The sequence below is a fragment of the Danio aesculapii genome, chromosome 4 (genome assembly GCF_903798145.1).
Source record: "Danio aesculapii chromosome 4, fDanAes4.1, whole genome shotgun sequence".
Classification (NCBI taxonomy): Eukaryota; Metazoa; Chordata; class Actinopteri; order Cypriniformes; family Danionidae; genus Danio; species Danio aesculapii.
Window position 1 is genome coordinate 50,188,282 of NC_079438.1, and position 72,089 is coordinate 50,260,370.

Below are 72,089 nucleotides of genomic sequence, written 5' to 3' on the forward strand. Positions count from 1 at the left end.
TGTTCCTCCAAAAACAAACAAACAAAAACATCTCTTGCAAATGTATTGGGTTCCTCCAAGAAACTTTGCATCCCACCAAGACAGACTCAAAAGTCATTCAATTATTTTCTTTTCGGCTTAGTCCCTTTAATTATCTGGGGTCGCCACAGCGGAATGAATCGGCAATTTATCCAGCACAAGTTTTGCGCAGTGGATGCCCTTCCAGCTGCACCTTATCACTGGGAAACACTCATACATTCTCATTCACACACATACAATACGGACAATCTAGCTTACCCAATTTACCTGTACCGCATGTCTTTGGACTTGTGGGGGAAACCGGAGCACCCGGAAGAAACCCACGTGAACGCTGGGAGAACAAGCAAACTCCACACAGAAATGCCAACTGATCCAGCTGAGGCTCGAACCAGCAACTTTCTTGCTGCGAGGCGACAGCACTACCTACTGCGCCACCACGTTGCCTCTCTCTCAAAAGTATTGTGTGCTAAAAATAAACCCATATAGAAATCTGATATTTGGTAACAAATATTTCAAAATATTGCAAAAATGTATGCATTTTTTCAATATGTACATACTCTATAAGTTCAAATATTGTGGTTGTGGTGTGAATGTGGTGCTTGTACTCACACAAGCACCACATTCTCCAAACAAAACTGCATTACCCATAAGCATTTTGCAGTTCCTTGGAGAAAGTTTCACATTATCTTTCAAATACAAACACATTCAATATTGCATTCTATCACAAGTATTGCATTCGGCAAGGTGTCTTGCTAAAAAATTGTATTCTCAAAAAAAATCTTGGGTTCCTTCAAGAAACCTATCCCCCAAGAAAGCTTGCACTCTCTCTCAAAAGTGCTGCATTTCTCAAAAAAGAAAAGTTGTGTTTTTCGCCAAAAGTTTGCATTGTCTTTGAAGAAAATGTTGTGCAAAAGTATTACGTTCCAAGAAACTGTGCATTTTCTTTCAAAAGCATTGAAAGACACCATCTGTTGGACCGTAATAAGGACACCAAAAAAGATTTCTTCATGCCATTTTCAGGTTTCCCAGAAGTAACAGCTACTTTGTTTGTGAAATGACCCAAAAATCTCAGTTGTGTTAGCATTTTCAAACTTGCATTTTCAGATCTTGCCACAGATTCTCGATTGGATTTAGGTTTGGGCTTTGACTGGGCCATTCCAACATCATGAATATGTTTCATTTTACACCCTTCCATTGTAGCCTTGCTTTTGGTTGAGGGTCGTTGTCATGTTTTGTTGCCATTTTTTGTTATTATTCCAATAAAATAAATTTATTTAAAGTTCAAGGGGTATAAATACTTTTGGAAGCCACTGTAAATTACATTTTTTTAGGAAAAGGCATTAATTCTAAACTTTCTAAGCAACACAATAGAAGTATGTTTTGTGATACATAATTTTAAGTCATACCTGCCAACACATGAAAGGTTACAAAGCATGCAAATGAGAATCAATGTTCAATACTGCCATAAATAACTTATATTTCTGTTTTGAACGTTACTCTTTGTGTTCAGAATAGTCGGAATATATACAGCACATTAATCACACAGTCCTTTTGTGGTGGTTATAATTTCACCAGTCCTCATTGACTTTGTATGGAAAAGATTAGTGTGAACATTCTTCAAAATAACTCGCAAAACAAACAGAACGATCATGATGAAGGGAATGAGAGTATTTTGGAAGATCCATCCCTTTAAAGCCTATAGTTTCTTGGCTTTCTTCTATTCACCTCTGTTTTAATGAGACCGACATGTCAGTCTTCAAATACCCAGAGTTTTAATGAAACATGTTTTTGAACATCTATATTTATATCTGTCTGTGTCAAAGCAACTGGAGCCCACAGGGAAAAATACCAGACATCTTTCAAAAAGTGTCTCTTTAGACGCGGAGTCAATCATCTTACAAGCTTTCTGGCTTTTTGTTCAATAAATAAATGATGGAAAGGGAGATAAAGAGCGAAGGAATCCCCTGGTATTTGGCCTCATGATAACAGAGAATCTGTAATGTTTCTACATCATTTACATTCACAAGTCTTTAGTTAACAAACCGTGATGTTCAGCAGAACTCACAAAATGAAAAAAGCTAGATCTGAAATCTGCAGATAAGGCTTCGCTGGAAGTTTATCAGATTTCTCATATATTATTGGATATCAGGTGAATCAATGTCGAAACTAATAAAGCTAACTAATGGGGGGAAGATTAATAAACCAATCTAACATGAAAAAAAAAATAAAAATAGACAAATAGAAGCTATATATACAAACAGGTATACAAACCACAACAATAAGATTATACTTAAATAATTATTGATAGCTTTTATATTCAAATAAAACGTCCAGTGGCTTGCAAAAGTATTCATACCCCTTGAACTTTTCCACATTTTATCACATTATGACCACAAACATAAATATATTAATATTAATATAATTAATATATAAAAAGTAAAGCTAAATAGAAATAACAAACATAACAAAAACTAATAAAAAGGACAAAACAACTAAAACTTAAAGTAAAATGAGAAATAAAATAAAAGGCTATTTTAATTATTAATAAATACTATAAACACTGGTACTAAAACGTTATATAAGAGCACAATTTGAGGCATCATACATGTTTGTAGCACAAATGGAGCATCTATAAATTCCAAAAAGTTTATAAAAGGCAGCTTTAAGCATGCAACTACAGTAAAGAAACACACCACCTGTCATTTAAGAAACAAAAAACTACTAAATATCACAAAACATAAAATAAAATAAAAATCAATTAACCTAAAAACAGATGCTAATTCAAATCATTCTACGAAATTCAGTACATAAATGATATAATTATAATACTAAAACTCCAAATAAAACTTCAAAATCATTAGCAATAATTGAAACCAAATATTAATTTTATCTGAGAAACGTAAACTTAAAAAAGAAGAAAAAAAAAGATTTTGCCAAAGTTAAGGCATTACAATTACTAAAAGTAAAGCTGAAATAAAAATAAAGATGAATAGAAATGGTAAAAGTAAGAAAAACTAATAAAAAGGATAAAAGCACAAAAGAAAACAACTAAAAAATGAGAAAGCCAATTTTAAATATTAATAAATACTATAAACATTGGTACTAAAACATTATATAAGAGCACAATCTGAGGTATCATACATGTTTGTAGCACAAATGAAGCATCTATAAATTCCAAAAAGGCAGCTTTAAGCATGCTACTACAGTAAAGAAACACACCACCTGTCATTTTCAAGGAAAAAAGGCTATTTTTCCTCTCTCTCCAGTTGAATGACTGCATTCTATAATAATTAATCCTTGTAGACTCAAGCGCCCAAACAAATGCATCACAGCTGTCATTGTTAAAACACACAAACTAAGTGCATTAACCCCAAATTTCAACCAGCATCGCAAAATCCGGCGTTTCTATAGCCTGCAGTCTTATGCATATAAATTGGACATTAAAACTTTTTGCGCAACTGTGAAAGCGAGCGGAAATTAAAATTGTCTTTTATTTACTTTCTCCTTCCTTCATTCTTTTCAGTGAAACAAACAGCCAATGTTCTGTCCACTTCACAGCTGCTGTTTTGTGGTAACAAGGTTAAAAAAAATATGTGGGCTAGAAGACGTGGTACATATGATCATTAGATTGCCCTCGTGTTCTCATAGGACTCATTTCTTTTTATCCGATTCTGCCCACTTGCTCCCCATCCAACACTTCATCTGCTAATAATTAATCCTCCGATGGCTATAAACTTGCATCCGAATATTCAGCGAGCGCATTGTTAAAATGACTAATTCAATTTCTGCACACAAAGCAAGAGCTGCGTGCATTAGAGATAATGACCTGTTCAGTCCAAACCCAATGGTGGCATTAAAAACATCACACAAACAGCCTGAACCTCGGAAATCTGCCCACCGTTATATCGCTGACCACCTCATGCACAAAAACCCAAACAGCTTGATGAAATCCCAATGCTTTATGCACATTAAAAATAAATTAAAGGCAAAAAAGTTTTAGCTTAGTGGTATTTTTAAAAAAAATCTACATATTTATGAGAAGAATCTTATATTCCACATGATTTTGTGAAATGAGGAGGACTACAGTGGCAGCAAAACATTTTTGGTAACTTAAAGGGAGAGTCGGCCCAAAATAAGTCTATTTATTTACACCGAGGCCATCCAAGATGTTTTTAAGTAGAACATTAAAGAGTATTTTTTAGCTAAAACTGTGGTCTTTGATTCATAAAATATAAGTCATTGGCTGAGTCTGAAATCGCAATCTTCCATACTATATAGTACACAGTATGAGTAGTATGTCCGAATTCATAGTATTCCAAAAACAGTAGGCGAAAAGTACTCAGATGACCTATTACTTCCGACGAGATTTTGAAGTCTGCATCTAATGGACGCTAAACTATCTCATAATGCATGGCGAGAGAATTCATGAATGGGAGTGAAGTGAAACAACTGATGCGGGTCGACACTTGATCATGACAAAATGGTGGATGTAGTATTCCGCGAGTTCCATTCATACTACTCACATTCATATTGTTGAACGTACTTTTCTAATGGTCGATTCGAATTCAAATGCAGGCCCTACTGAGTAGTAGGCGATTTCGGATGCAGCCAATGGCTACTGGTACTTATAGCGTCAAAAAAAGACCACATATGACAACATATAATATTTACCGGGGCACGTTTTTGTTTTGCACTGTCTCCCCGTGCCGCAAAATGCCGCCCTGGGTGATCGCCCATGTTGCCCATGCCTAAATCCGCCACTGGTCCAGAGTAACAAAATTCTTGCTGCCTTCAATTTTCTAGTTGAATTCAGTTAACTTTTCTAGTCATCTCAACTTACATCAATCAAACTGACTAAAAATATTAAGTTTAACATTGTATAACTTAAACTATTTAGTTGAAACCTGATTAACTTACTAAAATAGCTTAAAGTAACATAAAAAGTGTCATTTTGACTAATTGTTTTACAGCAAAGTCAGAGAGTGATTGTGGATATCAGTACCTCCATTTTGAGTCCATTTATACTGAAACACAACACCCGCATTTCCATTAAAGCAGGGTCTTCAGCATTTTCAAAGTACTCAAAGACGTCAAAGTATTGTGGACACCAGGTGAAAGCACAACAAAACTTTAAACAAAAAAGATCATTTAAGCAATTGTTAGTCATAAACATCCATAGTAGACAAAGACAAGGATATCATCGGCTACCAGTTTCTTCAAAATTCTTCAAAATATTTTCTTTTCTGTTCAAAAACTCAAGCAGATTTGAAAAATAAAATGAAGGTTGAGTAAACGATGACAGGATTTTACTACTCCTTTAAGATCTGATCTGTATTCCTCATCTACAGGTTGCTTTGGACCAAACCCATCAGCTAAATGAAGAAACGTAAATGAGCTTCTTCTAAGAACGAACCTCCAGTGCATGTCAATAGATGCAGGAGGCTGAAAATCGATCGGGTCTGTCCATAATGAAGGCTCATCAGCGGAAGGAGACAAAAGGGCATCAGCATTTGACACAAATGAGCAGCTTCTCCCACACAAATGTCGGAAACACCCTCAAATCACCCGCTGAAAATCACCAAACACTTCTTCAAGTGCTTAGAACACTTACCTCCTGGCCATAAAGCAGCAGAAAGCTCGGTCCATCTCTTCGCAAATGTTCACAGTAAAAAACACTCTGAAGATGTTTTAGCAATGCTTTGCCCCATTTGTCCAGCACAGGTGCAGTCTGAAAAGAGAAGTATTTCAGAACATTATTCACATCAATTCAGATATTGATAAAAATAAGTTGTTTGATGGATGTTTGCGTTCCTGTTTAAACAGTAAGATGGCACACATACTGTAATTTGCTGCTTGCTATAATTGGCTGTGGATTTAATTAGTGAGTGAGACTGCCATGCTAGACAGCTTTTGATTGGAAGGCAGTGTGCAGGATGAGTCATCAACAATCTCGGTTTGTTATCTCGGATTATAATACCTGTAAAGGCGACACGGTGGCTTAGTGGTTAGCACTGTCGCCTCACAGTAAGAAGGTTGCTGGTTCGAGTCCTGACAGTTGGTATTTCTGTGTGGAGTTTGCATGTTCTCTCCATGTTGGCGTGGGTTTCCTCCGGGTGCTCCGGTTTCAGCCATAGTCCAAAGACATGCACTATAGGTGAATTAAATAAACTAAATTGGCTGCAGCGTATGTATGAATGAGTGTGTATGGGTGTTTTCCAGTACTTGGTTGCAGATGGAAGGGCTGTGTAAAACATATGCTGGATAAGTTTGCGGTTCTTTCCGCTGTGGTGACCCCTGATGAATAAATGGACTAAGCTGAAGGAAAATGAATGAATGAAAAATACCTGTATTGTTAAATGCATGTATGCTGGAACAAAAGTGTTTTTATTTTAATATATAAATAAAACTAAGATTACTGGGGTATTTTTGTGAATAACAATCTTCAATTAAATGTGTTACTTGGCATTTTGTGTATTTTTTGTGTAATTTGTTGATTTTAATAGCAAAATATACACTGTATTTGATCAATTTCATAAAATATATATATTTTTAAATTGATTTATAATAAATTTCTATTTTATTTTATTTAAATAAATGATTGTGTTATGTGTTATCCCCCAAAAATGCTATTTTAGTCTTTTTTATCAAAAAATATAATGTTTAAATCAGTGTATTACTTGCTTTTTTGTAATTTACTATTTTCAATGCATATAAACACAACATATTTAATTATAAATTACCTGTATGGTTATTCAAGTATGATTTTGTATGCTTAAAATTTCGTTTTTATTTGTTGTCTTACCTTTTACCTTTTTTCTTAAATGAAAATGTTTTCTGAAGTTATATACTGTGGGTATATATATATATATATATATATATATATATATATATATATATATATATATATATATATATATATATATATATATTATCAATTATATGTTCATTATTTAAATGTAAATGCATTGAACTTCATTTGAAAAATTGAGATTAAAAATAATTGAATATGTATTACAAGAACACACTATTTTAGTCTCTATTGCAAAACTATATGTTTAATAGGCATGCGCCGGTATAAGATTCTGACGTTATGGTAACCTTGGAGAAAATATCACAGTTTCACAGTCTTGTGCTCTAAAATATATTCTTTTTGAATGTCTGGGTGAAAAACAGCAACTTTTCCCCCATTTGAACATGATATATTTTATTTCAAGAAACATTGGAAATATTTTGGAGCAGTAAAGTCAGGCTAAATAACTTAAATGTATCATTGACTTCTGCTGTCTTCATTAGTTTCAAAAACACTGATTTCTTCACAATTTAAAACAGCATCATTGGATAACTTTTCTGCTGGAGATACTGTTGTCCTAAAAAACAAACATAAAAAATGCAAACAATAAATTGTACATATACCATAGGAATGGTACAGCAGAAAATTTTGGTGGTTTTAAAAACTTAACTTTTCCAAACCGCGGTATACCTTGAAAACTGTTATCGCCCCATGCCTAATGTTTAATTCTGCAATTTCAGAATGAATAAATCCTACACCAAATTTATTAACTTTTTTTTTTCTCAGTGAAAAATGTCCCAAAAAAAGCTCGCACTAAAAGCCATGCAGAGTTTTAATAAGCCATTAAATGCCTAAGCCGTTTGCAAATGTCGATTTGACATGAGAACCTCTTAAATTCATCTGTGCTTCCGGCAAAATCAGCCTTCATGAGTAAAAGTGTGAGTAGCAGTGAATCATGGGTAATGAAGCACCTGCTCCTCATTTACTGCTCTCAGACTTTAACTAGAGATCTTCAGCTCCATCATCATTTCCAAGACTAGCTTTCTATACATGTTTAAGCATGACAAGAGGAAATTAAATATTGTGCACAAACCTGTGTCAGTATCTCTGCTTCACAGTGACCACATCTGCCTCATCAAAACCAGCAACTGCTTCATCACTGCAGCTGAAATTTGATGGAAAATATCGTTTAAAAAGTGCAATTAGGTGTACATAATATGCATTTAAACCAAAATCAATGTGTGTTTTAGATTTCATATGCTCATTCTACCTTAAACTGTATTTCTTTGTCACCCGCTTCGAATATTATCACTCGACTAAATGAGCATTATCAGTGGTTATCAGCTGATAGATATGGGCCAGTAGGGGCCTTCCGCACCTACTAGTAGGTTCAGAAGGCTGTTATCATCCATCCACATAGTTAATCAGCTATTCTAAGAGAAGACTCAATTTAGGGTTGGGGTAGACGTTAATAAAATACAATTAATGGAAAATTTAATAAATAATAATAATAATTCTCGTGGTTTATCAGCTATACTAATAGAGAAGACTCCAGATCTAGTTTTACATTACCGTGAGGGTTGGGTTTATGGTTGGTGTAGGGGTAGATGTTAATAAAATACAATTACTGGGAAATTTGTTACAAATTATAGATAATTCTCGCTAACTTCCGGCCACAACCGTATGTGATATATAGCTGATTAACCATATGAATGGATGATAACAGCCTTCTGAGCCAACCAGTGGGTGCAGAAGGCCCCTACTGACCCATATCTATCAGCTGATATGATAACCACTGATAACATTCATTCAATCGAGATACACATACATACATACATACATACATACATACAAACATACATGCATACAAACATACATACATACATACATATACAAAAAAGGTACAAAATGATGGGTTTTGATGTGAGCATTGACATACTGAAGGTCCCGAGTGAAGCTATTCTTCATACAATAAAAATTAGTGATGAAAAATACACAGGTTTTTGAAAGGAAACACAGATGAAATATTTCAAGTTGAATATAATAACCATTTTTGCATACTAAATGTATGCTATTTGAATGAATGCAGCTAAAAATCATAACGATAAATGAAATTATAAAGATGTAAATGCCCAAAATAATGCACAGCTATTTTGAATAACTGAAAATAATGTAAAAAAAACTATGTGAACTTAAAAAACTAGATGAATATTTTGGTTTAAAACATTGGTTTAATTTCCCCCTTCATCCAACTTCTGATAAAACCTTCTCCATCATTTTTGCTATGTTACATTTATTAGTAACTCCTTTCACTCGAGTATGTTTTAAGCCAAAATGCAGAGTAAAAATGTTACTAAAGTATCATTTTAGCCTCTTTATAGGCTATTACAAATGATAAAGTACAATATCTATACAGTATTTTACTTTCAAGTGAGCAGTCTGTTTGTATATATACAGTTGAAGAATTTTTCTTTTTCTAATATCTCCCAAATGATGTTTAACAGAGCAAGGAAATTTTGACAGTATGTCTGATAATATTTTTTTATTCTGGAGAAAGTCTTATTTGTTTTATTTCGATCAGAATAAAAGCAGTTTTAAATTTTTTAAAAACATTTTAAGGTCAATATTATTAGCCCCTTTAGGCTATATTTTTTTCGATAGTCTACAGAACAAACCATCATTATACAATAACTTGCCTAATTACCCTAACCTGCTTAGTTACCCTAATTAACCTAGTTAAGCCTTTAAATTTCACTGTAATCTGTATGGAAGTGTCTTGAAAAATATCTAGTCAAATATTATTTACTGTCATCATGACAAAAATAAAATAAATCAGTATTAAATGAGTTACTAAAACTATTATGTTTAGAAATATGCTGAAAAAAATCCTCCATGTTAAACAGAAATTGGGGGAAAAATAAACAGGGGGTAATAATTTAGGGGGGATAATAATTCTGACTTCAACTGTGTATAAACAAGAAGAAACTTTATAAAAGGGACTGCGCAGTGTGGTGTCTGTGTAATGTAATGTTTTCTGGCTAGTTATTCATAAACACAGGGCGCGAGTAATGCCAATAAGACTATATTAGATCCAAATGTCTGCTGTTTTCTGCCTGCGCACATTAACCTTGGTATAAATCAGAGTGTACAAGTACCTGCCTGTAAACCTGCCAGATGACACCACTCCATTAAGACTTAAGTGTGTGGCACAAACTAAATAGATTTTCCTTCAGCTATATGGCATTTGTATTTCCAACATGACTGGATCAAATTAGGGAATTTATGGAGTTTTTTCCTTCTGTCATTACCAACAATCACGTAGCTAATAAACAAGAGGCAAACAAGAGCTGCTGCCAAACACCCTTAAAATATATAGCAGTTTTAGTATTGAAAAATCATTTTGGATGACATTTTAATCCAAAAATAAGATTGTGGATTTTCTAATATTCTTATGTTTTTTGTCTTGTATGTCAATATCCATGTCAGTGTTGTGTAAGGGGTTTTATGTATGATAGTAAAAGTTTAAAATGGTCAACTGAATTGTTATGATTGCATAAATATGCTAATGCGGTATACATGTTACTTTCTCATAATTTTATTGATATTTTTAATTATTATTATTGATTATAATTAATAATAATATGAAATTATTGATTATTTCAGGGGGTTACTAACTACACGTCACTTGGATACTATCATGTCTGGGGAAAATGTGATTATTATTAGTATAAATATTCGTGCATATATTAAAGGTCATTCAATCTTTTTTTAATGGTTAAAACAATTTATTGTTTCATATAAAGCTAATAATAATTACTAAAGGCCATATCTGCATTTTATTTCATGCATTATTGGCGCACAAATAGTTCCAATGAGAGCGCGCGCCGCTCGTACCTACATCCACTTGTAATGTTATATATCTTACTGATTATGGGCGTGCAGTTGGGGAGAGGGAAGGGGCGGCTCTTGAGCTTTCCAGCCTCTTCAGTGGGGGCTGGATTTAAGGAATGCTTGTCAACACTTGTCAGACAATCTTCCTGACCTTTGTGCGTCAGATCACCACAACAGAGACACACTTATGTGGTACAACTCGTGTCTTTGAAACAATAATGCATCAATCCTGTCTATTTTAACTGAGGACTCTTCATCGGCTGTCTTTTACGCACGAGTTTTCCGTGCGCAATGAAGCACGGCGCAGCGCGCGCATCTCCGCATACCTGACCGCGCGCTCGCGTCTTTACGCATGAGAACCACAGCTCGTTTCCAAACCCAACCATGGGCAACACGTCGAACCAAATCACGGCAAACAACATCACCGACCCGTTCGGGAGGAACGAAGACGTGGCCAAAATGGAGATCACGGTCCTGAGCGTCACCTTCCTCGTGGCGGTCGTCGGAAATCTGTGCGTTTTGCTGGCCATGCACAACACCAAGAAGAAGAGCTCGCGCATGCACCTGTTCATCAAGCACCTGAGCCTCGCGGACCTGGTGGTGGCTTTCTTTCAGGTTCTCCCACAGCTCTGCTGGGAGATCACCTACAGGTTTTACGGACCTGACTTCCTTTGCCGGATTGTCAAGCATCTCCAGGTCTTGGGAATGTTCGCGTCTACTTACATGATGGTGATGATGACTTTGGACCGCTACATCGCTATATGCCACCCTCTGAAAACCCTCCAGCAGCCCACGCGGCGCGCGTACATCATGATCTGCTCCACTTGGCTCTGCAGCCTGTTGCTCAGCACTCCTCAGTACTTCATCTTCTCTCTGAGCGAGATCCAGAACGGCTCGGATGTGTATGACTGCTGGGGACACTTCATCGAGCCGTGGGGCATCCGAGCCTACATCACCTGGATCACCGTGGGCATCTTTCTCATCCCGGTGGTCATCCTCATGATCTGCTACGGGTTCATCTGCCACAGTATCTGGAAGAACTTCAAGTGCAAGACGAAGCGAGGCGCCGCGCACAACACCAAGAGCGGGATGATCGGAAAGGCGTCCGTCAGCAGCGTCACCATCATCTCCAGAGCCAAACTGCGCACGGTCAAGATGACATTCGTGATTGTTTTGGCGTACATTGTGTGCTGGGCTCCGTTCTTCACCGTGCAAATGTGGTCAGTCTGGGATGAAAACTTCTCCTGGGATGGTAAGTTCCCCATAGTATCACGCAGATTACATGTGCACACATATTTAAACACAATATTACGCTTATAAATGGCAACTTTTAAAAGTCGATTTTATTATCCAAATTTCAGGACGCGAAAAGTTCTTTCCAAACACATTAACATGTAATTCACGTACTCTGAGTATTCTTATCTGACGTTTGTAGTTACTTTAAATGTTGCTGAAACATATGTATATGCTAAAATCAACAACACTATTTTAATACACCAGATAAAGGGCTTAAAATCCCGTAAATTAAAATTAGCCCATAATACAGGGTTTAAAGCAAATTAGGAAAGTAATTATGATATTAACCAAGCAACCGCAGCACCCCCCCCCCCCCCAACACACACACACAGACACACACACAGAGAGAGATAAAACAAAAACGAAGTTAAATTAAGTTACCATATAACTTAACCCTGACTATAGTGTTAGTATATGTCTTAAAACACGATCAATACTACTAAATTAAAACCATGGTTAATTTTTGTGCAATGGGGAAAATCTAATGAAACTGCTTTAAAGAAAAAAACTGGGACCCTCTCCTAATGAAACCAAATCAAAATCCTATAAGAATCAAATAAGATATTTTTTTCTCTAGAATTTCACTTGATCCAAGAAGATCTTATCAGCCTCTCAGAGTCTTTTTTAAAATTCCATTAGCATTCCTTCGAGATTACAGGATATAAGGGTATTGTATTACTGTTTTCATTATTATCAGTGTTTATACTGTACCATTACATAATGTGCGTTACATAAAGCTAATATTTCTTTCCTTGAAGCGTCTTCTTATCTCAAAACATACTGTGCATCAAGAAAAACGAATGATTACCTAATGTTTTGAAGAAATTCACATCTTAAAAGACAGATCTAGCAATAGCAATTTCATCAAATATTTAAAATAACATGTTCAAATAATCAATATCCTATTATTTGATAACGATCTAATGGGATAGTTCACCCAAAACTAATAAATAAAAATACTGTCATCATTTACTTATACCCTTAAAAACTTTCTTTCTTCTGTTGAATGCAAACAAAGATCTTCTGAAGCATGATGAAAACCTCTAACCATTGACTTCCATGGTATTTGTTTTTGCTACTATGGATGTCAATGTTTACAGCTTTCAACATTCTTCAAAATATCTTCTTTTGTGTTCAACAAAAGAAAGAATCTCGTGGGGCTGTGTAAACACCATACATTTTCTAATTTTGGATGAACTATCCATTTAAATCAGATTTCAATTCAAGTAGGCGTTATTGCTTGATCATAACAAGTGCATTAGTAACACTAAAGTTCATCCTGCAATATCTTTGAACAACTTCTGAACTCCTTTATCCATGATTGTCGTTTTCAGATTCAGAAAATGCAGCGGTGACCCTTTCAGCCCTGCTGGCGAGCCTCAACAGCTGCTGCAACCCGTGGATCTACATGCTGTTCAGTGGCCACCTTCTCCATGACTTCTTAGGGTGTTTCCCATGCTGGAACAAACCCCAAAACACACTGCACAAAGAGGACTCGGACAGCAGCATCAGGAGGAACACACTCCTGTCCAAGCTGACTGCTGTCCGCGCCAAAGATGGCTTCGACTCCTGGAAAGACCCGTGCAACTCCCGGAAGTCCAGTCAGTCGATAGGCCTAGACTATTCCCGCAAATCCAGTCAGTGTTTGCATTTTGACTGTTCGCGCAAATCAAGTCAGAGCGTGCCTATGGAGTCCTAGGAGCCATGTGGGATGAGTTATAAAAAAAGACATTAAAATAAATGTACAGAGTTGAAGTCAAAAGTATTCACCCTCCTGTGAATTTTTGAAATCGTTTTTTTAATATTTCCCAAATGCTGTTTAACAGAGCAAGGAATTTTTTACAGTATTTCCGATAATCTTTTTTCTTCTGGAGAAAGTCTTATTTGATTTATTTCAGCTAGAATAAAAACAGTTTGAATTTTTTTAGAACCATTTTGCGGTCAATATTATTAGCCCCCTTAAGCAATATTTAGTTTTTGATTGCCTACAGAACAAATCGTCGTTATGCAATGACTTGCCTAATTAACCTAACTTAGTTAAGCCTGTAAATGCAGGCCTGTAGTCAGACTGGTGAAAGGGGTGGTTCTTTTTTCTCAAAAACTGGACTAGTTTCAGTTATTTGCCTCATTTTCTATTTTATTTTTAGATTTAAATGCATTTTAGTGACATTTTAAGCACTATTTTTAGCTTAAGTGGTTATCATAACTACACTTTTTGATGAGCCAAAAATATTTCCAAAAGATTTAGATTTAAGAAATATGAAAAAATACTAATTTTTAAAATACTAATTTATTACATGATAAATCATTAGGAAAAAATAGGAATCTGTTAAAGTTTTAAATTAAAAACTGCAGTCTATTGTCATTTATTAGGCAAATAACAAACTGGCCAGCACATTCAACTATCCTTAGTCAGAAATTGGACATTTGAATAATAAAATTACAACATAATAATGTAGAGCTTCATGTTTTTTATAGCCTCTCTTGTAAAAAAAAAGTCAATTTGAAAATTCATGGATAACAACAAATGGCAAAATAGTATTTGATTGAATCTTTATATGGGTCATTATTTGCTTCAAGAGTAAGGTCCCTGATTTATAATAAAAGTTACATGTAAAATGTTTTCTCTATTTAAAACAATACAGTAGCGAAGGAAGACTTTACTTACATCAGATTGCATGTTTTCTTGCACAGCTGGATGTTGGACTAATGAAAAATAATTGTTTGCACTGGATAAAACTGATTAGCTCAAGTCACACTGAAGTGACAGCCAACAGAGGATTCTGCTAGGTCTTAAAGCCTTGGTTGCTTTTTTGATGGGTTATTTTCACTATTCATGATGGCATGGCAGTCAAAATTGGACAAATGAGCGCATGTATGGGACAAATTCTGGACCTTTGTCTATTACGGGTGGGTCTTTGAAACCACCCGAACCCCCTCTGGCTACGGGCCTGAAATGCACACTTTAAGCAGAATACTAGTATCTTGAAAAATCATCATGACAAAGATAAACGGAATCAGTTATTAGAAATAAGTAATTAAAACTATTATATTTAGAAATGTGCTGAAAAAACTTCTTTCCGTTAAGCAGAAATTGGGAAAAAAAATAAACAGGAGGGCTAATAATTCAGACTTCTACTGTATATTGGGGCCTGACTTACTAAACATGGCAAATTAATGCAAGACAGCAGAGGAAAGTGATTCTACTGCAAAGACAGATGGAAAATGGCTTTTTGTTACTGAAATAAATGTGTTGATTCTTTAATGTTACAGTTTACATGTTGTGTTGAACCTTCCTTTATGACTATAGTCTGTGACTTATTCGTTTACAACGATAATGTGATGCTCTTGAAACAAATACTATAGTAATTTATAGTTATTACTAAAGTGTTTTTGAACCATACTGTACACTCTCAGAAATAAAGGTACAGGAGCTGTCACTGAGGCAGTACCTTTTCAAAAGGTACATATTGGTACCTGAAGGTACTTTTTAGTTACATTTGGGTACGAATATGCACCTTTTAGGTACCACTGTGGACTATTTGGGTTCAAATATGTTACTTTTTAAAAGGTGCCCCAGTGACAGCTCCTGTAGCTTTATTTCTGAGAGTGTAGTACAGTGTAGTACACAGTATTATACTGGAGCATTTACCCTTTGTTATTGAATGCTATACTGTAGTGAACTGATAATCTGTAATAAATACAGTAGTACTTTAGTTTTTAGTACAGTACACTGTACAAAATGCTGGGTTCTACACAAACTGATTTGTGTTGCGACAACATGAAGCAATTAAGTTGACTTATTCATTCATTCATTTTTCTTCGGCTTAGTCGCTGATTTATCAGAGGTAGATACAGCGGAATGAACCGCCAACTATTCTAGCATATGTTTTACACAGCGGATGCCCTTCAAGCCGCAACCCAGTACTGGGAAACACCTATACACTTGCCTTCACACACACACACACACACCCACGCACATACACTACAGCCAATTCAGTTCATCCAATTCACCTATAGTGCTTGTCTTTGGACTGTGGGGGAAACCAGAGCACCCAAACTCCACACACAAATGCCAACTGGCCCACTTGGGACTCGAACCAGCGACTTTCTTGCTGCGAGGCAACAGTGCTAACCACTGAGCCACCGTGCTGCCCCAATTAACTAACAGAAACAGAATTAAGTTAATTATTGAGTAAATATATAGAGTAATATAATATACTCTATATTTGTAGAAAACTAAAGTATTGGGTCAATTGTTTATGTTACTATATTTGTTGAGTTACCATAGCAACTATAGAATAACCAAAACAAATTAATTCAATTATTTACCATAGTATGGTTCAAAAACACTGTAGTGTTTACTGTATATTAGTAAAGTATTTAGTCATGTGTTTTTTTTTATATTGTTTGGGAGTAAAAGTGTAACGTGTGTGTGTGTACATTTCAGTGTTATAAAGTTGCTCACAACAAACATATCAAAATATCCAAATCTGCTTGTCTGGTGTTCGTAATTTGTAAGAAAAATTGTAATGTTTGTTGTGTCAAAGACTTGTACATACATACAAATATCGCAAATAAACATCACAAACCATCCATGAGTCTGTGTGCATGAGTTACAACATATAAGCAAACTGGCTTGGTTATCAAATCAGCAGTTATCATTATAATACACAGGCCCAAAAATACGTTTGATTGGCACGTCTCCTCCAGATTACGTTAGTAATAATGGCACCGAGATCAAAGAAGGATGGAATATAAACTTAATTAAGTTATTTCGACGGCCCTGGTGAGCTGTGGGAGTAATTTTCCACTGTGGTGACGAGTGTCTGCAATCCCGGTTGCATAACGAAAAACTAGAATGACCTCTTATTACATATAGTCACAGATATATTATACGGAGTGACTCATTTGCGCTTAATTACACAGCATAACTTAATAACGGCTAATGTATCAGTTTCATTACGTTACATAACACAATAGCACAGCAAGCGGCATCTGCAGGCAAACATTGCTGTTTTTTCAGGACTGACTTTACTTGTGGTTTTCATCATAAGATAAAAACAAAAGAGGTGCAGCAACTATGACATTGCAACTTTTTCTTGTAGCTGAAAGTTTATTGGCTTTATAGAAGTTCATCTGATATTCTTCTCACTCAAAATTGCAATTTGCAAACTCAGTTTACACTAAAAAAAACCTGTTCTGCACTCAAACTAATATCTTTACTGTTTGTTCAAACTACTTATTTAAAATGAGCTCAAACAACACAATTCTTGTGTTTTTTAGTGGGGAGGATACTGTTCATGGTCACTGAAAATATATTGTTTGGAAAAAGTCAAACTTGCTTCAGTTTTCTGTTATTATGGAACAATCTTTCTGTTTAGTTCATTCCCAGAAATTTTGATCATCTACACTGTCCGTAAATAAAATGCACCAGTTTTACCCACTGAAAAATGCCTTAGAATAACATTGACATAAATTGTTTTTAACTTGCTTAGGGAATGTTGGATGTAGACAAAATGTATGTTGGAAATATAAAACATCCTAGCATGACTTTCTAAAGAAACAAAAACAAACTTCAAGAGATTTTGTTAGTGGTAGCTGTGGAAAATGCTACATATTTTAGTCGTTTTTCTTAAAATTCTGTAAAATGTCACTTTTTTTAGTCATAAAAATGTTAAATTGGAATTTTTAAGGATAAAGACTGAAACTTCAGCTTCTCCTGCTTAAAATGTTATATAACACTCTATGCTGACTGCCAATATAAGTTAGAGAAAACTAAAAATGCAAGCATCTTGGGCATCTACATTGTCAGTAAATAAAATGTACCAGTTTTTCACTGAAAAACCCCAAGAATAACATTGAAATAAAATGCTAAAAATTGCTCAGGAAATGTTGGATGTAGATAAAATTTATATTAGAAGTATAAAACATCATAGCATTTATTTCTACAGAAAAAACAAACAAAGTTAATGAGGTTTTGTTTGCATAAACCATTTGTTACAGTGTGAGATGTCAGTTATATTTGTCTTTTCTTTTATTCTTCTTATATCTTGCAATTTTGACTTGTTTCCTCAGAGTTCTGAGTTTACATCGCACAATTATGATAATTTATTTCCCTCAGAACTGTGACTATTTTCCTCATTTGCAATATTATAATTCTGGAAACTGCAAGATACAAAATTGCATTTCTGTGGGAAAAAAAATCTGAACCGCAAGATACAATCCTCAAAATTCTGAAATGACCATTTGAATATTTCAGGTCTCAAAATTCTGACTGAAAATGTAGAGATATTTTTTGTGTTTTAAACTGTTTTTTTTTTTAACAATTTTATTTTTCCTAACTGCATGTTTAAAGGCTATCCAACAGTTTTGGCTCAATAATGAAATATACAAACTCACAATTATGAGCGTAAAGTCACAATTCTAAAAACAAAAAACAACAACAACAACAAAATTGCAATTCCAAGTTTACATCTTGCAAATTTGACCTATTATTCTGAGTTTATACTTCACAATTCAGACTTTTTTTTTTGCACAGAATTGCATTTCTCCAGGTGCATCTTTTGTATCTAGATGTTTATAGATGCAAAATCTGAATTGCAAGACTTTAACTCAAGATTGGGAAAACAGAAGTCACAATAACAGAAGTCTTTTGTTTAATAAATTGCATATGATGCTTATTACACATTAAAAACACTTTCTAAATGTAAATGAAATCTATGCTAATACTGCATCTACTTAAAATAAACACTACTAGATTTGATATTGCTATTTATGCTATATCATTTTAGGTGTGTTTTGGGTGTCCACTTCAGGCCCACTAATCTGTGAGTGTGAGAAAATCTGGCTTAACATAAAAAACACATTAACACATAAACACCTTCTAAATGGCTAGATGTAAATGAAACCTATGCTTATACTTCATTTACTTAAAGCAAACACTACTTGATTTGATATTCCTCTAAAATGTGTTGTCATCTTAAGTGTGTTTTGGGTGTCCTCTTCAGGACCACTAATTTGTGAGTGTAAAAAAACCTGGCGTAACATTTAAAAACACATTAAAACCACCTTCTAAATGGCTACATGTAAATGAAATCTATGCTAATACTACCTTTACTCAAACCAAACACTACTTGATCTGATATTGCTATTTATGCTATGCCATTTTTAAGTGTGTTTTGGGTGCCCACTAATCTGAGTGTGAGAAAATCTGGTGTAACATTAAAAAGCATCTTCTAAATGGCTAAATGTAAATGAAATCTATGCTAATACTAAACCAACACTACTAGATTTGATATTGCAATTACATGCAATGACATTTTAAGTGTTTTGGGTGTCCACTTCAAGCGCACTAATGTGTGAGTGTGAGAAAATCTGGCTTAACATAAAAAAACACATTAAAAACACCTTCTAAATGGCTGGATGTAAATGAAACCTATGCTTATACTACATTTACTTAAAGCAAACACTACTTGATTTGATATTGCTCTAAAACGTGATGCCATCTTAAGTGTGTTTTGGGGGTCCTCTTCAGGTCCACTAATGTGTGAGTGTGAGAATATCTGGCATAACGCAGCGCTCTGCATGTGAAAGCGTGATCCTTTACATCTGCTTCAATCTCAGTGCGGTTTTACGTTTAAACTCTCCTCATATCTCTCATAGCTTTCTCTTATCTGCCTAAAATGAAAACCCCAGTGGCTCCGATCTCCCAAGCCCAGCCTTATCAACAGGTACGTTCAGGCTAAGCCGGGTCTCAAATGATCTTGTCACATAATGCGGGTTTGGTCTTCGGATCCGAACGCTACTGGAAAGCAATCAGCGTTTTATTATGGGATTGTAACCCAATTGACAGGTAATATCAGGCTCATCTCTTAAACTTAAATGTTGTGGACGGGAAAAGCCTGCCTTGTCAATGAGTCAAACAGGAAAGGTTCTTGGTTTTTTAGAAAGCAAATCTAATAATGAAGAGGGCCATGTGGACTTTAAAAGACATTAAATACACAACACAGTGCCAGGAGGTTCCAGTAAAGCAGGTATGGTACACTCACACAAATATAAATGCACTTAATTGGGATATACATTAGGAGACTGCAACAAAATGTGCGCTATTTTAATGTGAACTCTCTGCAGAACACTATAATTAAATATACAATGAAAATGTTTACAGAACAGAATTTTTTATGTGATTTTGTGGTAAAACATTGTTGCATTAGAAGTTTTACTAGTGAAAATATTAATTTTAGGAAGCAAAATGTATTGCAGAATTAAAAATATCTATTTTTGAATGTTCCTGTCACTTTTTAATTAAATCGAGGGGGAGGCCTATTTATGGAGTATTTCATTAATGTGTCACTTTTCTTCGAACATGCTAACTTACATTAGTCTCTGATGTTTCCAGCGCTGTCAGTTCCTTGATTTTATTGGGTTCGCAGTAATTGCCATGTCCTCACATGCTCCTGAAAGGCAAAGAAAGGTTAGATAAGTTCAGGTGAAGTACAAGACTTAAGCTTCTCTCCTCATATTAATTCTGGTGCATGCCTAACATTTACAAAAAAGGCCTATAACTAAAATTAACAGACCATAAAACGCATTTTAAATAGCAAAAATGCAATTATGGAAACTTTTTTTAAATGTTTATTTTTAGTTGACAACAGATTTATGAAGCACATTCATTACACACTTGGAGAGGTGTTTGGCATGCGTTGCATTTTAAAATGCAAGTTCTAAGAAACTCTCAGCACTCGTAGTTTACTCTAAGACACTCAAAATCCTAATTTAATAATTAAACATTATTAAACACTTATTAGGAGCTAATTATTAAACACCAATTATTATTATAAAATATTATCACTCAACTATATCAAGTTATCATTCCTTGCTAGAATTGATCAATAAATGAAATAACAAACGCTGAGTTTTACAAACATCAATTTTTACTCCCATTTAGTGCTTCACCCAAAAGTGAACATTTCCTCATCATTCACTCACACTCAAGTGGTTCTAAACATATAAGTATTTCTTTCTTTTGTTGAACCCAAAACAAGATATTCTGAAAAATGTTGGGAAAAAATAGTAGGAACAAAAAATACAATGGAAGTCAATGGCTGTTTTTCCAACATTCCTCATTATTTCTTTCTCTAAGCATCTCTGATCATCCTTCAAGGGATAAAAATAAACTAAATTTCACACCGGGAAAACAACTGACCCAACACTAAACGAGTCTTTCAAGGATATCAAAGAACTGTACTTATTTTAAACACAATCAGCTTTGGATGAATCCTTTGTTGTCCTATAGCTAGTGCTCGAACTTAAACAATACGTTAAATTGGTTGCCAGGAAGGAAAGTGAGTGTATTGTTTGAGACAGGAAGTTTAGTTTGCGGTTAATGGTGGAAGCATCCAAAATAGAAGACTGGAAGTCCTCCTGTGTCTGAATGATGAAAACAACCTTTATGTGTCTATAATTCTCCTACATGTCTCCTAATGCCTTCTCTCCAGCTGTCTGCATCATATTCTCCTCATATCTCCATATCTCACCCACACAGCATGTTTGCCCTCATTATTTCTCAAGAAAAGCACCAACTCAGCCGTAGCACAACTATATTTCGAAGTTAAAGTGTCTGTTTTTGAGCAAAAGGCATTTAAGACGCAATATAGCCATCAAATTGTTAATTTAAAAAATAAATATATGTTACCAGGGGTGCCGCTGGAGTGGGGGGGATGGGTTGGTTAGGCCCACACACTTTAGGGGCCCCCAGGAGTTACTATTAGGGGGCCTAATATTTTGTCCGCGACACCCTCCCTTCACTCTTGTCTGCTAAACCCCACCCTCACCCCCCACTCTTCACTTAGAGGGCCAGCTTCACCTCTGTATGTTACAATTCAGTGCCTAGCAGTCTTGAAGAGATGTATTACAAGTAACGCAAGCAATGTAATCAGATTACTTTTTTCAAGTAACTAGTAATGTAACACATTACTTTCTAATCTTATACCTTGTTTTTCCGTTAACTGACTCATAGATTCCTGTCCGTTTGTTGAATGAATTTGGGATTAAAGAAACATTTAGTCGGTGCCAATATCCTAGTATTTAATGCATCAACACGTGCTGATGTGCGTGCGGCGACCTGAGTTCGATTCCCAGCTCGAGGTCCTTTGTTGATATTTCCCTTATCTCTGCTCCCCACACTTTCCTGTCTGTAAATCTCCACTGTCCTATGAATAAAGCTGAAAAACCCTAAAATGTTGTAAATAAATAAAGAAATAAATAAACATTTAAAGGAACAATTTTTTTAAGATTCGTATTTTAAAACTCCCCTAAGTTAAACCTTTTTGAATCCATTCAGCTGATATCTTGGGTCTAGCAATAACACTTTTACCTTAGCTTAGCATAAATCACTGAATCGGATTAGACCATTAGCTTCTCACTCAAAAATGACCAAAAGGTTTGGTTAATTTTTATCACTCTTCTGTAATTACATTGTACCAACAGAAACTTAAATGTTGCTATTTTCTAGACCGATTGATAGGAGCTGTACTCTCATTTTCAGCAACTTTTCTTTTTCCATTTGTCTTGGTACACTGTACTGTTGGCATTTCTGTGTGGAGTTTGCATGTTCTCCCCGTGATTGTGTGGATTTCCTTCGGGTGTTTCGGTTTCCCCCACAGTCCAAAGACATGCACTATAGGTGAATTGGGTAAGCTAAATAGGCCATAGTGTATGTGTGTGAATGAGTGTGTATGGATGTTTCCCAGTGATGGGTTGCTGCTAGAAGGGCATCCACTGCATAAAACATATGCTGGATAAGTTGGTGGTTCATTCCGCTGTGGCAACCCCAGATTAATAAAGGGACTAAGCTGAAAAGAAAATGAAAGAATTAACTATTACAGTGGCAACAAACTTTCCAATGGCCTGAATTCTGCTTGTCTAAGCAAAATTTCCTCCGGCATCTCTCGCTCCATTCTCTTCCCGGCAACCCCTTGCACATGACATCATCTTACTAATACTATTAAACAAGCATTGCCTTGTTTACCTTTCAAGAGACTCCCAATCTCTGTGTTTATCCGGAAGCATATCAGGGTATAATCCTCCATTACTCATCCGGTGCACATTGTCTGTAACACACATAGAAAAAAAGCTGAAGATTTTTATATTATTCACATAGAATTTACATCCTTTCTTTATGATGACAGTTTATTTATATAGCACAATTAAAAACAACCCAAGTTGACCAATGTGCTTCGCAAAAACTAAAAGCTACAAACAACAAGAGTAAATAAAAGACAAGATATATATTTTTAAATACAAAGAGTAAAAAAAAGTTTACTACACATTTACGATTATTTACTATAGCCAAATTTAGTGTACTGTACCTCATATATTTATACCTCATATATTGTATTTTGTGTATGTATGTATGTATGTATGTATGTATGTGTGTGTATATATATATATATATATATATATATATATATATATATATATATATATATATATATATGCATACCTCGAATTACTATGAAAAAACTGACAGAGAGGTTGTTATGAGACATGCTGTTTCTCGCTCTGAAATCAGTGCAGGAGGGGTAAGCTGTCATCGCGTTGGAGAATAGCTGTCAGATGGCTAATTACAACAGCAATCCATTGTTCATTTTCAATTTCATTTTTCATACAGACACAGCATGAAGCAGTTTTTTTTAATCACGAAAGCCAAACCATAATTTATCACAAAGTCACTTCCAACTTACAGCCTACAGTAGCCTAGATGTTTGCTTGCCTTAACTCTGAATGTATCCTACACGCTTACAAAAAAATCAAACATGATTTTAAAAGGCTATTTTATTTTATTTTTGTATTTCTAAATGCAAACATCATGTCAAACTAGGGCTGGGCGATATGACAAAAATCTTGAATCATTATATACTAAGTCATCTCATATTCTGATAACGATATACATGACTATATAGTACCATTTCTGTAAATTCAATCTATATATATTGACCACATGTAAGGGACTATTACTTTTTCACATTGTAACGTATACACTCAGAAATGTACTCATACATATGTGCTCCCATTTCTCACTTTATTTAGAACTTTAGGGCAATCTATTGATTAATAATGTAGAAATAAATAAAAAATACACAAGATTAAAATTAATGTCTAAAAATGTAAACATTGTATTATCAAGATTAACTTTCTCACTACGCTGTTATTCACGTTTCTACAATCTTGTAGCCTACACTCACACAAAAATTAAATATAAGTAGGCTATTTTATTTTAGTATTTTTAAATGCAAACATCATGTATATACCTTATATCCTGATAACGATATATATCACGATATAGTACCATTTCTGTAAATTCAATCTATATATTGACCAAATGTCAAGGACTATTTTCACATCATATTTCTCACTTTTGGGGCAAATTTTTGATTACAAATGTAACAATATAAAATAAATAAGATTAAAAATAATCTCTAAATAAAATGCAAAATGTAAAGATAAGCCTATTATCAAGATTACAACTTTCTCACACCGCTGTTATTCATGTTTCTACTCTCACAAAGCCTACACTAGTACAAAAATTAAACATTATTTTAGTAGGCTATAATAAATAATAGTAAATACAGTAAATGTAGTACCCATAGATGCTGTCATAGCCTACTGGTTTTCATTTGTATAACCAATGTTTTACCCCAAATGTGACTACTATAAGCTAATTAATGTAACAAAACCATTGTCAGTTAGGGCTACCATAACTTAGACCATTAAATAAACATGTTTTTAAACTTTATTTCTTGTAAAATCGTTGTTAATTTTCGTAAATTACTTTCGCTCACGTTACTTAATTAGAAACGTAAGCTAGCGTTTAAACGAGCTACACTTCCGGGTCACCAGTGGTGTAAATAACTTTAGCGTGTTTGATTAATAAGTAAACAGTAAATATACAAACTTGGAAACTAGTATTTTAATACAAACATAGATTTACCACCCAGTAAATGCCATTTAAATGTAAAACACCGCTTTAAAAGCGTGAAATGTGTTCCTATATAAATATGTCTCAGAGGAAATCTTTCCCTCGTTTAAAAACCAGCAAACTTACACATAAAAACAACTTAATACTTTCACTCAGACAATATACCTCTGAATGTCACAGCCAGATTTTCCTCAGGCAGAAAAAGTATTTGGGTTTCATTGAAGAATATATTGTTTTCTGAGCGTATCTGGCTGTGTCTAAATTAATAATGATCCATAACGTCTAGCGTTTATGGTATGTCTGCAACACCATTCCTCATTCGCTATGCTTCTGAAATTCATAAATCCGACTTTTGCTGACCTCTAGGTGTGTGCTGAGATATTACAACTGTAACAAAAAGCATATCAAAAACATGTACAATATATATATATATATATATATATATATATATATATATATATATATATATATATATATATATATATATATATATATATATATATATATATATATATATATATATGTATATATATATATATATATATATATATATATATATATATATATATATATATATATATATATATATATATATATATATATATATATATATGTGTGTGTGTGATCGTGCTAAATAATGATGTGATGATTTTAAAGCTTTTATTTTAATCATATGATTCTTGTTTTAAATATGCCTGAAATATACATATATTTGAACTATTATGCAATTTAAAACTTACATTTCATTACAGTTTGATGGGGGATCATCTTTAAATCATGATAAAAAATTAAATAAATGGATAAAATAACAGTACACAAATGTAGGAAGAACAAATGGAATATTCATGTTGAAGTGTCATATACTGTATTTTTTAAATAGATTTTTGTCTCTACAACAGCATGATATTAATAACAACAACAACAACAAGAACAACAATAATAATAATAATATGCATTTATTGTAAATAGTTATCACATGCATCTTTTATGATGCAAGTAGATTATTTATATAGTAATAATGCCATTTAATTCATTTCTTTTACTCTCTACAGCAGGGGTTTTCAGTCCTTTAAGATGCTATGGACCTCCAATGTTGAGGAACCCTAAAAGGTTTGTATAAAAACCCAACTATTCTACGAAAAAGAGGTCTAAAATATTATTTAAGAAAGTTTTAGTTTCTGGAAGTTACTATTATATTGCAATAGTAAGAATACAAATTTTATACTAATACTAAAGAATACTAATTTATTCTTGATTTCCTCGTTAATCATAACTTGTAGTAATTTTAATCTATTTTGCTTTATCCGTTTTGTGTTTACATTATTCTTTGTATGGGTTATTCAAATCCTATAATCATATGTATGTATTACTGTTTAATTACATTTTTATTACATTAATATTACTAATACTAATATTACATTAATTTTCTACAGAATTAATTTAATGCATTAAACTGTATTTTTTACATATTCTGTCGCGAATTATTAATAGTAAAAAAGTAAATATTTTTATTTTGACTACTATCTTTTAACTGCCCCCCATCCACCCCCCACTCCCCGGGGCTTATTTACTAGATCCGAAAGAAAGGGGAGGGGCTTAAGAAGAACACGTCTCTGATTGGACGAAAGTGCGCCGCGTTCTGATCACATGACATCCGTCAGGCCAATCACAGGCGTTTGTTTGAGGCACGGGGAAGTGATTCGAACTCTTTGCATGCTGTACTCCTAATGCAATGCAATTGTGCATAAACAAACATATATGAAAGCATACCGATAGACTATTATGATTAATAAGGGTCCCTTATGGAAAAGAGTTCGGTCCTACGCTGGACCTGTTCCGAGGGCGAGGCACGGGCACCGAGCCGTGGCCATCCGAGAGCTGCTGGTTGTGTTTGGAGGTGGAAACGAGGGAATAGCGACCGATCTGCACGTTTATAACTCAGGTAGGGCACTAGATAGACAACATCTGCATTCGTACTGCACAACAGAGTGCATGCATTGTTTATAAAACTTAATAAGATATGCATATTCGCATTTGGAAGAGTGACTGCAGAGTATATGTAGTGCACAGGAATGAATGAGTCCCTTTCCCATACAGTCTTTGGTTCTATGTATTCAAATTGAAATGTTTATGCTTACTTGTAATGATTAATGTGCATTAAAATAGTTAGACATGCATTAACATTGATTTTTATATTCATACAATAGTATTGATATTACATAAGCATTACAGAATGCAGCTTATTAATACAAATATTTCAATTTTTCAGTGACCAAGCAGTGGTTCCTGCCAGCAGTGAGAGGGGATATCCCACCTGGCTGTGCCGCTCATGGCTTTGTTTGTGAAGGCACACGGATATTGGTGTTTGGAGGAATGGTTGAGTTTGGCCAGTACACCAACAGTCTCTATGAACTGCAGGTGATGAAATAACATTTATTTTATACCCAAATTAAAGTATTAAAAGGTTATGATTGTTATATAGGAGGGTCCTCAACTTAAATCTCTTCTATTAGGCCAGTCGATGGCTGTGGAAGAAACTAAAGCCCCGTCCACCAAAGAACGGATCACTTCCATGCCCAAGAATTGGCCACAGCTTCACTCTTCATGCTAATAAGTGTTACCTTTTTGGAGGAATGGCCAATGACAGCGAGGACCCAAATGGAAATATACCACGGTGAGCATTTTTATATGCAAACATCATGTCAAACTAGGGCTTGAAAAAATCTCATATCATGATATAAGCGGTCTCATATCCTGATAACGATATAGATTCAATATTTGTAATATTGATGTAAATTCAATCAATATTTAACTTTATTAAAGTATCACTTTATTAACAACTTACGGGCAAATTGTTTATTAAAATACAGAAATATGAAATAAATATTAATAAATCAAACACTTTTCAAACTCTTAACGATAACAGGATGAACATAAAAATGTAACAATATCTAAATAATACAAAACTTTCGTACAATGCAGTTATTCGGTTTCTGTCTGCATTCCTGTAATTGTGTGTAATATTGCTCATTAATTATACCGTAAACAATTCTGTGACACCACAAAATAAACGATAGATGAGCATAAATATGAAACGACAGACGTTTTATTTAGTCCATACAATATATATATGGTCATATTGCACAGCTCTATGTCAGACTCAACAACAGATGCATACTTACATGGTGTACTTACGTTGCATTCTGCAGGTATCTGGATGACTTCTATGAGCTGGAGCTGCAGGCCCAATCTGGTGTTAAAGGCTGGAACATTCCTGAAACTAAAGGTGGAGGCCCATCAGCAAGAGAGTCCCATAGTTCTGTGGTGTACTGTGGAAAGGGTGGCAGTTCACCGAAGCTTTACATCTTTGGGGGCATGTGTGGTGACAGACTGAATGATTTGTGGCAGTTAGACATTGGTGAGGCATTTCAGAATAATAAACCGGTATATACTCTGTTTATTACACATTAATTAACATCCTGTACTCCACACTATGTTTTATTTATTTCAGAGACTATGACTTGGTCATTGCCTCCAACCAGAGGTCAACTGCCACTACCCAGGAGTCTGCACACCTCCAATGTGATTGGAAACAAGTAATGTCAAAAATATATATATATTTTGTTTGTTTAAGCTCTGTTTACTCATGAGGTTAAGATGTGTCATCATTGGATACCAGTGTAAATGGGCTCTGAAGTATTTTTCATATGTCATATGAAATAAAACTGCATCCTTTCTGCCAACTAACCTAAATGTTAAACACGTCATGTTGTTGAAGCATGGTACCCAAAAAGAGATTATAACTGCCATAATAAACCATAACTCTGATTTGAAGCAAAAGAAAAAATAATAACTGCATTTTATATATATATTTATATTAGTGCTGTCAAAATTAGCGCGTTAATGCATGCAATTTAATTGAAATATTTAACACGTTTTAAAAAAAAAATTATGCATCATTTCCTGTTGTGGTCGACGTGTGTTCATATTTCAAAGAAATATGGATTAGACCAAGGAAGGACTTTTAGAGGGAAAGTTTCAGTATAAAACAATTAATGTGGCAACACCAGACTATCCAGTGTTTTCTCCAGAGTTTCATGTAATTTCAGGTGTTTAATTTTTAATCTTTTGACTTTAACTGGAGTTTGGCAGTTTCACTTTCATTGAACAACATGTTGTTCATGCCCCGTTATTTTTTTTATCAATTGACAGCACTAACATATATATATATATATATATATATATATATATATATATATATATATATATATATATATATATATATATATATATATATACACACACACACACAGTTGAAATCAGAATTATTAGACCCCTTTAAATGTTATTTTTATATTTCCTAAATGATGTTTCAGAGAGCAAGGACATTTTCATAGTATGTCTGATAATATTTATTATAATATTTATCTTATTTGTTTTATTTGGGCTAGAATAAAAGCAGTTAATTTTTTAATTAAACATTTTAAGGTCAAAATGACCTTAAAATGAAAAAATCTAGTAAGATATTATTTACTGTCATCATGGCAAATATAAAATAAATCAGTGATTAGAGAGGAGTTATTAAAAAAAAAAAATAAACAGGGGGGGCTAATAATTCTGACTTCAACTGTATATACACACATCTGTTGTTGAGTTTGAAATAGGGCTGTGCAATATGACTAAATATGTAACTCAAAATGTTTAAATGTCATTAAATGGGATTTAAATGTGTTTCTTAATAGTATATAATCCATATTGTAATATTATAAGCTTGATATAGATTATGTCGACCTATTTAGTCTGTTTTTAGTTCTTTTTGGGGATTTTTTCTCATTGGACATTCCATCACAGACTTGCATTTCTCCATTTGCAATTTTGCAAATGTGTATCTATATGATTATAGATGTAAAATCACAACAATATTGCAATAAATCTGTATTGCAAGACTTTAACTCACGACTGGGAAAACAGAAATCACAATAACAGAAGGGTTATGTTTAATAAATTGCATGTGCATATGATGTGTATATATATTAAGTTCTCTTATTAATCCTGATTCTAATACAAACACAACATTTGTCATAATTTTGCAGCAATCAGAGCAATAGTATATAGTAAAAGTTCAAATGTACAATGTTTCCATATTTAAGTGTTCAATTAATTCAATTAATTTATGTACATCTTTCCAATTTCTCTCAATTTTACCTCCCACTTCTTGGTTCTTCATCATAGGTTATATGTGTTCGGAGGCTGGGTTCCCATTGGAGAAGAAGAAGAGGCACTTGCCGCAGATGGAGTCAAGTGGATCTGCACCAACTCTCTTTCCATGCTAAACTTTGGTACGACAAAGAACACTGTGTTGTTAATGCAACTACATAATCTAGCTTTAATAACTACTACTTTTCTCTTGCTATGGCTTGCTAACTGTAGACACGCTGACATGGCATAACCTGACACCTGAAGAGCACCAGCAGGGATTGATTGAACAGGACGAAAGCAATGCGGACTGGCCGAAAGCACGCGCCGGGCACTGCGCGGTTACAGTCGGCTCTCGATTATGTGTCTGGAGTGGCCGAGACGGATACAAAAAGTACAATAACTATCAAGTGTGCTGCAAAGATCTGTGGTACTTGGAAACAGAGAGGCCCTCCACCCCTGGCGCAGTGTTTCTTGTGAAGTCCACCATCAGCATGCTGCACGTCGCCTGGCGGCCCTTGCTTGCAGCTGAGTGTTACCTGCTTCAGTTACAGCCAATCACATCTCATCAGTCCACTTCAGCTGAACCACAGACGGCACCGACTCCCCCACCAGAGCCAGGCGACAGAAGGGAATCTGTACAGAAAGGTATTACTTAGTGAACACTTGGTATGATGGAATGTTCCGAATTATAATTGCAAATTCAGTCGATTTGTAGACTAATATTTACATAATCTACTGACTGAAAAAATGAACTATTAAACTATTATTTTATGCTGCTTAACCACTTCAACATATTATTATTTAATGTGCTTAAATGTATGATGAGATGTTCTGAAATATGATTGCAAATTCAGTCGATTTGTCTACTACATGATCTACTAGAAAATTGTTTGATTACTATTACATTAATATCAAGTATTCCCATTACATGTATATATATATATATATATATATATATATATATATATATATATATATATATATATATATATATATATATATATATATATATATATATATATATTATTAAAACTATTATTACACTTTTTAATGCTTCTTAACCTTTTAACTTTTAAGTTTAAGTTGAACAACTTTATTAATCCCACCAGGGGCAATTAAATCAGTAGTATCATGATGGAACAAACACATAAAGAGACAAATCACTTACAAACAATTTAAAAAAACACAGTCCAGCATGCTAAATAATAACTTATATAAATATAATAAATAAATATAATAATACTACAAAAAAACTGCAATAAGGCAAAGATATAAGAAAAAAAACCTTGCTAAAATGTAAGCTTATAAAGCCTTATTGCCTTAGGAACAAAGGTGAATTTATATCTATTAGAAGAGAATTTAATGCTTCTGGACCTTTTTCCAGAAGACAACAGCTCAAAAAAAGGCTTCAGAGTGTTTGTGTTAAATATTTTTACTTGTATATGAAGTTTGTATTTTATATCATAATGTACATTTATGTATTATAAAGAATAAAATATAAGCGTATAATATGTCACCCACATTTTACATGCTAAAAATCCTAATTGTTATGAAAGAATGATTGGCAAGTGTTTTAATGTGACTTAAGAAATAAGAAGAAACCAGTCTAAACATCCAAGCAAAATAAAAATCTGAATTTCATCAAAATACCTCCAACTTTAATGATATTTTAGTAATTAGATGGCAAATAGATGAAGTTATATAATATGTATACGCTTTCCACCTCACCTGATTTATATCACCGCATTACCTTATTAAACAATGAGACCCAAATATTGACAGAACGCTTCAATTTTTACTAGCAAACTAAATTAACACGCACAGAAATAAAGCACCGTTTACATATTACATATAGGGTCATTAATTGCCAGACTCCTGTGCAATCTGTCGGACAGTGCTATGGGTGCACTAGATCAGTGGTGCGTCGTCTGGACTTAGTAACATGTCTTCGACAGTGGCGATATTTTCGACAGTATGTGGACAACCACTCCCTGCCACACGACATACTGATCTAGTGCGATTTTTGCCAACAAGTAATCCAATCCAATATATATATATATATATATATATATATATATATATATATATATATATATATATATATATATATATATATATATATATATATATATATATATAATGTTTTTTTGTAATAATTTTTTTTATAGAATTATTATTATTTACATTTTATTGGTGTTGTTTTTCCTGTCATCTGTCTAGACTCCAAACAAAGTGCAGATGTCAAAATTAAAAGAGAGAAAGACTCTTCATCGCAGGTCAGAGCTCTATCTATCTATCTATCTATCTATCTATCTATCTATCTATCTATCTATCTATCTATCTATCTATCTATCTATCTATCTATCATCACTATAGCTAATAATCTAAATGAAAAATGACTTCAACTATCAGCCGGGACATGATTATCATTTAATATGTTGCTAAATTAATACTGCTAAACAGTTTAGCAACGTGAACAGTGTTACCTCAGATATTTAAGCCAAGTAGTTTTTAATACAAGTCTTATTGATGTGCTGCATTTTCCTTGAAGATGTTTGCCATTAGGATAACAACTCAGCCCCATTTGTTAGTCATTGCACACCTTTTTTTGGATGATCAGTGTCTTGTCCAGTAGATTGGACTGTCCTTTGTGCAGCAGCAACGTTCAGACTATCTATCTATGACATAATCATCTAAGAGGAAATGATTCATTTCAGGAAAGCCTTTTAAGGCAGAAAGAAAAAGGCGAGGATGGGGGAGACATCCAAACAACAGGTGACAAACGTTTTTATACACTCTGTATATTTATCACCAGGAAGAATTAGAAGTTATTTATCAAATATTGAATCGAAACATCATATTTAACTGTTAATATTCATTTTATTTATGTATTTCTATTAATATATTTGTTTGTGTATCATCTCTTATTGAAATATGGAGCTGTTCTTATGTATTTATGTATATTGATCTTGCCATGAAATAGCCATTAGTTGCTGATGTGGCAATAAATAAAGCAAGTAAACCTGGCAATCGACTAAATCTGCATGTTGGGAGATTTCCTACTGTGGTTTTCTTGTCTCACTGTTTATATTCCTGTTCTCAGGGCGAGATATTTCTCCGGAACCATCCAAGCAGGTAGGATGTTAAAAGTGGTCTTAACACATTTAAAGCAGCTAATAAAATACTAACACATTTCCTGTGTTCCCTCACAGCCTGAGACCACAAAGGATTGGTTTGACGTGGGTGTGTTTAAGACACTGTTCTGTGAGGTTACACACTACTTCCTGCCTTCTGAGAACGGCAACATGGCATCAGCGCTGTCTGCTCAATACGCATCATCTGACACCGAGGTTTGTCTGCAGAGACCGTACATTTGTGAAATGCATTCCAGCAGTTTTACATCACCGTTTTTAATTCTTCTGCTTGACAGTGGAAGTTGCCGGGCCCTCATAGTTTTACAGGTTGCGAGAAGCAGGAGTTGAACTCGGGAATCACATACAGGTTCAGGGTGGCCGGACTGAACAGCTGTGGTTTGGGAGACTTCAGTCCCATCAGTGAGTTCAAAACCTGCCAGCCTGGATTTCCTGGCGCACCATCTGCTGTCAAAATCACTAAGGTATAATCATTCTCTCCTCAGTCATGATGCAAACATCTCGCATTAGATATGCTTTTATGCACATTTGTGACCCTGGACCATAAAATCTGTCATAAGAGATCTTTACATCATCTGAAAGCTGAACAAATATGCTGTGTGGTAGAGCTGCGCATTATCATTCCAGCATCGATATTGCTATGTATTAGATTTGCAAGATTGAGTTGACTTATGACATTTACATATACAAAACCATAATGCATGCACTGTTTAATTCACTTTAATATTTGCTTTGTTCCATTTATCTATGCTTGTAGTTTATTACAATATGTATGATTCACTTTCCTACAGAATCATCCCAATTAGTCAAAATTATTAACACATTAGGGACCAATTCCCACTATTAACTAGTTGCTTATTATTAGTATGCATGTTATTAAGATATTGGCTGCTTATTAGTGCTTATAAACTACATATTCTGTATGATCTTATTCTACATCCCTAATCCCACTCCTAAATACGTAAAGTACCTTAATAACTATTAATAAGGAACAAATTAGGAGTTTACTAAAGCAAAAGTCTAAATGGTTTGCCAAGAGCGAGAACTGAACCTTAAAATAAAGTGTGAACAAACATTTTTTCAAGTATAAGAAAGTATATCACATATATATTGCAGAAAAACTAAATATCACAACGTCAGATTTTTTAATATCGTGCAGCCCTACTGTGGTTTGTAAATAAAGGCTGAAAAACAGCTATTTGAATGTATGGAATCTAATAATTAAAAACAAAAATGCCTTTAATGTTGTCCGAATTAAGTTGTAGCAATGCATACTACTAATTAAGGGGTATTACAAGTTATGCAACATTTAAATATAAGTTAAAGAAATAGCTTAAAGTGAATCAAGTTTGCAATCATGTGTAATTTCTTTATGAAATAATAAATTTTTACAAATATTTTTGTTGTATGCAATTGTACTGATATCATATTAGTAATAATCTGATTGATTTGAGGTTGTCTTTTTTAAAATCTGGCCGGGGCAACAGATGAAAATTAACCCTTGTGGCTAACCCTGGCTAATTTACAGCTTTTACTGTAGATTATTGAGCATTGTCCCTGTTCAAAATTAAGTTTTGATTTATTCATTGTAGGAAATGTACAAAACATATTCATGGAACATGATCTTTACTTAATATTCTAATGTTTTTTTTAGATAATTTATATATTAATAATATAATAATGATTTGTATAATTTTTTGCATAATTTTGATCCATTACATTTATTTATGGCCATTTCCAAAAATATATCTGCAATTTAAGACTGGTTTTGTGGTCCAGGGTCACAAAAAAATTCAGATGGAAATGTCAAGATTTGCATCGATTCTAAAAATGCACATAAAAGCTCAGTAGGCTTTATGCACAGCTAGTGTTTTTCAGCCAATGGTAAACATCCGGTGAAAGCTTGATGTTACTATTTTTAATTTCATAAGGTTCCTTTTACAGCATCAATGTTGTAACGTCATTAAAATACATTCAGTTAAATAGATTCATTTCGTCGTTCCAAGCGTAAAATGAGATGAAAGCCCATGTAACCACTACCACTGTCAGTAGCAACGGGTGCAGAAAGTCCATTGAAAATACTGTGGTAAAATTAACTCATATTTTAAAGAGATGGCGGGGGAAATGGAATCTAATGCAGTGCTTCTTGTCCAGTCTGAGACCCACTTCATATTGTATATCTATCAGGCATTGAAGATCACTGATTTTTAAAGAAATCAGATCTTAAACGTGGCGGTTTTATAATGTAAAGACAGTTTACCTGAGGCTGGCTGAAAATTAAGTCCGTGTGCATATACCCCATTGAGTTAGATACAATTTTATCTGATAATAATACATGCACATAGACTATGATAGAAACACATTTACCAATAAATAAATAAAATATATTAATAAATAAATAAAATATATTAATAAATAAATTCCTGTATGCACACCAAAAAGCTTGACTTTTCATTCTCAGAACTTATTTTCTAAATCTTTTATGCTATATAAATATTTGCACAGGTTAAATTTTCACTCTTGTACAATTGTGCTATGCGTGAATTCAGGATACTGACTCTGTGCACATCTCCTGGGAGCCTCCGACCTCTGTGTCCGGGAAGATCATGGAGTATTCGATGTATCTGGCTGTGAGGAAAAGTCGAGGGAACAGCATGGTGGAGCGTCCGGGTGAACTGGCCTTCATCCGAATCTACCGGGGGACCAAGACTTCATGCACGGTCACCGAAGCCCAGCTGAGCAATGCACACATTGACTGCTCTGCACGGCCTGCCATCGTCTTCAGAATCGCTGCCAAGAATGACCAGGGCTACGGTCCAGCTACTCAGATACGCTGGCTGCAAGGTGCGCAGGAGCTTCTAAAGCTTCATCAAACTCCATGTCTTACTGATGCTTATGGATTTGTAGAATCACTGAAAAGCCATGCACACTCACCTCCATGCTATTAGGTACACCTTGATAGTTGGCTTTTTTAGAATGGCCATAATTACCTTACATCCATTCTAATGCTCAGTTTGAACTTCTCTTGGTTGATCTGATTGGCTGATTGGTTGCTTACAATAACGAGCAGCTAAACAGGTGTACCTAAAAGTGGCTGGTGATTGTGTATATATAACTAATTAAAACAAGAAAGAGTAAAGCTGCGGTCACATTGGGCTTTGTGTGTGCGAAATTCTGTCGTGTGGCGCAGCGAAAAGGGGCGGGATTAAACAAGATGATTAGACATTAAAAAAACGAGCGATTGCTCCATATTTTGAATTTCTGTTCAGAGAGGTCATGTTTTGATCCTCGTTTGGTCTCACGCAGTCAAGTGATGCGATTTCGCAGGTCAGAGTTCACCAAGCTTGAACTTTGCACCGCAGCAACCTGCGAAACTCGACGCATGACCTTGCGTTTCCGGTCTGACGCATTCGCGTGCATATGAATGGAAGTCTATGGGAAGAAAAGTCAAGTGTGACCGCAGCTTTAATAGTTTCTACATTATTTACCTGTCTACATTTCAACCTTTAATCTACATATGAAGCAATCAGAATTTATATAATCAAGAAATACTTGAGTCAACTTACCTTGGCTCTTTTGATGGTTATTAGCCAAGCAAGGATCCTGTGTGATTCCAGGCTGAATGTTTAGCTCTTGAGGATTAATCCTTCAAAAATATGTCTGATGCATTGATGCTCACAAGGTTTAAGTTCAATTTAAGACATTAAGACCATTATGAATGAAATTTGACATTTATACAGGGCTAAATGCTAAGGATTTTTTTCGAATATCCCAGTTAGATAAGATTTTCACTTGCCTTATCAAAAAACGATTAAATTTATTTCATTTAATTATACAATAATAATTTTGTTTGAATATTTTTTGATTAATTTTCAAATATATTCATTCACAAACCCTATAACCCTTACCAAGTACAGAGCAAAACACAGGTGTTGATTACTTCAGTCTCTAATAATAATAGTAAAATATATAGGTCAGTATCCTCAGCAGTAAATAAATGAAATGTTATTGTAAGGAAAGTAATTAAATGCTATTTTTAAATAAAAAGTTTTATGGATTGTTGGTGATTGTATGGGTATTAATGGCCAGATTGGGTAGCTACTGGGTTGTCGTGATACCATTAATTAATCTTACGATACTATATCAGCCAAAGTATCATGATATCAAGTAGTATTGTGATACTGTAATTCATAACTCAAACTATAAAGAAAATTGTCAGAAATACTATGTTATAATTTAATTAATAATTTCCTTAAGGCCAAAAAGTATTATTTGCACGTCACTTCACCTAAAGTTTATTCATTCTTTTTGTTTATTTTGTAGATAACTGACCAACAAAAAATACATTAAAATAAAGATACACATTATACCGAATACAATGTTAAAAAAAGAGTGTTTTTTCCACCAAAATTAGGCTTTGTGAAAAGGTCAAAAATTGTTTCAATGTTTCCTGGTGCTACTTTGGGTTTTTCATCTATTTTTTTTTTCAGTCTTATCAGGTAAGATTACAAAGTAATTCAAAATTTCACTTTGAGAGTCGTTCTTTTAAAAGAGAACATCGCAGTTGTTGTAGCTACTAAATCATAATAACAGGAACAGAAATAAACCGATTCAGATGTGCATTCCAACTGAAGCGTCAAAAAACGTGCACAAGGCAACCATAAAAGGCACGAATTCTACACAGTTTTGCAACAATAAAGTGCTCCACAGACTATTCAAATAAAATGGTCTATTGTTGCACAAACGTGTGAGCATTTTAGTGACTTTTCCACATGCAGCATTAGCTATTGTAGATAAACCATTAGTTACGATACTACCATTTGCAAATTACAGTGGCACCGCTAGTATTTTGGAGCCATAGTATCACAATACTACCATAGTACCGGTAAACCAGCTACTTGGCTACTTAGGACTTTAAGGCCTAAAATGTAGCTTTTGAAATTAAAACATTAAGACTCCGCGGATACCCTGTGCTCAAGAATCATTTATTTTTTTGATTAATGTTATTAGAACAGTGCTGTTTAATAGCTTTGTTGAAATTCTATTTTAGGATATTGAAGTAAAATAAATGCTGGATGGAAATTCCAAGATGTGAATACACTAAAAGAATCTGCATTAAAAAACTGCTCAGTTGAGATGCATTTAAAGCTGATAATATAGTAATGGATGATGATAATAGAAACACTTTTACAGAATAAATGACCGTTTGCACATCAAATAAGTCACAATCAAGTGCTTCACTTGTAAATGATTACGTTATATTGAATGTTTGCACTCAAGTTAATTAAGCACTTTTGGATGAAAACATATGCAAAATTAATTGTGAAACATAATTGTGGAATTATTCAAGATTCTTAAATTTGCAGATAAGAAAAATCCCCTTTCTGTGTTTCCTAGTATCACAGATAATTGCAACAGAACTGATAGTTGTACTTTTTGTCTCTGCTTAACATGCACTGAAATGTAATATCAAAAAGTGAGTCCTAACATCTGAATGTGTCATCCTGCAGATGCGAGTAAACTCAAGCCGTCAGTGACGCAGACAGACACCAGTTGTTCAGCAGCAGAGCCTGACACCACCTGCAGATGAACTCACCCCTGATGCCAAACCTCCAGGACCCTCTGCTATTATTCCATAAAGACTTTTAGCATTTTTATTTAACCCCTTTGATGACTGGAAACAGTTTCAGTCCGTTGTGTTTTATTAATAGTTTTTTTCTTACAATGTCATGGTATTGTTTATACTGCAAGCATTAGCTTTTGAGTGAAGCTGATTGAGTGCCAGTCCAATGGGTCATCATCACTGTAGAATGCACATTTTACTTTAAGACTTTTTTATATATATTGAGTTCATAAATATATATTTTTATTGCGTTGTAGTTACAAAAATGAAATCAAGCCTTAGAGAGAAGTAGCTAATTTTCTAATCTCGAAAAATCAATGTTGTACACTGCTTAAAATAGCCTTGTTTATTTTCAGGAAGAGCATAATTGTCAGCAGTTCATTCAAAAAGCTCCACCAGAGGTCTATGCATTTCTGTTATGCTGTTGTTGTTTTAAAATGATTTAGAAGAGCTCTTACTCTTAACTGACTTTAATAGCTTAACTTTCCTGTGCCTTATCGCTATACATAATAATTACAGCAAGAACAAGTAAAATATAATTCAAGAAATGATTTAGGACAACAGTTTTGCTATTAAAATATACATTCAGCAAGCCGGGTTAAATATTTAATGCATTCATCAATTATACATGGTAATATGTCTACTTTATTATTTACCCTATGCAATTAAGATTATCTATCAACTGGGGGATTTTTAATACCGTTTCCATAATTCCTAATGCATTAAAGATGATTCTGTATTACGTTCCATTAGCATGCCAATAATCCACAAGAGTATTAATGCCACAGATTGTGCTCTTTAAATTATTTCTATTCATACTCGGATATCAGAATCTTCTTTGTAAAGCCGTGTACTGTACTGTATCCTATTTAATTCACCATTTATGTTTACAGACCTTTTTTAGCTGTTCCGCAACATTTCAGTTACATTTTTATACTACACTTTCCCATGATGGTCTTTTTGTGTAGGCTAAAAAAGGTACTACAATAAAATTCACTGTTGTAACCAACCTGCTGCAATTCATTTTGTCTGCTTAATCATGCTTTTAAAAGACACAACCGTCAAAGACATCACAATTTTATTTAAAGAATCAGCATAACAATATCAGTTGATGAAGTTAATTAAGATCAAATGAGAATTACCCTAATTGTGGGACTGTAAAACATCAATATGGCCTTTTTTCGTGCTCCCACTGCCCCATCCCAAAGTTTAAAAACTATTAAATACAATGAATCCCTCCCCCACAAAATAAACAACAACATAATTTGGTGTAGCCTGTACAAAGCAGACCAAGCGAAACAAACTGGCCTAAATGTAATACTGAATTAAGTACAAGACATCACTTAAGATCAAATCATCTTCCTGGCAACAGGCACTTTTTTGTTCCTGCTCTGGTAACCAGGCATCTTGTTGGTCTTCCAGCACTGACCTGAAAACTTTGCAAGGCAAGAGATAAAGTCTGTCTGGATGCTGGACAGGCTGCTAGATACAGTCAGGCCTGTGCTCCGGTCATGAGAATTGTATCTGCTGAACTCCCGGGATCTAAAACAGCAGAAAAAGTGAGTAAATATTTCTCTGTCTGATATTTTTCCAGAAATCCACAAGTAAATATGAGGCTTTGGTGCTAACCTGCTGGTATGAAGTGGTGTACACCATCACATTCTGTTGCTGGCCATCTGCAGTGATCAGTCCTGCAGGCAACTGACCGGCTGCAAGTTAAAGAAAATCAAGCACTTAATATTAATTCATAACAGAACATCCTTTAAAGTGCAATTATTAAAAATCACAATGCAAGCAGCGCTTTATGTTTCAATTACATCATATTTTTGGTACAAACTTGCTAAAAAGCAGGGATGTCCAGATCCGATCACGTGATTGGAAATCAGGCACACGGTTTTATCTGACATTACCGTCCGATCAGGACTCGAAAAGATTTGCTCATTCATTTTTAACACATCTATAGTTTTGCGGTGGCACAGAGTTACACATTTTTCTTGACTTCCCACAGAAACAGCAATGCGTGACATCACTTTGTTGCAGTGATGCTATTGGTTAAATGCCTGCAAAGCAGATCACAGAAGCAGCTTGAAGCGGAAAGCGCGAGTATGTCTGTGGTGTGGAGGTATTATAAAGTTGGTGATGACAACAATGCCAAGGCAAACTGTGATATAAGTTAATTTGGCATTGCCTTCTGGGTATCTTAAGTTGAGGTGCTATTTGTTTTTATATTAGATTGTTTTTATATTTACTGTTGCAATAAAGTCCAAAAGTGAGGAATTTATATGACTTATTACTTGATTGTTCAAGCTACCTCACAAAAGTGCTCCGTTTGTTAACAGAGATGTTGAATGTTAAAATAAAGTGAATTCAATAAAAAATAAGGATCATCCTGGATCTGTTTTGTCCCTCTATTTATTTTTTATGCATTATAGGAGTATCGGATTGGGTTTTGGTATCGGTAGATTCTCAAAATCAAATGATTCGGATTCGAGGGCAAAAAAAAACCTGATCGGGACATCTCTACTAACAAGTTTTGGATAAAGTCTCTTATGTCATGTCTAAAGCTTTATTCATGAAAGAGTTCGCACTTACTGAAAGTCTCATCTGTAAGATCTTCTCCAAGGCCTTCGCCAACAGCAACCGGAGTGATGCCTTTCTCGCCCTTCATTGCCTTGGAAACAAGAGAATATTAGTTCACTTCTAAAAACGTGCGCTCTAAAAATACAATAACATACGCAGGTAAGTAATGCTGCAATATTGTTCATAAGTGCAGGCGAAACGTCTCAAAGAAATGTTTTCTATAATTCTTAGTACAGATGGAGCATGAATTGTTTGGATTATGAAATGGAAAATTCATTTGAAATGATTAGAGTACCCCTATTGAGCTTTCTTATATAATTATTATTATTATTATTTCGCATGTAATGGCTATATAGATTGGTATATATAAATTTAAGTATATATAATGGTTATATAAATTTGTTATATAAATGGTTGACATAGATCAAGGTGCAGATAAAAGTATTGTCTACCAAATGAAAGTGTCAGTAGCAGAATGTCCGAAACAGTGTGTAAGCGATTTCAATATTAATGTGTGTTTAGTTGCTGAGACGTATTGTAAGCGATCGGACCAATAATTTTGCTTTTTTTAATGTTATTATTATTATTTCGCATATGTAATATAGATAATAAAGATTTAAGTGCAGATAAAATAACCATCTGACCAATCAGAGCAAAGTAGACTCTTGAAAAGTTGCTTAGAGTGACCATATGCTTAAACAAACAGGCACTGAGAAAATAGGTGATACTATGTGTGTTTCAGGTGTCACAGTGGGTAGCACTGTCACCTCACAACAAGAAGGTCGCTGGTTCGAGCCCCGGCTGGGTCAGTTGGAATTTCTGTGTCGAGTTTGCATGTTCTCCCCGTGTCCGTTTCCTCCGGGTGCTCCGGTTTCCCCCACAGTCCAAAGACATGCGGTGTAGGTGAATTAGATAAGCTAAATTGGCCGTAGTGTTTGAGTGTGAATGCAAGAGTGTATGGGTGTTTCCCAGTGTTGGGTTGTGGTTGGAAGGGCATCCGCTGAGTAAAACATATGTTGGATAAGTTGGCAGTTTATTTCACTGTGGCGACTCCTGATTAATAAACGGACTAAGGTGAAAAGAAAATGAATGAATGTGCATTTCAAGAAAATAATAGTCGTAAGATTTTTCTTTGTGTTTCTTTTGCCTTTATTATGATAGGACAATTTCTAGAACTCTAGTGAAGTTGGGGAGAGATGGTGGAGATGAGATCGGGAAACGTCTGCAAGCTGAAACTCAAATATGGGATGCCCAAAGTGCAACAGTGCCACATGTTAACATGCTGCCCTTGAGGCTATCAGCATTAAAGTGTGTTTTGACCTGAGATGAACGGATGAACTATTAAAGTTGACCTCCAAAAACTAAATCAGAAATAATAACATTTTAAACCGGTGTGTATGTAAGATAAAGAAAAGTACCTCTCTGAACTTCTGAAGGTAGAGTTTAAGTGGCTCCACGTACATGTCGAAACCCAGAGTGGACATGGCGAACAGGATGTCCTCTCCGTTTATGGTCTTGCGTTTCTCCTGGTGGCATCTCTCGCTGGCCTCGGATGTGATGAAGCTGATGAACTCGCTCACACACTCCTGCACACACTCTTTCGCATCCTTCGCGATCTGTGATTGAAAAGAGAGGCGAAGGCAGACAAGTTCTTTAATTGAATAACTCATTGCTAATGATTTTTTTTTTTTTTGAAAACACTGAAGATTTTCCGCACAATTCATTTTTTAAAATAATGTTTACAGGTTTTCCAAGGCTGTAGGTGTAATCACAAAACAAACACACACACATAAAAAAAAATCATATACCTTTCCAGTTTGTGGGACGGCATTCTTCATGATGCGGGCGACATTAGCGATGGGAAGGTAAATGTCTTGCTCTCTGAAGAAGTCTTTGCTGCCATTTCCATCATCATGGTCGTTAAAACTTTCATCCCCATCATCTGCAGACAAAACAAATACATAATATTCAACAAAATGCAGCTTCTGATCTTACAATAATAAAAAAGGTTTCCTAAGGGGTGTTGTTCACACTTCTAGTCCTGCTCTCCTAGCTTATTTGGTCCAGTTCATTAAAGAAAACTATACATTTAGCCATATTTCTTGTCAATAAAACTCACTTTTTCAAACTTTTAAACATCAAATATTGTTGGAGGAAAGATCAAGTTTACAGATATTTTTACTGTGTAACTCAGTTGAACTCTTTCAGTTGAATGAGTCAACTTTTGACAAGCAGTTGTGTGGATTTGAGAGTGAGACTACTTGTTTATCCAACAAATTGTTGCCAGAGGTGTATGGGAAAACTTGAGAAACAATCACTTTTGCTATTTATCTGTAACATCTTCCATATTATGTAAAAATAAATCCAGTTTATGCAGGATTTATGTCCAATGGTTCTTTAGATCAAAATTTGGTGTATATGTGTATTTTTTCTGAAATACTGTAATCAGTTTTGTATATTTTCACAGAAAAACACATGAATGGAATCAAATAATGCAAAAAGCTATCACAAAATGAGCAAAATGTTCCTGCAAAATCCTGGAGGGACTGATTATCACAGCCTTTTTTACACTTACAATGTAACTTTTTAGTTGGTGTTTACAGTTTGTGATGGAACCAAACATGCAAAACAATGCAGTATGCTTGGCTAAATCTGCTTGATTGTTTTGAAGTGAGCAACACTGCACCTATGCGAATCATTCTGTTCTGTTTATGTTCCCATCATTACGTCCTGTTTTTGGTTTGTTTAGATGTCGGATTGCCTTCGTTCCCTTACCTTCCTGGGCTAAGACATATGTCCCTCCGGCCATATACTCTCCAGTTATTCCTAACGGAGTGGTATCTGTGGTGCTGCTGTCTCCGTCCATCTGAAAGCACAGACAAGACTTATATTCCAATTTGCAGATTGTCTTTGTACAAATAAAAAACAATCACCAATACAAATGATAACAACAGCAATAAACATATGGCAGCTTAAATATGAGATAGTTATTATTTGTACATTAATTCAAGTATTTATACTTCTATGCAGCTATAATATTAATAATATTCATAATAATAACAACATGAACGGTAATATTAAACATATAGATGGCTAAATATAGCATACTAAATACTGATAAGTACATGTAAGTAGCGTTATATATTTACACTATTTACGAAACATATTTATAAATAAATAAGATAAAATAAATGTTAGAAACAAATAGCAAACAAATAAGTAGAATATGCCATTAATGTATGTTACATAATAATCTGTGTGCATCCCTGAATGCCTTTGTTATGGTAGTCAAGCTAGCGGGTTAGCATCAGGCCAGCTCATGCTAACTAATTACCCACATTTAACAACAGGGAAACAGCTCATTTGGGTACAATTTAGATGTTTTAACGAAAATACAGCTGTCTTCTTTTATTAATAAGACTTATGTTTTTGTAAAATGTGGAAAAATCTCTCATCGGGGCCTCGCGTTCATGTAGCCTCTATCTCTCCACTCAAATAATCCCTCACCCATGCTCAAACAGCTTTCCTTTCAAACAAATCCTTTATTCAACGGCTCTTTTGGCCCGGTAACACCTGTAAAACCTGCCGGTAAAGGCCATTTCTAATACCTAAACGCTAGAATTATCACTGAAGCGAATGATTTGACCGGAGCGACAAATACAAACCTGACTCGCGCTCGCGCTGCAACTTGATTGGACGGAAATGGAGCTGCGCGAGACCGTTTGTGCTCGCGCTTGTGCACGCGCGGACATAGGTCACCAGGGGGCGCTCTTTGCGTATTACGTATTTTGGTGTTTATGTTTTTTTTTTTGCAAACCTTTCCCCGCTTTAATCCTAAAAGCGCTCTTTTCCCATTATGTTCCTTTCATTAGGTTTGATGGCATGATTACATTCATGCTCATTACATAGGCCTATATACTGGTAATTACCATATAAATTGATTTTATGTAAATAGCTGAATGAGCGCATGTGCATACATCCTTTTTACTTCCTCGTATTTCGGACTCCTTTCCCTTTGCACGTCTCAGGTAATGATTACTGGTGCTAGAGCTTTATAACATGAATTTAACATTAATTTAATAATGTTTTCATTTGTTGTTATTCAGGGGGAAAACGTTTTACTCAAACACCAAATCAATCAATCAATCAATCTATCTATCTATCTATCTATCTATCTATCTATCTATCTATCTATCTATCTATCTATCTATCTATCTATCTATCTATCTATCTATCTATCTATCTATCTATCTATCTATCTATCTATCTATCTATCTATCTATCTATCTATCTATTCAATAATTGCTTACATATGTATATAATAAGTATATATACATATATATATATATATATATATATATATATATATATATATATATATATATATATATATATATATATATATATATATATATAGTTACATACATATATAATAAAAACACAGTAAATAGTAGTAGTATAAAAAAATGATGATATTTATATATATTAATTAATTAAAATATCAACAATACATCATATTATTCAATATATCATAATGTTATTTAATATATCACATTAATATTTAATATATCATATTATTAAATATATCATTTTATTAGTCAACACATCATATTATTCATACAAATCTATACAAAAATAATAATATATCAGCATAAACTGTACATTTAACAATCAACATTTTAGGATAAAACAGTAATGAAAATAATAATAATCAGTATATTTACAATGATTCATTTATAATCATCTAGGTGTGTGTGTGTGTGCGTGTGTGTGCGTGTGTGTGTGTGTGTGTGTGCGTGTGTGTGTGTGTGTGTGTGTGCTTGCAGGTGCATCACTGATGTTTTTATTCTATATTTTGATTCTATCTATAATTTTTTTTGTTCATTCCAAAATATCTACAGCTATAAATGGAAGAAATTAAGATATGCCAGAATTCTGTTTATCTTGATTCACTGGATTTATTTAAAAAAAAGTTATTTGTTCTAATTTTCATATAAATAAACTCATTTACAGCTTGAAACCCCTTTAGAAATGCCCTTTGGTCTGAAAAACAAATGTTTTCATTTCTTGTTATTGAGGGGAAAAACATTTTACTCAAACACAATATTTATTTTATATATATATATTTTTTTAAACCAAAATATCTATAGCTATAAATGGAATAAATTAGGGAATACCCGAATTCAGTTTATCTGGGTTCACTAGATTTATTATGGGTTTAAGGAAAATTTATTTCATTCTGTAATGGTCTGATAATATTTGTTGCAATTTTCAAATAAATAAACTCTAATTTAGAGCTAGAAACAGGTTTATTTCCTCTTCAGAAATACCAACTGCTCTAAAAAACAAATGTTTTCATTTCTTGTTATTGAGGGGAAAAAACATTTCACTCAAACACAATATTTATTTATTTTAAAATATCTAGGCTATATAAATAAAAGAAATTAAGATATACCAGAAATCTGTTTATCTGGATTTATTATGGGTTTAAGAAACATGTTCATTTTTGTTTCATTCTGTAAAGGTCTGATAATATTTGCATAATATAAACTGTAATTCAGAGCTAGAAACAGATTTATTTTCCTCCTCCGACATGCCAAACGGCCAGAAAAACAAATGTTTTCATGTGTTGTTATTGAGGGGACAAAATGTTTCATTTATTCATTCCAAAATACCTATATCTATAAATAAAAGCAATTAAGATAGACCCGAATTCAGTTTATCTGGATTTATTATGAGTTTGAGAAAAATGTTAATATTTCTTTCATTTAGTAAACGTCTGATAATATTTGTTGCAAATAAATAAACTGCGATTTAGATTTAGAGCTAGAAGCACATTTATTTTCCCCCTCAGACATGCCAATTGGTCAGAAAAACAAATGTTTTCATTTCTTGTTATTGATGGGAATTTTGTTTCTGTATGTATGTATGTATGTATGTATGTATGTATGTATGTATGTATGTATGTATGTATGTATTTACTTACTTACTTACTTACTTACTTACTTACTTACTTACTTACTTACTTACTTACTTACTTACTTACTTACTTACTTACTTACTTACTTACTTACTTACTTACTTACTTACTTATTTATTTAAACCAAAATGTGTGTATATAGAACTGAATAAATTAAGATATAACGGAATTTAGTTTATCTGGATTCACTGGATTTTGGGTTTAAAAAAAAGTTTCTTTCATTCTGTAAAGGTCTGATATTTGTTGCAATTTTCAAAGGAATAGGCTGTCATTTAGAGCTAGAAACTAGCTCTAAATGCTAGAGATTTGCTCCCCTTAGACATGCCAATTGGTCAGAAAAACATATGTTTTCATTTGTTGTAATTGAGGGGGACAAAGTTTTACTCAAACACAAAATTTATTATAACCCAGAGAATTTTCAAGTGGTCTTAATTCCTTCCTGCTGCATAGTTGACTTATTTCTGACTGCTGATGTGTGTAGTCTAAGAGGCCAACATTTCCTTAAAAGTACCAATTTAAACATGCCAGCTCTGAAATATCCAATTCTAATTACAAAACCCTGACATGCTCATCACTGACCTGAGAGCAAAAGAGTTATGTGATGCATTTAACAGGCACTGCAATTTCCTCATTAGCGCGTCCAGTAACAGCTTTAACTAATTACTCAAAGTCAAAAATACACAGTTCCCTATATTTCACCAGTTCTAGCTGCACATTTCAGGCCTAAACTGGCACAGAAGTTCCACTTACGGTCACAGGCTGGCCACAAACAACAGCATTTATAGGAGTTTCCATACTTTAATTTCTTGCTGTACAGTAAAAACTCCCTTGTCTTTTTTTCGTAGGGGCCCAGAGGACATCAAGACCATGACCTTGTAATTCTGGCCCAATTCCCTGAGTGCTTCCTCTTGGGAATGGACACCTCAGAAAGTGCCTCTAATCAGCAGGTCCAGAATGCAAAATCACTCATGAATTTTAAAGGTTTTCTGCTTCACTCAGCGTTGTACGCCGTGGACCGTGAATGCCGTAATTATATTAGCAGCAGCTTATTGAGGAGGAAATGTTGTGACGGGTTCTATCCATGTAAATTAGGACTTAATTTTCAATTTAGATTTGGCCACAAACTCCTCCGCGCCCACCCCAAGTAACTTCGAAAGATTATGTAGAGACAACTATACGCATGCGGGGATCGCATTAATAAATAATTAACATTCTATTAGGCTTTAGCATTGATTAGTTCCCTCTTTAAATCTCCCAAGTCGGTTCTGCCATTGTGATTGGCTTTGTGTTGTATGCATGCTTCACCACAGGGGGACATCGACTGAACACTGTTTGCCAAAGGCTGTGTGTGCAAACTGGTGTGTGTAAGCAGGTTCAATTCAATTAGCTTTGTTGGTTTTTTCTTCAGATTTATTTATCATCTGTGCAGTATGTTGACTTAGGCATCTCATCAGCAATGTAAATGATTTTTAATAACGTAAATACCCCCTGCTGGCGAATATTTATCAGGCTTTTTCTTGTCTCTCCAACTTCTGCATTATTTTCCAGCACATGTCGCAGGGATTTCCACCAATCTGACCACAGACTTTGTTTTATTTAAGGCAGTACATATCACACTGCATCTTGTTCTCATAAATAATTACAGTATTTCACGTTTATGACCACGCAATAAGTTCAGTTACTGTACAACAGAAATGGAATAATAATAATAATAATAATAATAATAATTCCTTACATTATACAGTATATACACCACCAGTGTGTAGCATCTACCTGGATGATGCGACGGCAGCCAGACCACACACCGCACACAGCACACCAGCTGGTGGAGAGGAGACAGAGTGATGAAGTCAATTATGATATGGGGATGGTTAGGAGGCCATGATGGACAGAGACCAGTGGGCAAATTTGGACAGGATGCTGGGGTTTCGAAGGACATCCTGGGGTTTTTCACGACCACATCCGAAAGACGACACTTACTGAGCAGTATAGAATCCCCTTCACTATACTGGGGTGTTAGGACGCACACAGACTGCAGATTGAGTGCCCACTGCTGGTCTCACTAACACCACTTCCAGCAGCAACCTGGCTTTCCCATGTGGTCTCCCATCCAGGTACTGACCAGGCTCAGCCCTGCTTAGCTTTACTATATCTTTGTATAACACCCATGTATATCATTGATGCCAACCCTACTCCATTAATGAGAAATCAAATACAAAAAATAGATTATGATCACTTATTTATTAACAGTTGAAGGCAAACATATTAGCCATGCCATTTTTAATCCTTTTCAAAAAAAATTTCAATAGCTTTTTAATGGAGAAAGGACATTTGCTCAGTTTTTCCTATAATATTAGTCTTCTTTCTTTTAGTTTGGCTGGAATATTGACCATTTTGAGGGATGTAAACAAAAACAATGGTCCCAATGTATTGCCTCTATTACATTTTTAATTTCTATAGCTTCCAATAATCCAAAAAGAGCCACATGTTGATCAATAATGTTATGATAGCTGTTTTAACATTAAGTTATGATTGAATTGCCTCTTGTTAAATTTATGAAATTTGATAGCAGGCAGGAAATGTTTATGGGCCAATCATATGACCACATTGAAATGGTCTATAAGGTTTCAGTTAGATTTTATTAGGCAATATTAAGTCAGAAGTCAGTGTTATTAAGAATATTTTTTTTCTTGATTGGCTACAGATCAAACCGTTGCTGTGACATTCCTAATTAAGTTTGAGTGTTAATGTAATTAACCTATTAAGGTATTTTTTTATCATAACCATTACATTTAGAGCTGGTAAATAATTTGAGATGTTACTAAATGAAGGTTTGTCCTGAAATATATCAAATTACTGAATAATACATTGAATGTAATGCCAGTGCTACCATAACATTTGGTGTTGGGAATTATACACTGTAAAACCTAACAGTCAACTTAATCAAATGAAATGAGTGTAGTTAACTCAAAATTTACTGAAAGTTAACTCTACTCATTTGAAACGAGTTTTGAACTCAGTGTTGAAGGTAATGAGTTAATTAAATACTTCATTACTTCAACTTAAATGGAGTAAGTTCACAGTATTCATATAGATTCGTTTTTTTAACTCAAATGGTTTGTAGCAATCGGTTTCCTCAAAGGGTTTGAGTTGCCTTAACTCACTGAGTTTTACAGTACTCAGTTGGTTTGAGTTCTTTTCATTTATCGGGTTTTACTGTGCTTAAATTGCTTCGTTTACTCAAATGGATTAAGTTCACAGTACTCATTAGGATTGGTTTTTGAACTTAAATGGTTTGTTGCAATCGGTTTCCTCAAATGGTTTGAGTTACCTTAACTTTTTGGGTTTTACAGTGTTTTTTTTTAGACAAATTCGTGTGATCTGACCGGGGCTTTAGCGTGACGACTGCAGCACATCCCCAGACAACAAAGAGGACCATAAAGCAGCAACTAACTTATGTCTCTCTCAGTTATTACAAAGCTTAAATTATCTAAATATCATCTAAAACTGTAATTCACATGCTTTAAGGTTAAACAATTAGTTTTAACTGAATATTTTATTAATAATTTTATTATGCTGATGTCATATAGAAGTTTATTCAGTTATTCAGAGTTTTTTGTGTGTATCACTTACTGTAAATGCTCAACTGAGTTGTCTTCCTGACACAATAATATTAATTTAGCCAGTTTGTGATAAAGATTATAGCATTTCTGTACAAACGGGTAAGGTTTTATGTTGTTATTTACTTATTTATCGTGATGTGAGTTGATTTAAGTATCTATACAGTGTGTATTATTTTATCCAACATGTTTATAAATCATTTTGTGATGCAAAGTGTTTTACTGACTCTAACATACAAATGTTTGTGTAATAAAAGACAATAAAGAGGACCATGAAGCAACAACTACCTCTTGTATCTCTCAATTATTAATATTATACATAGTTGGTCAAGATGTGTTCAAGTTTAGACTAAAAATTGATAAATAAATTAATAAATGAATAAATAAAACTTAAACATTGATTGTCGATGGAGATCAGGATGCTGAAACGATACATTCAATCAAGGTAGAGCTAGTACTGAAAGCATACATATTTGTTTTTCTTACACTTTGATACTGAACAAAATGTACTGAAAAACGACCACAGTCATTAGTTTTATTAATCTAAATACTCCTAACATTCTTGAATTCAATTAATGATAAAGAAAATAAAGTTACAATTCATTGCCTCATCAAGTTACAGCATTTTTATTGACCTTATTCATGTATATGGGCACCACCATTGGAAACGTTTTGGCTCAAGACTTCAGGTCTCATTCACTTCAATTGATTTTTAATTGTTAAAAACTGCTCGTTATGCTGCTCGATGCTCAAACTGATATTTTCTTATTATATTATTATACTTTTTATGTATAGTCATGAACACACTTGTTATAGAGCACTTATTCCTAGTCATTTCTCCCATAGGCAACCGAATCTGAAGTTCTAAAACAACCACAAAGCAAATTTTCCATATTGCAGAATAAGGTCAAAACTGCTATTGTGATGATTTGCTTAATTTATCATCACTTTGAAATAAAAGCGTCTGCTAAATGTCTAAATGTAAAATTAAAACCAAGTGAAAACTGAAAGTAAAGATGCTGTTATGGATGAAAGCACTTTTCCAGTGTGGGCGCGTTTATTAAGCGGGAGGGGGCGGGGCTTCTCCGCTGTAGTCTAGTGTGCGGAGGAAGGTATAGTGCACTCGAGGGAGCAGCGCGCAGATCTTTGAGACACGGACGCGGGCGGCAGCAGCAGGAGAGAGAGAGAGAGAGAGAGGGAGAGAGAGAGAGAGAGCATCAGCATCAACACACAGACCCGCTGAACGGGGCTCGGCAGCCTCCCTCCCTCCGTCCCTCCGTGCCCAGCCATGAAACAAACCATACTGGACCTCATGAGGATGAGTAGGATCTGTCGGATGGTGCTGGCCACTTGTTTAGGATCTTTTATTCTGGTCATCTTCTATTTCCAAAGTATGTTCCAACCAGGTAGGACTTCTGGTTTCATTCTTAAAGTCTCGATATGCTCGCTGACATGGTTGATTTAGTGTGGAAGAATGCCATTAATAATCAATGAGCTGTTTGAAGGAGGGAATCGATCAGCAGCGAGAGTGAATGATGTACTGATTTCAGCATCAAAGCTCCGGCTCTCTGTTGCCTGCCAATAACGACGTTCGGGGTTTTATGTATTTTTAATCTCCGGCTCTGATCGTGGAAACACACAAAGGCTGGAGCCCTGGTGTGCTGTTCGAGCTCGTGTTTGTGGAAGGGATGGTCATTGTCTCCGGTGGCCGGTACAGTAGAGTCACTGTACTGAATCAAAGAGCCGCTGACACGCTGTTCAAACAGCCATACATCAATACTGACACACAGCTGACATACAGTCACCCTGCTGCTTCTGTTCAGCACTGCTGTTTATGCTGCTGGCGAACTGAAGTGAAAGCGAGAAGTGGAGTAGTAAAGTGATTCAATAATTGAGAAATACATCGCTGAATGTACAGTAGCACATTAGTTCTTGTCAATCAATCAATCAATCAATCAATCAATCAATCAATCAATCAATCAATCAATCTATCTATCTATCTATCTATCTATCTATCTATCTATCTATCTATCTATCTATCTATCTATCTATCTATCTCTAAGAAATACTGGGTTATTTAAACTCAAATTGGGTAAAATATGGACTAACCCAAACATTGGGTTAAATTTGTTCATATTAATTGAAAAAAAAACAGTAGTTGGGTTAGTCCCTATTACACCTATATATTTGTTGATATAACCAGCTTTATTTGGGACAACTTAATTGCTTTATGTTCAATCCAATTGTGATTGATTCTGTGGAACCCAGCATCTTTGTCTGTCTGTCCTTCCCTTTGTCCAGTTATTTATAAAACTATCTATCTATCTATCTATCTATCTATCTATCTATCTATCTATCTATCTATCTATCTATCTATCTATCTATCTATCTATCTATCTATCTATCTATCTTATTTTAATTATCAAAGCACAATTTGCAACGTCCATCCAACCCATCTACTTGAAAATCCAGCAAATCTCCACATACGTTGCACTCACAACCCATCTGGAAATTGTACTGATATATGATGCAGGATGTGTCATAATGACTTTTCCATAGTCTTGCTCACCGGTTTAACCAAAGCATGTAGCATGTTCCGGGCTTTCCCATGTGCTGCGGATGGAAGATCCAGGAAAGCACAATGAACGCAGTGTAGCGGATCAGCGGTGAGCGACTGCTGTGGCCACCGGCATGAAGGAATGTCTCTGGAAGCGGTGAGTCATCAGCGTCACCGGCATGTGAAGCTTCTCAGCAGTTCGCTGGAATGCCCAAGTCATCTGCATCTTCTGCAGAGACGAAAGATGGAGAAATGAGTTCATGCACACTCACTCATCCAGATGTTGCCCCAGCATCAAAAAGCGCAGGTCGTGACATGCAGCCAATAGCCTCCTGTGTTGATGATTTGAGATGAGATACTGCAGGCAAAAGCAGGGAACAAGTCAGTTGTGAGATTTTTGGGAATTATTGATGGTGCAATGAAAAGTTAAAATAGCATTTTTATCAGTAGCATTGCCGTGAGATGACAAAAAGATATCAAAGTTTACACTTTTGGGGATTTTATTGTAAATCACAAGGAATTTGCAGCCTATGTTGACCACCATTAGATAAAAACAAGATGCCTCATTCAAACTACTTTGCTGGATTCAACCCAGGCTGGTTCTGAAAACGTACCTCTATATACATTTCTGGAGACCACGAAATACGTCCCAAGAGGTGGGTTTTTTTTTGCAGTTTTTGTTTTCTCTAATCCACGAGAGGCCGCTGTGTATGCTTTTTGAGATCTCAAATTTCTCTCGCGAGTGCCTGCTGTTCTCCCGTAAACCCACCAGAGGCCGCTGTTGACTCATTGTTTGACTGACTGAATGACTGACTGACTGACCGATTGACTGACCCACCCTCCTCCTTCCCTAAAATCAATCAACTTTATTGGTTGAAGGGCTCGAACAACATCGTTGTGGTCAACTCCGACGTACATGACGAGCTAACAGGACAAACTGGTTACTGCGGGAAAGCTGTCCATACGGCAGTAAGCGATTAGCTGGTAAGCGCGAATGAGAATGGCGTCATACCGCCCAGTAGTGTTCATTTTAGATAGATAGATAGATAGATAGACAGACAGACAGACAGACAGACAGATAGATAGACAGACAGACAGACAGATAGATAGACAGACAGACAGACAGACAGACAGACAGACAGACAGACAGCAAAATGTTGGGTTACGCAGAATTGATCACATTGGATTTAACATAAAACAATTAAGTTGTCCCTAAATAAAACCTTAAGACTTGAGTTGTTTCAACTCATTTTAAATAAGTAGTTTAAACAAGCAACAAAAGTTTTTGGTTTTTTGAATGTAAATGAAGATGACAATGACACAAAAATTTAGATTTCATTGTAAATAAATAGCTTATTAACCTTTTCCGTGTAAAGTTATACACATATTTACATTATAAACAGAGAATGAGATGACACAATATCCACAACAAAGCATATGCAAACTAAATCCTTTAAAATGACTATTTTTTATTTTTCAGTTAATTTTTTTAGTTTTATGTGAAGAAAACACCTAAAAATCACCTTTAAGTGTTTTGTATTTGGACATTTGATTACATTTCAATTACAATTCATATCTATATTCATATATAGGGATGCAATCATACGCAACATGCCATGGACAATCTACAAACATTTTTTAAACCATTACATGGTTGTTCCCAGTATTTTCTCAACTATAAAAAGAGATTCCCCAAATCCCCTCTGTAAAAAACCTTTGACTAATATGCAAATTTTGACTTCCTCCAGTGTTCATATTGCTTAACAATGTCTAATATGAACATTTAACCATTCTTATTTTAGAAAACATCACATTTTTTGTTTGTTTTTATTTATATAGCACATTTAAAAACAACAAATATTGATTAAAATACAAATCAAACAATATAATATAATATAATATAATATAATATAATATAATATAATATAATATAATATAATATAATATAATATAATAACTGCTGGCTTATTACCTGCCTATTATTAAGATATTCACTGTTCAGTTTTAGTTAATAAGTATGACCTTGTTCTGCATCCTTAATCGTACCCAAAACCTAATTGATAACGTTCTACCTTACTAACTATTAATAAACAGCTTATTAGTCGTTTATTAAGCTAGTAGTGTTAGTTAATGGTTTGTGAATACCATCAATTGTGACCTAAACTAAAGTGTTACCGGTAACACTTTATAATAAGGTTGTATTAGCATTTACTAACATGAACAAACCATGACCAATACATTTATCACAGTATGTGTTCATGTTAGTTAACGTTAATGAAAATAAAGTCATTCATTGTTAGTTCATGTTAACTCACGGTGCATTATCTAAAGTTAGCAAGCAAGAATTTGATGTCATTAATGCATTAGTAACTGTTAAACTATTATTAATAACCATTAATGACCATAATACTACTACTAATAATAATACAAAAATAGTTTGCAAGTCAAATGTAATCAATATCATGGAGTGTTAGTCAATACCCCTATTTTACCCTATTCACCTGCAGTTTCCTGTCGTAAATAAACATTTTAAAAGCATCACTGAGATGCAATGGCATCCCATGGTCTGTCGGGATGTACAGGTGTTTTTTTTTTTGCATGGTGGTACGAGCAGCTGTTTCTTAACACATCTGTGCATCCCACATGTTTATGAACAATACTACAATCTCCCTTATGCCCCACATCGGCTTGACAGGTGTTTCAGTTTCCTTTTCTGTGTCTGTGTGTGTGTGTGTGTGTGTGTGTCTATGGCCGCCCTTGCTCTTTTCTCCTTTCCTCCCCCTGCATTTGACCTGATTATGCACTCTAGCCTACAAACATACCCTGAAAACACACTGGCACAGGACAAGACACACACTCACACACATTGGAAATGAGAAAGAGCCTAGGAGTGATGACATTCATGTCAAGCTCCAGTGTTTTTATGATAAGAGCAGAGAAAATACACTTGAGTAATAATCTGAGTACAAGTGAAGCTCATTCACAGAATTTGCAGCATATGTTGATCAACATGAGAATTTCCCCCTCCCTTTAACTAAATGAAGAATGGTGCCAATGTTTAAATGTTAAGTGAGAATTCAGAAGTGAGATGACACAAAGGTACAAAAGCTGTCCAAATGTACACTTTTTTCGATTTTATTGTAATTAAATAAATCACTTACACTCAAAACAAATTATTTAGCTGCTTGTTCAAACTACTTCATTAAAATGAGCTGAAACAACACAAGATTGTTGAGATTGTTTTGGGACAACTCAATTGTTTTATGTTCAATACACTGAACTAAACTGAACGTCAACTGAAATCTGGACTTTACTAAAACGTCTATGTTGAGCTGCTTTGGCACAATCTACATTGTAAAAGCACTATAGAATTAAACATGAATTGTAATTGAATTAAATTAAAATTGTTACGTTAACTTAATTGATTTGTGTTGGGAGAACATGAATAAATTGTGTGGAACCCTGCATTTTTTACAGTGTACTAACGTTTTCTATGTAAAATTAGATACATCCATAAGAACAAATGCAGCTGAAATCTTTTCAGAGGGTTTTATTTCCAGTACTTAAAATCAATTGAGAGGATATGTGGGTATGAATTTCCTTACCGCAAAACTAATTCCTCTTTTTTTTAAACTGAAGTGAGGCTTTTACAATTTAGCTGAAATGAAAGTTGCCATTTTGCAAATATTTAAATCATTTCCCTTTCAATAGTACAGCCATGAGATGTAAACTAGCAGGGATGCTATGCATTAAATCATCACTTAAAACAAACGTTCTTAGGGTAGCTTTTATTTAATTATTGGATTCATTATTATTATTATTATTATTATTATTATTATTATTATTATGATGATTATTATTATTATTATTATTTCATGTGATTTAATTAATTTTATTATATCTTTTTTACATTCATCCATGTATGTATCTTTTACTACTTCACATTTTACATGTCTATAAAATGCCTTGAGATGCTACTTTTAAAGGTGCTATATAAAAATAATGTTCATTATTATTATTATTATTATTATTATTATTATTAGTAGTAGTAGTAGTAGTAGTAGTAGTAGCGGCATGTTTTATGAATAAAACATTTCTCTTTGTGTTAAAGTTACTTAAATTGATCCAATGACCTCAGTCAATCAGAATAGAATAAACTGTTACTAATACATATTGTATACTAAACTATACATTTATAAAATGAAGCATTGAAGTGCTTGATTAAGAGAATATAAGTCAACTACAACTTTACATATATGCTTCTGATTGGCTTTTGCATTCATTCAAGATCAACAGAAATAGTGTGCTTGGTTATAACACAAATATAACAGTGTAATGTGTGCAGAATTAAATGTAGTAGACATTCTTTATGCACTTTAATCCAAAAACTGTAGGCCAATTTGATGCCACAAGCTCAACTATTTTTTTTTTTTTGGTTATTATGCTTTTATGCCTATTTAATGTTTAACCCTGGATAAAATACTTTCTCTTTCAGTAGTACTGCTTAATTTTTCCTTCATAAGATAGACTATGGACATTCATAACAATCCAAAACAATTATTATGTTATAATAATGTTTAAGTAGAACTGAAAACTGGTGCATTTGTGAACAGTGAAATATTTTCTGTGCCAATATGAATGTTAACATGTTGTACTCTGAATAAAATACCAACATTACCAATTTTAATTGTGCAAATATTAAAAAATAAATAATGCAGTGTTTAATAATATCTAATATGAACATTTAAACATTATTATTTTAGAAAACCTTTAATTTTTTCTTTGTTTTTATTTATATAGCACATTTAAAACAAATGTTGACCAAAGTGCTTTAGTTAATGTTATTTAATGCATAAACAAACAATGAACAATACATTTATTACAGCATTTGTTCATGTTAGTTAACATTAGTTGATGAAAATAAAGTTATTTGTTGTTAGTTCATGTTAACTCACAGTGCAAAGTTAACAAGCATGAATTAGTATGTTAATAATGCATTAGTAAATGTTGAACTATGATTAATAAATGCTGTACAAGTATTGTTCATGCTTAGTTCATGTTAGTAAATACATTATCTAATGAAACCTTATTGTAAAGTGTGACCCTAATAATAATATAATATAATAATATTTTCTCTGTCAATACGGGTGTTAACATGTTCTATTGTGAATAAAATACCAACATTAAAGCTTTGTTTGGATGACAGATATCCAAAAGCATGACCAAAAAGAGGCTGAAATCTAATTGCTTTTATCATATCACAAGATTAATATTACCTGCATTCACTTTCATGAGTAAGCGCTTCACTGAAACCTTGACTTCTGTTCTTATTGTACAGAAACTGAAGGATGACCTAAAATAAATTTTTGAAGCTGGAATATTTCTTGAATGCCTCAATTATTTTTCATAAGAGGCCTGTGCTCGGATTTGTCAATGCACAAAATGAAGCTGCAATATTTCTTCAATACCCAAGTTTTTTTTTATAAGATGTCTATATGCTTGGATTTGTCAATACATGAAATGAAAAGCCTGATATTTCAGCTTTTCTCATTAGATTGCACCATGTTAATGCTATCGATGTTCATTTGATAGCTCAATTATCTCTAGTTTTATTTCTCCTGAGGATTTGTGGAGAAAAAGTTACTTAAATGAAGAATAACGGAGAACTTTGATAAGAGCGACCTCTGAGCGATGGAGTTTTCCTCTGGGCGGAATTGGAGAGGGAAATATAGACAGCGACTGAAATGAGTTGTCTTAACTTAAAGAGATAAGAAATGTCCGCAGGGATTTCAGCGCTCCTTAAAGCGATAGTTCGCATAATGAAAATACTCTCATCCACTTGTTCCAAACCTGTTTGAGTTGCTTTTTACTGCTCAACATAAAAGAAGATACTTTAAAAAAATGTTGGAAACTGACAGCCACTTCCATAGTAGGACAAAATTGTACAATGGATGTCAACAGCTACTGGATTTCTACATTCTTCAAAATATTTTCCCTTGTGTTCAGGTTTTGAGTAAATGTTGAGTACATTTTACAACTATTCTAGTGTTAAACAGTTGAGTTTTACCATTCATGCAGATTTACAATTCATGGCAGGAACTCTTTTAGCTTAGCATAGATCATTGAATCGGATTAGACCATTAGCATCTCACTCGAAAAGGATCAAGGAGTTTCGATAATTGTCCGTTTTAAAGCTTGACTCCTCTGTAGTTACACTGTGTACTATGACTGATGGAAAATGAAATGTTGTTATTTTATAGGTTAATATAGCTAAGAATTATGCTCTCATCCTAGCATAATAATCATAGAACTTTGATATATGATATATAGTTCCTAGCCATATCGGCCACGGAAATAACTTTTCTTTTTCTGTCAGCCTTAGTACACAATGTAACTACAGAAAAGTCAAGCTTTAAATAGGAAAATTATCAAATTTTTCTTAAGTAAGATGCTAATGGTAATCCGATTAAGTGATCTATGCTAAGCTAAACTAAAAGTACTTCTGCCAGACCCGAAGAGCATCTGAATGTGTTAAAAAATATCAAGCTTTAACTATAATATTATTGAAATGCTTTAAAAATTTTTTTTTTTTTACAATCTTTGAGAAAGATGCTAATGGTCTTATCCGATTTAATAATCTATGCTAAGCTAAGCTAAAAGTACTCCCGCCAGACCTGGAGATCATCTAAATGAGTTCAAAAATAGTCAAGTTTAAATATAAATATGATCAAAACTTTTTTTCTGCAATTTTAAGAAAGATACTAATGGTCTAATCTGATTCAATGATCTATGCTGAGCTAAGCTAAGATAAAAGTACTCCTGCCAGACCCAGAGATCATCTAAATGTGATCAAAAATAGTCAAGCTTTAAATATAAATACTATCAAAACTTTTTTTTTTAATTCTGTACAATTTTTAAGAAAGATGCTAATGGTCTAATCCGATTCAATGATCTATGCTAAGCTAAGCTAAAAGTACTCCTGCCAGACCCAGAGATCATCTGAATGTGATCAAAAATAGTCAAGCTTTGAATAGAAATATTATTTAAAGATGCTATTGGTCTAATCCAATTCAGTGATCTATGCTAAGCTAAGCTAATAGTGCTCCCTCCAAACCTGGAGATCTGCTGAATGTATTAAAATGGTGAAACTCAACTGTTTAACACTTGTGGAGGTGTAAAATTTGCTGTTTAGTTGACAGAATAAAAATGTTTCGAATCACTTAAGTAAATAGTGGGTAAGTAAATTTCACTTTTTGTCTGAACTATCTCTTTAAGGGCCAGACTGGGACGGAGAATAAAGTATCCCAGTTGTTACAGATAAGGCCGTGTGTTTGTATTTGTGTGCCTGAGTTTCCCTGACGTACGGCAGTCTTTCTTCTTCGTCTTGTGAGTCTGTTGAGGAGGCCTGGCATTTGATGTCTGTGAATGATAAAGGTCACGCCAACGCGAAAACAAATGACATGCCAAAACTCAAGTCAGGCTGTGTGTTTACAATTGCGTAAGTGTTTGCCTGGCAGTTCCGAAATCATTGTTGTTGTTTTTTTTTTTCTGTGTCCATTTATTTTGAGAGTGCATATGCAGGATGTCCTGTTTGTGTGATCTTGGTGGGTCGGTTGTTTTTCAAGCTCTCAGTTTGCACACACACACCCACATGATTAAGCTGGACACAGAGAAATGGACACCCGTACAGCTGGAGTATTAATATTATTGAAGACATTTTAATAATAAAAAGATGTGAAATTATTTGGTCTTTTAATTTAATAATTTGTTGAAATTATTACAAAATTATTAAAAACAGTCAAATATAAATATTATCGAAAGCCTCTTTTTTGTCAAATTTTTAAGAAAGATGCTAATGGTCTAATCCGATTTAATGATCTATGCTAAGCTAAGCTAATAGTGCTCCCTCCAAACTTAGAGATCTGCTTAACAGTTTCAAAAATGGAGTTTAGTAAATTTACTAATGAGTTATCAAGCTACTCCCAGACATATAGTAGTGGATTTGCAAGTTACATTTTTAAAAATACATTATAATTCATAATAAATTAACTATATTATTAATTAGCAAATAATTAGTCTGTAATGAAAAAATATATTTATGTAATATGTGAAATAATTAATATAACTATTTTAAGAAATATAATAATTGCAATAATAATAATACTAAGTACCACACATTCACCAATGAAGTAAATATATTATACTGCAGATTATCAAGCTGCTCCCAGACATAAAATAGTGGTGGACTCTAATCCACATTATCAAAATGTAACAATTCAGAGCCACGTGTATTATCCAGATAAGCCTTGTACAAGATTACCGTCGCCTTTGAACCATTAACTTTGTAACAGTAGTGAGATCAGGTTTGATTAATGGCCCTGATCCACATTCTCTCTGCTCTTGTTATTATTACTGCGCCGTGTCTCGTGTTGGAGCCAGAGCCCTGATATCCATCTGCCGAAACTGATTGAATTTATGGCTCACACTCCCCGATTCATGTTTTTGGGTGGCACGCGAACATCTGGCGCTATCATACCTGCCCCCAGTAAACATGCGCTGCCTCCTGATAAGCTTTGCTACTTTTGGAAAATGTCAATTTTGCTTGTGTATCCGGAAGGCTTCCTTGTTGTTTTATTTCTAACAGACAGACACGTGTTTTCTGGCTTCCCTTGTCCTTTCAGTCTCTCTGATGGTTAAATGCTGAAACAATGCTCTGCTCAGCCATATGTGTGTGAGATTAAAGGTGCGCACATGTGTTGTGGTTTATAAGCGGCCCATTAGGCTCATTAAGCTCAGTTTGCTCTGTTTGCAGCGTGTCGTTGTGGGCGGAGCCACGGATTAACGACGGAAAAAAAAGTGTCATTTACCAAATCCAACATCTGGATGCCAGTCACCCACAACTGGAGGCATGAAGAGATCTCTGTGCATTGCACAGATGATTCTATCCCAAATCCCATAATAACTTTGCTTTTTTAGGAGCTGGTGCTTTAAATATGCCAGAGGAGTGAGTTTGTGTAGTGTGATTATGTGTTGCTGCTTTTTTGAATTTGATAATTACAGATTCGGGAGGTCACCGCGTGCATGTGGATCCCAGAAGAAGAGCTTTTTTATAGTTTAGGACAGAGATGGAGGTTGCAGATTTGCTCAGTAGTGACTTGATATTTTCCCTGAAAGTACACTCTTAAAGTCCATGTGAACTCAAAAATTACAATGTTGACTTTGCTAGCGCACATTGTTATTCTTTAGGTGAACAATTCATCCCTGCAAGTTGAAACACTGAAAATAAAATATTAGTTTTGGTAATCGTCAATCAAAGTCTGACCATTTGATTCTGCTTACCGTTAGTTTGCTATGAGGGAATGATCCTATGTTCCACGACTCCCACCACCCTCTCTTCATGTTTCGTTTGAGATTAAGTCAAACATCGAATAAAAAAGCACATTTAAAGGGACCTTTAACTTTGATGAGTACCTTTTGAGGTGTACTGTCCAGGAGAATTTGTTGGATGAACCAATAAGACAGATCTTTGTGTGTGTGTGTGTGTGTGTGTGTGTGTGTGTGTGTGTGTGTCATTAGTGTCTTTGTCAGTTGTGGTCATTATACGCTGCGTGGAGTGTCAGCGAGTGCTGAATTGAGTGTTTTGCTGGAGAGAGTATTGATAAGCATTGATCTCGCCGTACGCCTTGAGCTCTAGACTGTTAATGGGAAAAGAGGGACCTAAGCACATTTGCCCATTATTTATGACTTTTACCGTGAGGACAGGGTCAAGAGGTCACATTTTTTGTCTGTGACAGAATAAGCTCAAATGAAGGGATGAGATACTCAGTAGAGACACTCCCAAAATACGCAATCAACTGAACTACAATTTAATTTATTCATTTTCCTTCAGCTTACTCCCTTTTTTATTAGGGGTCACCACAGTGGAATGAACCACCAACTATTCCAGCATATGTTTTACGCCGCGAATGCTCTTCCAGTCGCAACCCAGAAATGGGATTCACCCATACACTCTCGCATTCACACACACACACACACACACACACACACACACACACACACACACACACACACACACACACACACACACACTCATACACTACAGCCAGTTCATCCAATTCACCTAGCACATGTCTTTGGACTGTGGGGGAAACACCCGGAGCACCTGGAGGAAACCCACGCCAACATATATAATATAATATAATAAAATATAATATAAAAATTTAATATAATATAATATAATATAATATAATATAATATAATATAATATAATATAATATAATATAATATAATAAAATATAATATAATAAAATATAATATAATATAATATAATATAATAAAATATATAATATAATATAATAAAATATATAATATAATATAATATAATATAATAAAATATATAATATAATATAATATAATATAACAAAATATAATAAAAAATAATAAAATAAAACAAAATATAATATAATATAATATAATATAATATAATATAATATAATATAATATAATATAATATAATATATAATATAATATAATATAATATAATATAATATAACAAAATATAATATAATATAATATAATATAATATAATATAATATAATATAATATAACAAAATATAATATAATATAATATAATATAATATAATATAATATAATATAATATAATATAATATAATATAATATAATATAATATAATAAAATAAAACAAAATATAATATAATATAATATAATATAATATAATAAAATAAAACAAAATATAATATAATATAATATAATATAATATAATATAATAAAACAAAATATAATATAATATAATATAATATAATATAATATAATATAATATAATATAATATAATATAATATAATAAAATAAAACAAAATATAATATAATATAATATAATATAATATAATATAATAAAACAAAATATAATATAATATAATATAACAAAATATAATATAATAAAACAAAATATAATATAATATAATATAATATAATAAAATATATGATATAATATAATATAATATAATATAACAAAATATAATATAATATAATATAATATAATATAATATAATATAATATAATATAACAAAATATAATATAATATAATATAATATAATATAATATAACAAAATATAATATAATATAATATAATATAATATAATATAATATAATATAATATAATATAATATAATATAATATAATAAAATAAACAAAATATAATATAATATAATATAATATAATATAATAAAATATATGATATAATATAATATAATATAATATAATATAATATAATATAATGTAATATAATATATTATAATATAATAAACAAAATATAATATAATATAATATAATATAATATAATATAATATAATATAATATAATATAATATAATATAATATAATATAATATAATAAAATAAAACAAAATATAATATAATATAATATAATAAAATAAAATAAAATATAATATAATATAATATAATAAAATAAAACAAAATATAATATAATATAATATAATATAATATAATATAATATAATATAATATAATATAATATAATATAATATAATATAATAAAATAAAACAAAATATAATATAATATAATATAATAAAATATAATAAAACAAATATAATATAATATAATATAATATAATATAATATAATATAATATAATATAATATAATATAATATAATATAATATAATATAATATAATATAATATAATATAATATATCCAGGTTATACAGAATATTTAATATATAATAAACAGAAATTTGATTATTGTGTACTCCAAATGGGTTTCTGATTCTTTATAAAAATGAATATAACAATTCAATATATACTTTAATACCTTTTGATGACTGCTTCTCAATACAACCTTCACAGACACATTCAGTCAGAGCAAGCCTGGGGATCTGTTCAGAATTAATTACATTCTTACAAAAAAACCCTGCTAAAGTGAATTATGGTTTTTAATAAGAGAGAAACGGTTGGTCTGTGTGTGCTCTTCCAAGAGAGCTGTGCGTATTTACACAGACTTCTCTTGACTAGTGTGCCTGTTAATGTCCATAAAACTGTTATCAATCACTAACCACTAGTGCTCAACACACACACACTCCTCTCAAACAAACGCATTTCTATTTATACATACGAGGTAGATTCTTTCTAGCGATCCTCAATCGGTCATCCTGAGTGTTGGTTAAAACATATTCACCAGAGCTGCAGGTCAAAGGCAGAAAGAGACCATTAGAAAGAAAGAGACAAAGAAACTCGGATGAGAAGAAATGCGCCAATGGAGGAATACCATATTTGACAGGGTGTAAGTGATCGCCATGGAAACAGTGGTGTGTGTTTTGGGGGAAGGGTGGCGAAAGTGTAAACAGGTGTTCGCACGTGTGCATGTGTGTGTGAGTGTGCGCATATGTGCTTGTGTGTTAGTCTTTTGTTTGTATGCATGGATGTGGATGTGAGGGTTTTACTCCCTTGAATAGTAAGACAGATGATGGGTGGAGACAGTGCAAATCCACAGCTATTAATATAAAAGTTTACTTATTCAATTTAATCCCTCTTCTGAAATGAAAAAACCTACAAGGAAGGCATTGAGTAACTGCATTAAGTCTGAAGAGACACTGAGAAAGAGAGAAAGCAATAAAGAAATGGAGAGAAGGACGTGTTTTTCATACATAAAGCTGCACAGAGTTGGGGGAAAACCATTAACAATTGGGTATATGAGCAAAGCAATTTAATGTTGGGTTGTTTTTTATGGGCGACACGATGGCTTAGTGGTTAGCACTGTCACCTCACAGCAAGAAGGTCGCTGGTTTGAGTCCCGGCTGGGTCAGTTGGCATTTCTGCCAGTTTGCATGTTCTCCCTGTGTTTCCTCCGGGTGATCCGGTTTCCCCCACAGTCCAAACACATGTGCTATAGGTGAATTGATTAAACTAAATTGTCCATAGTGTTTGTGAACGAGTGTGCATGGGTGTTTGCCAGTGTTGGGTTGCAGCCGAAAGGGCATCCGCTGCGTAAAACAAATGCTTGATAAGTTGGCGGTTCATTCCGCTGTGGCGACCCCGGATTAATAAAGGGACTAATCTGAAAAGAAAATAAATGAATGAATGACAATATGAATGTCGCAAATACAATGTATAACATATAACATTACTAAAGCAGTAATAAGCAATAAAATTTGAAACAAAATTCTTCATGTTGTAATAATACAATTACTACTACGAATAATAATAATTTAGCAAAATAATAATAATTTAGCAATAATAATAATAATAGTTCCAATCCTTTTTACTAAAAATTAAATACAGTCTATAAAAATATCAGTACAATTTAATTAAAACAGTGAGTTTCAAAATATAAAATGCAATAATAGCTTTGTATAATTTGTTATAATAATAATAACAATTATTATTATTATTATTATTATTATGATTATTATGATTATTATTATTATCATTGTTATTATTATTATTATGATTATTATTATTCTTATTATTATGATGATGATGATTATTATTATTATTATTATTATGATCATTATTAACATTATTATTATTATCATCATTATTATTATGATTATGATGATTATGATTATTATTATTATTATTATTATTAACTTTAGGGTGGATCCCGAGGTATTCTGTCTGATCCTGAGGCCTGCCAATCTCACCTCACTCGTTACCAAAACCCCAAGATACTTTAACTCCTCCACCTCAGGAAAGGACTTTCCTTCAACCTGGAGATGGCAAGCCACCTTTTTCCATTGGAGTACCATGGCCTTAGACTTGGAGGAGCTAATATAATAATAATTTACATAAATATTTAACTTTCCTTTTGATTTTTAAAAATCAACTGGTGACTTGAAGATATAAATATGTTAATATTTAAATTAAATTAAAAAAAATTCACAGTATGCCTGATAATATTTTTTCTTCTGTAGAAAGTCTTATTTGTTTGTTTTTTTCAATTAGAATAAAAGCAGTTTTTAATTTTTTAAAAAACTATTATTAGGTCAATATTATTAGCCCCTTTAAGCTATATATTTTTTCAATACCCTACGGAACAAACCATTGTTATACAATAACTTGCCTAATTACCCTTACCTGCCAAGTTGACCTAATTAACCTAGTTATGCCTTTAAATGTCACTTTAAGTTGTATAGAAGTGTCTTGTAAAACATCTAGTCAAATATTATTTACTGTCATCATGACAAAGATAAAATAAATCAGTGATTATATATGAGTTAGTAAAACTATTATGTTTAGAAATGTGTTGAGAAAATATTCTCTCCGTTAAACAGAAATTGGGGGGAAAAAATAAACAGGGGGGCTAATAATTCAGCAGGGCTGATAATTCTGACTTCAACTGTATATATATATGATGGTCATAAAAGATCATTGAATTATTTGCAATCATTTCCTCAAAAGGAGAAAGGATCTCAACAAAAATTAGAGGCCACAAAACCGCATAATGCTCATCTGTAAGACTTGGAGAATAAAACCCCAGTGTCATCTCTTACATGGCTTTTAACACAGAGATATTTTACACAATGGCTGCTTTTATGAGTCATAAAATCAGAGCACAATCAGCTTTATGTGTGAGGGAGCAGTGGACTAGTGTGCGGTGCTGTCTGTGTTTCGCACAGTGTTTTGGCTCTTTGTTTAGTGTTACTATATAGAGGAATGCTCAGAAAACCAGGCCCGTAAATCACCCACTGCCTATACCAAAAAAAAAAAGCATAAGGACCACTGCGACTGTTGTACATGTTCAAGACCTGCACTGACTGGACATCGTCATTTTAAAACCAAGAATATGATTTTATAAATGTAAATCAGAAAAACTAAATCGAATACAGACTTTGCATTTAGAAGGCCATTATTCGCTCAAACACACTCACACACACACACTTTAATGTGCAATCAATATGATCCCAATATGATCAGCTCTCTAAATAACGTCCACATTCCTGCTGATACTCCCTATATTCTCAAAAATAAATGGTATGGTTTTAAAGCAGCTGAAATACACACACGTACACATGCCGCAAAATTACAGACTGGAAAAGGACTGTGCAACAGTGGGATCTTAAAATAGCCTGGAACTGGGGGGAAGAGGGGGACAGTAGAGTCGCACTGGACGCAGATTGCACCAGGACCTTCAACAAACACACAAATGCTCACACTGTGTGAAGGACAAAGTCAGAGTTAAAGCATCGTGATAGAGTATCATTTCATCTGTGATATCCACTTCAGGGTCATTTTATTGTCTTTATACAATATAGCGCATAAGCAGGACCTTCACGTATCTGTGACATTGACATTTGTCAGTCTGTATATTAAATACCAGCCTGATCTCATGGGGAAACATAACTATTTTACATTTTGTCAGTTTAGTCGAACGAAAATGTACAATTTTTTAAAGGAGGCGTGCACTGTAAAAAATGGCGGTGATTTCAACGGTAAAAAACTGTAAAATACTACAGTAAAAATCCATAACTTGATTAACAGAATATATACGGCAAATAACTGTAAATTGACTTTCCCAGAATTCTCTGTATGGCACATCACTTTTTATGCTTCTTATTGACATTATTATGCATCTTTTTAGTCGTTTCTCCATTAGTTATGTACATTAGAGATTTATGTTACATCTAATGTTGATAAACTATGTTTATTTCATGACTTTAATTTTATGGGTGTTACCGCACTAGTGTTTAGTAGCTGTGTGAATGACACTGAGCACCATCTATACGCTGATGAGCATTGGCTCATTATGTAACTTACTCATCACCACCTGCATATGGGTGTGTTAACGTGTCTAACTGTGCAACAAAAGATGTGTAGATGTTGTTAATTCAAAATACAGAGATATTATAAATTAATGAAATACGGTAGTTTACTGTAAAAATGAGAAATTACTTTTACGGTTTTGTACCGTATTTTTAACGGTAAAGTACTGGCAACCACAGCTGCCGTTTTTCTTACCGTAAATTTTAAGGATTTATTTTTTACAGTGTGGCACCAAACCCCACCCAACTGGCCCAGCCAGGGCTAGAACCTGCGACCTTCTTGCTGTGAGACGATCGTCATACCCACTGCACCCCCGTGATGCCCTATACTGTTATTTATACCTATATTAAATATTAATATTTTGTACACATAATGAAAATGATCAATATTGTCATTATTATTATATGATTCTTATGTTTAGCTAATACATTTGTAATATAATTATCAAGTTTTACACTGTAAGCCAAAATACTGTGATATTTACATAACAAAGTGAACCAAGAACACTTTCCTTTGACAATTTGACTGAAGAATGAAGTCAACATGAGCTTCACATACACCTCGCACTGGATGATAGAATACATACCAGGCGGAAAGACATGGTTTTTCAGGCTGTACGTGACTAAAATATAAAGTGCACAACAACTGCAAAGAAATTCAGATAATCACGTACAGCCATATATAATTTATAACAGTGTAAAGTACAAACCTGGACTATTTTTCAAGGTGAGCATGAGTGGAGAGATTCGAGAGGAAAATGCTTGAACGGCTCTTGTAAATCTGTGATTTAATGAAGCTAATTAGAGGTGTAAGTGGGTGATCTAATCAAAGCACACTTTAAACAGGAGAGCACTGTGGATGTCAGTCGGACTCCCCCGTGCAGAGAAGTAATGGTACACTCTTCCGTCTAAGTCTGTGATAATGGGCTGCTGGATCACTGTTGCCAGTCTCTCGAGGGGGAAATCGCACAGCACTTTATTTGGGTTGTTTTTATATCTAGCCCTCGTTTCCTTTTGCCACTCAGAGTCTGAAACATTCATGAGGTTACTTGGGTCAAATCAGCACACGTCTGGTGGAGTTAGACGTCGAGTAAGACTGCACAGTTTAGACAGGAGGACAACATCTGACCAGCATTAAAACAAGACAAATACAGTCTGTTGTGCTTACGTGACTTTTAAGGCAGAGTTTATGGTTTTACACTAGTAAAATGGGTTGCAAATGATGGTGTTTTGCATTCAGAAGAATTGTGTTAGTGGAATAAAAAAGAAAAGGTTTATTTTAATAGCAGAAAAGAGTGGTTTCAGGTGGTGTTTTGGGGTAGTTTTACAGTTTTACACTAGTGAAATAAGTTTGGGTTGTAAATGATGACGTTTTGCATTCAGAACAATTGTGTTAGTGGAATATAAGAGTAAAGATTATAACAAGTTAAACAAAATGCTGCGAATGATACATTTTTTAAGGGACTTTAGCAGATTTTATTGCATAAAAGTGTGATTTAAGGTGGTGTTTTAGGGTAGTTTTACACTAGTAAAATAAGTTTGGGTTGTAAATGATGACGTTTTGCATTCAGAATAATTGTGTTAGTGGAATATAAGAATAAAGATTAAAACAAGTTAAACAAAATGTAGCAAATTATACATTTTAAAGTGTCTTTAACTGATTTAATTGCAGAAAAGTGTGATTTAAGGTGGTGTTTTCACAGTTTTACACTAGTGAAATAAGTTTAGGTTGTAAATGATGACATTTTGCATTCAAAACAATTGTGTTAGTGCAATATAAGAGTAAAGAGTATAACAAGTAAAACAAAGTGTTGCAAATGATATGTTTTTTAAGTGACTAGCTAATTCAATTGCAGAAAAGAGTGGTTTAAGGTGGCGTTTGTGGGGTATCTTTACAAGTTTACACTAGTAAAATAAGTTTGGCTTGTTAATGATGACATTTTGCATTCAGAATAATTGTGTTAGTGGAATATAAGAGTAAAGATTATAACTCTTTGAGCAAAGTGTTGCAGATGATACATTTTTAAGTGACTTTAGCTGATTTAATTGCAGAAAAGTGTGGTTAAAGGTGGTGTTTTTGGGTAGATTTACAGTTTTACACTGGTAAAATAAGTTCTGATTCAAGATTTTTTTAGTTACTTGAGTTTCGTGAATGTAAAAAATGATAAAAGTATAATTTTAGGTGATGACTCTGGACAGGTTTTCCAATAGTAAAATGCAAAATGATGAATTCAAGTGGTTTGAGCCCATTTAATTGTAGAAAAGTCATGCAAATGAAAATAATATATAGAAAAGTTTAATAAAAAGTGGTCAGCATTGGTGGTTCAGTGGTAGAATTCTCGCCTGCCACACGAGAGACCCTCGACAGATTCCCGGCCAATGCAATTAGTGTTTGGCAATGTATTGGCGCAGTAGTTATATAATTTTACAATTTAAATTGTAGTTCAGGCACAGTGGCTCAGTGGTTAGCACTGTTGCCTCACAGCAAGAAGGTCGCTGGTTCGAGCCACGGCTGGGTCGGTTGGCATTTCTGTGTGGAGTTTGCATGTTCTTCCTGCATTCGCGTGGGTTTCCTCCGGGTGCTCCGGTTTCCCCCACAGTCCAAAGACA

The 72,089-nt window shown here is 33.8% G+C and overlaps 4 protein-coding genes across 6 annotated transcripts in view; 3 read left to right on the forward strand and 1 right to left on the reverse strand.

Moving 5' to 3' along the window:
• The first annotated feature begins 10,863 nt into the window (after nt 1-10,863).
• avpr1ab (arginine vasopressin receptor 1Ab) lies at nt 10,864-16,575 on the forward strand. The gene is made up of 2 exons (XM_056455984.1): nt 10,864-11,951; nt 13,330-16,575. Exons 1-2 carry the CDS (start codon nt 11,084-11,086, stop codon nt 13,692-13,694), a joined length of 1,233 nt encoding a protein of 410 aa, XP_056311959.1. The 5' UTR covers nt 10,864-11,083; the 3' UTR covers nt 13,695-16,575.
• A 10,092-nt stretch (nt 16,576-26,667) lies between these two features.
• On the forward strand, nt 26,668-39,956 carry hcfc2 (host cell factor C2). Its single transcript, XM_056455985.1, has 14 exons — nt 26,668-26,919; nt 27,247-27,395; nt 27,491-27,651; nt 28,187-28,395; nt 28,489-28,573; nt 30,210-30,316; nt 30,408-30,821; nt 32,397-32,452; nt 32,894-32,951; nt 33,280-33,311; nt 33,389-33,526; nt 33,607-33,792; nt 35,878-36,172; nt 38,839-39,956. Exons 1-14 carry the CDS (start codon nt 26,760-26,762, stop codon nt 38,916-38,918), a joined length of 2,130 nt encoding a protein of 709 aa, XP_056311960.1. The 5' UTR covers nt 26,668-26,759; the 3' UTR covers nt 38,919-39,956.
• A 56-nt stretch (nt 39,957-40,012) lies between these two features.
• nfyba (nuclear transcription factor Y, beta a) lies at nt 40,013-45,262 on the reverse strand. 2 transcript variants are annotated; one of them, XM_056455987.1, is made up of 7 exons: nt 45,197-45,262; nt 44,307-44,397; nt 43,340-43,473; nt 42,950-43,147; nt 41,544-41,622; nt 40,581-40,660; nt 40,013-40,493 (listed from the first exon to the last, which is right to left on the reverse strand). In XM_056455987.1, exons 2-7 carry the CDS (start codon nt 44,395-44,397, stop codon nt 40,461-40,463), a joined length of 615 nt encoding a protein of 204 aa, XP_056311962.1. In that variant the 5' UTR covers nt 45,197-45,262; the 3' UTR covers nt 40,013-40,460. The 2 variants fall into 2 exon arrangements, with proteins under 2 accessions (XP_056311962.1, XP_056311961.1); XM_056455986.1 differs by lacking the exon at nt 45,197-45,262 and adding an exon at nt 45,039-45,140.
• A 7,002-nt stretch (nt 45,263-52,264) lies between these two features.
• chst11 (carbohydrate (chondroitin 4) sulfotransferase 11) overlaps nt 52,265-72,089 on the forward strand; it is a 75,602-nt gene continuing 55,777 nt past the window's right edge. Inside the window, exon 1 of one of the 2 annotated variants that reach the window (XM_056455988.1) lies at nt 52,265-52,537. In XM_056455988.1, coding sequence (XP_056311963.1) covers nt 52,420-52,537 — 118 coding nt within the window. In that variant the 5' untranslated portion in view covers nt 52,265-52,419. The remainder of the gene's footprint in view (nt 52,538-72,089) is intronic. The other variant, XM_056455989.1, reaches the window with a different exon arrangement.

Excerpts from the sequence above, each read along its gene's own strand:
- nfyba (XM_056455987.1), bottom strand. The coding sequence starts at position 44,397 with ATGGACGGAGACAGCAGCACCACAGATACCACTCCGTTAGGAATAACT. Across the intron at positions 43,148-43,339 it reads CCGTCCCACAAACTGGAAAG|ATCGCGAAGGATGCGAAAGA; the intron begins GTATATGATTTT and ends TTTCAATCACAG. Across the intron at positions 41,623-42,949 it reads ACCTTCAGAAGTTCAGAGAG|GCAATGAAGGGCGAGAAAGG; the intron begins GTACTTTTCTTT and ends CTTGTTTCCAAG.
- avpr1ab (XM_056455984.1), top strand. The coding sequence starts at position 11,084 with ATGGGCAACACGTCGAACCAAATCACGGCAAACAACATCACCGACCCG. Across the intron at positions 11,952-13,329 it reads TGAAAACTTCTCCTGGGATG|ATTCAGAAAATGCAGCGGTG; the intron begins GTAAGTTCCCCA and ends TGTCGTTTTCAG.
- hcfc2 (XM_056455985.1), top strand. The coding sequence starts at position 26,760 with ATGATTAATAAGGGTCCCTTATGGAAAAGAGTTCGGTCCTACGCTGGA. Across the intron at positions 28,396-28,488 it reads TTTGTGGCAGTTAGACATTG|AGACTATGACTTGGTCATTG; the intron begins GTGAGGCATTTC and ends TATTTATTTCAG. Across the intron at positions 32,952-33,279 it reads GGGAGACATCCAAACAACAG|GGCGAGATATTTCTCCGGAA; the intron begins GTGACAAACGTT and ends TCCTGTTCTCAG.